We start from the raw sequence: 71,213 nt of genomic DNA on the forward strand, positions 1-71,213 counted from the left end.
GAGCAGAGAAACAGGTTCCGCGAACTTTTTCTGCAATTTCGGATCTCGGGCATCATATAACGTGAGTGTGAGCGCTTTGCATACTTTTCATTTTTTAGACACGGGTCACAGTTTTGGCCTTCTTTTTCTCTCCTGAGCTACACTCAGGTTTCTGCAGCTTGTTCAGAATCTAGAGCAGAGAAACAGGTTCCACAAACTTTTTCTGCCCTTTTGTATCTCGGGCATCATATGACGTGAGTTTGAGACGCTTTGGATACTTTTCATTTTTTTGAAAAAATCCTAACCTGCGGGTCACAGTTTTGGCCTTCTTTTTCTCTCCTGAGCTGCACTCAGGTTTCTGCAGCTTGTTCAGAATCTGGAGCAGGGAAACAGGTTCCGCCAAATTTTTCTACCCATTCGGATCTCGGGCATTATATGACGCGAGTTTGAGACGCTTTGCATGCTTTTCATTTTTTAAAAAAAATCCTGACCTGCGGGTCACAGTTTTGGCCTTCTTTTTCTCTCCTGAGCTGCACTCAGGTTTCTGCAGCTTGTTCAGAATCTAGAGCAGGGAAACAGGTTCTGCAAACTTTTTCTGCCCTTTCGGATCTCGGGCATCATATGACGTGAGTTTGAGATGCTTTGGTTACTTTTCATATTTTTGAAAAAATCCTGACATGCGTGTCACAATTTTTGTCTTCTCTTTCTTTCCTGAGCTGCACTCAGGTTTCTGCAGCTTGTTCAGAATCTAGAGCAGGGAAACAGGTTCCGCAAACTTTTTCTGCCCTTTCGGATCTCGGGCATCATATGACGCGAGTTTGAGACGCTTTGCATACTTTTCATTTTTTTGAAAAAATCCTGACCTGCGTGTCACAGTTTTTGCCTTCTCTTTCTCTCCTGAGCTGCACTCAGGTTTCTGCAGCTTGTTCAGAATCTAGAGCAGGGAAATAGGTTCCGCAAACTTTTTCTGCCCTTTCGGATCTCGGGCATCATATAACGTGAGTGTGAGCGTTTTGCATACTTTTCATTTTTTTGAAAAAATCCTGACCTGCGTGTCACAGTTTTTGCCTTCTCTTTCTCTCCTGACCTGCACTCAGGTTTCTGCAGCTTGTTCAGAATCTAGAGCAGGGAAACAGGTTCCGCAAACTTTTTCTGCCCTTTCGGATCTCGGGCATCATATGACGCGACTTTGAGACGCTTTGCATACTTTTCATTTTTTTGAAAAAAATCCTAACCTGAGGGTCACAGTTTTTGCCTTCTTTTTCTCTCCTGAGCTGCACTCAGGTTTCTGCAGCTTGTTCAGAATCTAGAGCAGAGAAACAGGTTCCGTGAACTTTTTCTGCCATTTTTTATCTCGGGCTTCATTTGACGCGAGTTTGAGACGCTTTGCATACTTTTCATTTTTTTGAAAAAATCCTGAAATTTGGGTCACAGTTTTGGCCTTTTTTTTCTCTCCTGAGCTTCACTCAGGTTTCTGCAGCTTGTTCAGAATCTAGAGCAGGGAAACAGGTTCCACAACCTTTTTCTGCCCTTTTGTATCTCGGGCATCATATGACATGAGTTTGAGACGCTTTGGATACTTTTCAATTTTGAAAAAATCCTAACCTGCGCATCACAGTTTTGGCCTACTTTTTCTCTCCTCAGCTGCACTCAGGTTTCTGCAGCTTGTTCAGAATCTAGAGCAGGGAAACAGGTTCCGCAAACTTTTTCTGCCCATTCGGATCTCGGGCATCATGTGACGCGAGTTTGAGACGCTTTGCATACTTTTCATTTTTTTGCAAATATCATGACCTGCGTGTCACAGTTTTTGCCTTCTCTTTCTCTCCTGAGCTGCACTCAGGTTTCTGCAGCTTGTTCAGAATCTAGAGCAGGTAAACAGGTTCCGCAAACTTTTTCTGCCCATTCGGATCTCGGGCATCATATGACGCGAGTTTGAGACGCTTTGCATACTTTTCATTTTTTTGCAAATATCCTGAACTGCGTGTCACAGTTTTTGCCTTCTCTTTCTCTCCTGAGCTGCACTCAGGTTTCTGCAGCTTGTTCAGAATCTAGTACAGGGAAACAGGTTCCGCAAACTTTTTCTGCCCTTTCGGATCTCGGGCATCATATGACGCGAGTTTGAGACGCTTTGCATACTTTTCATTTTTTTGAAAAAATCCTGACCTGCGTGTCACAGTTTTTGCCTTCTCTTTCTCTCCTGAGCTGCACTCAGGTTTCTGCAGCTTGTTCAGAATCTAGAGCAGGGAAACAGGTTCCGCAAACTTTTTCTGCCCATTCGGATCTCGGGCATCATATGACGCGAGTTTGAGACGCTTTCCATACTTTTCATTTTTTTGAAAAAATCCTGACCTGCGTGTCACAGTTTTTGCCTTCTCTTTGTCTCCTGAGCTGCACTCAGGTTTCTGCAGCTTGTTCAGAATCTAGAGCAGGGAAACAGGTTCCGCAAACTTTTTCTGCCCTTTCGGATCTCGGGCATCATATAACGTGAGTGTGAGCGCTTTGCATACTTTTCATTTTTTTGAAAAAATCCTGACCTGCGTGTCACAGTTTTTGCCTTCTCTTTCTCTCCTGAGCTGCACTCAGGTTTCTGCAGCTTGTTCAGAATCTAGAGCAGGGAAACAGGTTCCGCAAACTTTTCCTGCCCTTTCGGATCTCGGGCATCATATGACGTGAGTTTGAGACGCTTTGCATACTTTTCATTTTTTTGAAAAAATCCTGAAATTTGGGTCTCAGTTTTCGCCTTATTTTTCTCTCCTGAGCTACACTCAGGTTTCTGCAGCTTGTTCAGAATCTAGAGCAGGGAAACAGGTTCCGCAAACTTTTCCTGCCCTTTCGGATCTCGGGCATCATATGACGTGAGTTTGAGACGCTTTGCATACTTTTCATTTTTTTGAAAAAATCCTGAAATTTGGGTCTCAGTTTTCGCCTTATTTTTCTCTCCTGAGCTACACTCAGGTTTCTGCAGCTTGTTCAGAATCTAGAGCAGGGAAACAGGTTCCAAAACCTTTTTCTGCCCTTTTGTATCTCGGGCATCATATGACGTGAGTTTGAGATGCTTTGGATACTTTTCATTTTTTTGAAAAAATCCTAACCTGCGGGTCACAGTTTTGGCCTTCTTTTTCTCTCCTGAGCTGCACTCAGGTTTCTGCAGCTTGTTCAGAATCTAGACCAGGGAAACAGGTTGCACAACCTTTTTCTGCCCTTTTTGATCTCGGGCTTCATATGACGCAAGTTTGAGACGCTTTGCATACTTTCCATTTTTTTGACGCGGGTCACTGTTTTGGCCTTCTTTTTCTCTCCTGAGCTGCACTCAGGTTTCTGCAGCTTGTTCAGAATCTAGAGCAGGGAGACAGGTTCCACAAACTTTTCCTGCCTTTTGGATCACGGGCAACATATGACGCGGGTTTGAGACACTTTTGACACTTTTCATTTTTTTGATATAATTCTGACCCTCGTCACAATTTTTGGCGTTTTTCTCTCTCCTGAGCTGCACTCAGGTTTCCGCAGCTTGTTCAGAATCTAGAGCAGGGAAATAGGTTCCGCAAACTTTTCCTGCCGTTTTGGATGTCGGGCATCATATGACGCGAATCTGAGACGCTTTGGATACTTTTCATTTTATTGAAAAAATTCTGACCCTGGTCACAATTTTTGGCCTTTTTTTTCAATCCTGAGCTACACTCAGGTTTCTGCAGCTTGTTCAGAATCTAGAGCAGGGAAACAGTTTGCACAACCTTTTTCTGCCCTTTTTGATCTCGGGCTTCATATGATGCGAGTTTGAGACGCTTTGCATACTTTCCATTTTTTTGACGCGGGTCACAGTTTTTGCCTTCTTTTTCTCTCTTGAGCTGCACTCAGGTTTCTGCAGCTTGTTCAAAATCTAGAGCAGGGAAACAGGTTCCGCAAACTTTTTCTGCCCTTTCGGATCTCGGGCATCATATGACGTGAGTTTGAGACGCTTTGGATACATTTCATTTTTTTGAAAAAATCCTGACCCGCGGGACACACTTTTTTCCTGCTTTTTCTCTCCTGAGCTGCACTCAGGTTTCTGCAGCTTGTTCAGAATCTAGAGCAGGGAAACAGGTTCCGCAAACTTTTTCTGCCCATTCGGATCTCGGGCATCATATGACGCGAGTTTGAGACGCTTTGCATACTTTTCATTTTTTTGCAAATATCCTGACCTGCGTGTCACAGTTTTTGCCTTCTCTCTCTGTCCTGAGCTGCACTCAGGTTTCTGCAGCTTGTTCAGAATCTAGAGCAGGGAAACAGGTTCTGCAAACTTTTTCTGCCCTTTCGGATCTCGGGCATCATATAACGTGAGTGTGAGCGCTTTGCATACTTTTCATTTTTTTGAAAAAATCCTGACCTGCGTGTCACAGTTTTTGCCTTCTCTTTCGCTCCTGAGCTGCACTCAGGTTTCTGCAGCTTGTTCAGAATCTAGAGCAGGGAAACAGGTTCCTCAAACTTTTTCTGCCCTTTCGGATCTCGGGCATCATATGACGTGAGTTTGAGACGCTTTGCCTACTTTTCATTTTTTTGAAAAAATCCTGAAATTTGGGTCTCAGTTTTGGCCTTTTTTTTCTCTCCTGAGCTACACTCAGGTTTCTGCAGCTTGTTCAGAATCTAGAGCAGGGAAACAGGTTCCACAACCTTTTTCTGCCCTTTTGTATCTCGGGCATCATATGACGTGAGTTTGAGACGCTTTGGATACTTTTCATTTTTTTGAAAAAATCCTAACCTGCGGGTCACTGTTTTGGCCTTCTTTTTCTCTCCTGAGCTGCACTCAGGTTTCTGCAGCTTGTTCAGAATCTAGACCAAGGAAACAGGTTGCACAACCTTTTTCTGCCCTTTTTGATCTCGGGCTTCATATGACGCAAGTTTGAGACGCTTTGCATACTTTCCATTTTTTTGACGCGGGTCACTGTTTTGGCCTTCTTTTTCTCTCCTGAGCTGCACTCAGGTTTCTGCAGCTTGTTCAGAATCTAGAGCAGGGAGACAGGTTCCACAAACTTTTCCTGCCTTTTGGATCACGGGCAACATATGACGCGAGTTTGAGACACTTTTGACACTTTTCATTTTTTTGATATAATTCTGACCCTGGTCACAATTTTTGGCGTTTTTCTCTCTCCTGAGCTGCACTCAGGTTTCCGCAGCTTGTTCAGAATCTAGAGCAGGGAAATAGGTTCCGCAAACTTTTCCTGCCGTTTTGGATGTCGGGCATCATCTGACGCGAATTTGAGACGCTTTGGATACTTTTCATTTTATTGAAAAAATCCTGACCCGTGGGTCACAGTTTTTGCCTTCTTTTTCTCTCTTGAGCTGCACTCAGGTTTCTGCAGCTTGTTCAGAATCTAGAGCAGGGAAACAGTTTCCACAACCTTTTTCTGCCCTTTTGTATCTCGGGCATCATACGACGTGAGTTTGAGACGCTTTGGATACTTTTCATTTTTTTGACGTGGGTCACAGTTTTTGCCTTCTTTTTCTCTCCTGAGCTGCACTCAGGTTTCTGCAGCTTGTTCAGAATCTAGAGCACGGAAACAGGTTCCGCAAACTTTTTCTGCCCTTTCGGATCTCGGGCATCATATGACGTGAGTTTGAGACGCTTTGCATACTTTTCATTTTTTTGAAAAAATCCTAACCTGCAGGTCACAGTTTTTGCCTTCTTTTTCTCTCTTGAGCTGCACTCAGGTTTCTGCAGCTTGTTCAGAATCTAGAGCAGAGAAACAGGTTCCGCGAATTTTTTCTGCATTTTTTATCTCGGGCTTCATTTGATGCGAGTTTGAGACACTTTGTATACTTTTCATTTTTTTGAAAAAATCCTGAAATTTGGGTCACAGTTTTGGCCTTTTTTTTCTCTCCTTAGCTACACTCAGGTTTCTGCAGCTTGTTCAGAATCTAGAGCAGGGAAACAGGTTGCGCAAACTTTTTCTGCCCTTTTGTATCTCGGGCATCATATGACGCAAGTTTGAGACGCTTTGCATACTTTCCATTTTTTTGACGCGGGTCACTGTTTTGGCCTTCTTTTTCTCTCCTGAGCTGCACTCAGGTTTCTGCAGCTTGTTCAGAATCTAGAGGAGGGAGACAGGTTCCACAAACTTTTCCTGCCTTTTGGATCACGGGCAACATATGACGCGAGTTTGAGACACTTTTGACACTTTTCATTTTTTTGATATAATTCTGACCCTGGTCACAATTTTTGGCCTTTTTTTTCAATCCTGAGCTACACTCAGGTTTCTGCAGCTTGTTCAGAATCTAGAGCAGGGAAACAGGTTGCACAAACTTTTTCTGCCCTTTTGTATCTCGGGCATCATATGACGTGAGTTTGAGACGCTTTGGATACTTTTCTTTTTTTTGAAAAAATCCTAACCTGCGGGTCACAGTTTTGGCCTTCTTTTTCTCTCCTGAGCTGCACTCAGGTTTCTGCAGCTTCTTCAGAATCTAGAGCAGGGAAACAGGTTCGGCAAACTTTTTCTGCCCTTTCGGATCTCGGGCATCATCTGATGCGAGTAGAGACGTTTTGCATACTTTTCATTTTTTTGAAAAAATCCTGACCCGCGGGTCACAGTTTTTGCCTTCTTTTTCTCTCCTGAGCTGCACTCAGGTTTCTGCAGCTTGTTCAGAATCTAGAGCAGGGAAACAGGTTGCACAACCTTTTTCTGCCCTTTTTGATCTCGTGCTTCATATGACGCGAGTTTGAGACGCTTTGCATACTTTCCATTTTTTTGACGTGGGTCACTGTTTTCGCCTTCTTTTTCTCTCCTGAGTTGCACTCAGGTTTCTGCAACTTGCTCAGAATCTAGAGCAGGGAGACAGGTTCCACAAACTTTTCCTGCCTTTTGGATCACGGGCAACATATGACGCGAGTTTCAGACACTTTTGACACTTTTCATTTTTTTGATATAATTCTGACCCTGGTCACAATTTTTGGCGTTTTTCTCTCCTGAGCTGCACTCAGGTTTCTGCAGCTTGTTCAGAATCTAGAGCAGGGAAATAGGTTCCGCAAACTTTTCCTGCCGTTTTGGATCTCGGGCATCATATGACGTGAGTTTGAGACGCTTTGCATACTTTTCATTTTTTTGACGTGGGTCACAGTTTTTGCCTTCTTTTTCTCTCCTGAGCTGCACTCAGGTTTCTGCTGCTTGTTCAGAATCTAGAGCAGGGAAACAGGTTCCGCAAACTTTTTCTGCCCTTTCGGACCTCGGGCATCATATGACGTGACTTTGAGACGCTTTGCATACTTTTCATTTTTTTGAAAAAAATCCTAACCTGCTGGTCACAGTTTTTGCCTTCTTTTTCTCTCTTGAGCTGCACTCAGGTTTCTGCAGCTTGTTCAGAATCTAGAGCAGAGAAACAGGTTCCGCGAACTTTTTCTGCCCTTTCGGATCTCGGGCATCATATAACGTGAGTGTGAGCGCTTTCCATACTTTTCATTTTTTTGACACGGGTCACAGTTTTGGCCTTCTTTTTCTCTCCTGAGCTACACTCAGGTTTCTGCAGCTTGTTCAGAATCTAGAGCAGAGAAACAGGTTCCACAAACTTTTTCTGCCCTTTTGTATCTCGGGCATCATATGACGTGAGTTTGAGATGCTTTGGATACTTTTCATTTTTTTGAAAAAATCCTAACCTGCGGGTCACAGTTTTGGCCTTCTTTTTCTCTCCTGAGCTGCACTCAGGTTTCTGCAGCTTGTTCAGAATCTGGAGCAGGGAAACAGGTTCCGCAAACTTTTTCTACCCATTCGGATCTCGGGCATTATATGACGCGAGTTTGAGACGCTTTGCATGCTTTTCATTTTTTAAAAAAAATCCTGACCTGCGGGTCACAGTTTTGGCCTTCTTTTTCTCTCCTGAGCTGCACTCAGGTTTCTGCAGCTTGTTCAGAATCTAGAGCAGGGAAACAGGTTCTGCAAACTTTTTCTGCCCTTTCGGATCTCGGGCATCATATGACGTGAGTTTGAGACGCTTTGGTTACTTTTCATATTTTTGAAAAAATCCTGACATGCGTGTCACAATTTTTGTCTTCTCTTTCTTTCCTGAGCTGCACTCAGGTTTCTGCAGCTTGTTCAGAATCTAGAGCAGGGAAACAGGTTCCGCAAACTTTTTCTGCCCTTTCGGATCTCGGGCATCATATAACGTGAGTGTGAGCGTTTTGCATACTTTTCATTTTTTTGAAAAAATCCTGACCTGCGTGTCACAGTTTTTGCCTTCTCTTTCTCTCCTGACCTGCACTCAGGTTTCTGCAGCTTGTTCAGAATCTAGAGCAGGGAAACATGTTCCGCAAACTTTTTCTGCCCTTTCGGATCTCGGGCATCATATGACGTGAGTTTGGGACGCTTTGCATACTTTTCATTTTTTTGACGTGGGTCACAGTTTTTGCCTTCTTTTTCTCTCCTGAGCTGCACTCAGGTTTCTGCAGCTTGTTCAGAATCTAGAGCAGAGAAACAGGTTCCGCGAACTTTTTCTGCCATTTTTTATCTCGGGCTTCATTTGACGCGAGTTTGAGACGCTTTGCATACTTTTCATTTTTTTGAAAAAATCCTGAAATTTGGGTCACAGTTTTGGCCTTTTTTTTCTCTCCTGAGCTACACTCAGGTTTCTGCAGCTTGTTCAGAATCTAGAGCAGGGAAACAGGTTCCACAACCTTTTTCTGCCCTTTTGTATCTCGGGCATCATATGACGTGAGTTTGAGACGCTTTGGATACTTTTCAATTTTGAAAAAATCCTAACCTGCGCATCACAGTTTTGGCCTACTTTTTCTCTCCTGAGCTGCACTCAGGTTTCTGCAGCTTGTTCAGAATCTAGAGCAGGGAAACAGGTTCCGCAAACTTTTTCTGCCCATTCGGATCTCGGGCATCAGGTGACGCGAGTTTGAGACGCTTTGCATACTTTTCATTTTTTTGCAAATATCCTGAACTGCGTGTCACAGTTTTTGCCTTCTCTTTCTCTCCTGAGCTGCACTCAGGTTTCTGCAGCTTCTTCAGAATCTAGAGCAGGGAAACAGGTTCCGCAAACTTTTTCTGCCCATTCGGATCTCGGGCATCATATGACGCGAGTTTGAGACGCTTTGCATACTTTTCATTTTTTTGCAAATATCCTGAACTGCGTGTCACAGTTTTTGCCTTCTCTTTCTCTCCTGAGCTGCACTCAGGTTTCTGCAGCTTGTTCAGAATCTAGTACAGGGAAACAGGTTCCGCAAACTTTTTCTGCCCTTTCGGATCTCGGGCATCATATGACGCGAGTTTGAGACGCTTTGCATACTTTTCATTTTTTTGAAAAAATCCTGACCTGCGTGTCACAGTTTTTGCCTTCTCTTTCTCTCCTGAGCTGCACTCAGGTTTCTGCAGCTTGTTCAGAATCTAGAGCAGGGAAACAGGTTCCGCAAACTTTTTCTGCCCTTTCGGATCTCGGGCATCATATGACGCGAGTTTGAGACGCTTTGCATACTTTTCATTTTTTTGAAAAAATCCTGACCTGCGTGTCACAGTTTTTGCCTTCTCTTTCTCTCCTGAGCTGCACTCAGGTTTCTGCAGCTTGTTCAGAATCTAGAGCAGGGAAACAGGTTCCGCAAACTTTTCCTGCCCTTTCGGATCTCGGGCATCATATGACGTGAGTTTGAGACGCTTTGCATACTTTTCATTTTTTTGAAAAAATCCTGAAATTTGGGTCTCAGTTTTCGCCTTATTTTTCTCTCCTGAGCTACACTCAGGTTTCTGCAGCTTGTTCAGAATCTAGAGCAGGGAAACAGGTTCCAAAACCTTTTTCTGCCCTTTTGTATCTCGGGCATCATATGACGTGAGTTTGAGATGCTTTGGATACTTTTCATTTTTTTGAAAAAATCCTAACCTGCGGGTCACAGTTTTGGCCTTCTTTTTCTCTCCTGAGCTGCACTCAGGTTTCTGCAGCTTGTTCAGAATCTAGACCAGGGAAACAGGTTGCACAACCTTTTTCTGCCCTTTTTGATCTCGGGCTTCATATGACGCAAGTTTGAGACGCTTTGCATACTTTCCATTTTTTTGACGCGGGTCACTGTTTTGGCCTTCTTTTTCTCTCCTGAGCTGCACTCAGGTTTCTGCAGCTTGTTCAGAATCTAGAGCAGGGAGACAGGTTCCACAAACTTTTCCTGCCTTTTGGATCACGGGCAACATATGACGCGGGTTTGAGACACTTTTGACACTTTTCATTTTTTTGATATAATTCTGACCCTCGTCACAATTTTTGGCGTTTTTCTCTCTCCTGAGCTGCACTCAGGTTTCCGCAGCTTGTTCAGAATCTAGAGCAGGGAAATAGGTTCCGCAAACTTTTCCTGCCGTTTTGGATGTCGGGCATCATATGACGCGAATCTGAGACGCTTTGGATACTTTTCATTTTATTGAAAAAATTCTGACCCTGGTCACAATTTTTGGCCTTTTTTTTCAATCCTGAGCTACACTCAGGTTTCTGCAGCTTGTTCAGAATCTAGAGCAGGGAAACAGTTTGCACAACCTTTTTCTGCCCTTTTTGATCTCGGGCTTCATATGATGCGAGTTTGAGACGCTTTGCATACTTTCCATTTTTTTGACGCGGGTCACAGTTTTTGCCTTCTTTTTCTCTCTTGAGCTGCACTCAGGTTTCTGCAGCTTGTTCAAAATCTAGAGCAGGGAAACAGGTTCCGCAAACTTTTTCTGCCCTTTCGGATCTCGGGCATCATATGACGTGAGTTTGAGACGCTTTGGATACATTTCATTTTTTTGAAAAAATCCTGACCCGCGGGACACACTTTTTTCCTGCTTTTTCTCTCCTGAGCTGCACTCAGGTTTCTGCAGCTTGTTCAGAATCTAGAGCAGGGAAACAGGTTCCGCAAACTTTTTCTGCCCATTCGGATCTCGGGCATCATATGACGCGAGTTTGAGACGCTTTGCATACTTTTCATTTTTTTGCAAATATCCTGACCTGCGTGTCACAGTTTTTGCCTTCTCTCTCTGTCCTGAGCTGCACTCAGGTTTCTGCAGCTTGTTCAGAATCTAGAGCAGGGAAACAGGTTCTGCAAACTTTTTCTGCCCTTTCGGATCTCGGGCATCATATAACGTGAGTGTGAGCGCTTTGCATACTTTTCATTTTTTTGAAAAAATCCTGACCTGCGTGTCACAGTTTTTGCCTTCTCTTTCGCTCCTGAGCTGCACTCAGGTTTCTGCAGCTTGTTCAGAATCTAGAGCAGGGAAACAGGTTCCTCAAACTTTTTCTGCCCTTTCGGATCTCGGGCATCATATGACGTGAGTTTGAGACGCTTTGCCTACTTTTCATTTTTTTGAAAAAATCCTGAAATTTGGGTCTCAGTTTTGGCCTTTTTTTTCTCTCCTGAGCTACACTCAGGTTTCTGCAGCTTGTTCAGAATCTAGAGCAGGGAAACAGGTTCCACAACCTTTTTCTGCCCTTTTGTATCTCGGGCATCATATGACGTGAGTTTGAGACGCTTTGGATACTTTTCATTTTTTTGAAAAAATCCTAACCTGCGGGTCACAGTTTTGGCCTTCTTTTTCTCTCCTGAGCTGCACTCAGGTTTCTGCAGCTTGTTCAGAATCTAGACCAAGGAAACAGGTTGCACAACCTTTTTCTGCCCTTTTTGATCTCGGGCTTCATATGACGCAAGTTTGAGACGCTTTGCATACTTTCCATTTTTTTGACGCGGGTCACTGTTTTGGCCTTCTTTTTCTCTCCTGAGCTGCACTCAGGTTTCTGCAGCTTGTTCAGAATCTAGAGCAGGGAGACAGGTTCCACAAACTTTTCCTGCCTTTTGGATCACGGGCAACATATGACGCGAGTTTGAGACACTTTTGACACTTTTCATTTTTTTGATATAATTCTGACCCTGGTCACAATTTTTGGCGTTTTTCTCTCTCCTGAGCTGCACTCAGGTTTCCGCAGCTTGTTCAGAATCTAGAGCAGGGAAATAGGTTCCGCAAACTTTTCCTGCCGTTTTGGATGTCGGGCATCATCTGACGCGAATTTGAGACGCTTTGGATACTTTTCATTTTATTGAAAAAATCCTGACCCGTGGGTCACAGTTTTTGCCTTCTTTTTCTCTCTTGAGCTGCACTCAGGTTTCTGCAGCTTGTTCAGAATCTAGAGCAGGGAAACAGTTTCCACAACCTTTTTCTGCCCTTTTGTATCTCGGGCATCATACGACGTGAGTTTGAGACGCTTTGGATACTTTTCATTTTTTTGACGTGGGTCACAGTTTTTGCCTTCTTTTTCTCTCCTGAGCTGCACTCAGGTTTCTGCAGCTTGTTCAGAATCTAGAGCACGGAAACAGGTTCCGCAAACTTTTTCTGCCCTTTCGGATCTCGGGCATCATATGACGTGAGTTTGAGACGCTTTGCATACTTTTCATTTTTTTGAAAAAATCCTAACCTGCAGGTCACAGTTTTTGCCTTCTTTTTCTCTCTTGAGCTGCACTCAGGTTTCTGCAGCTTGTTCAGAATCTAGAGCAGAGAAACAGGTTCCGCGAATTTTTTCTGCATTTTTTATCTCGGGCTTCATTTGATGCGAGTTTGAGACACTTTGTATACTTTTCATTTTTTTGAAAAAATCCTGAAATTTGGGTCACAGTTTTGGCCTTTTTTTTCTCTCCTTAGCTACACTCAGGTTTCTGCAGCTTGTTCAGAATCTAGAGCAGGGAAACAGGTTGCGCAAACTTTTTCTGCCCTTTTGTATCTCGGGCATCATATGACGCAAGTTTGAGACGCTTTGCATACTTTCCATTTTTTTGACGCGGGTCACTGTTTTGGCCTTCTTTTTCTCTCCTGAGCTGCACTCAGGTTTCTGCAGCTTGTTCAGAATCTAGAGGAGGGAGACAGGTTCCACAAACTTTTCCTGCCTTTTGGATCACGGGCAACATATGACGCGAGTTTGAGACACTTTTGACACTTTTCATTTTTTTGATATAATTCTGACCCTGGTCACAATTTTTGGCCTTTTTTTTCAATCCTGAGCTACACTCAGGTTTCTGCAGCTTGTTCAGAATCTAGAGCAGGGAAACAGGTTGCACAAACTTTTTCTGCCCTTTTGTATCTCGGGCATCATATGACGTGAGTTTGAGACGCTTTGGATACTTTTCTTTTTTTTGAAAAAATCCTAACCTGCGGGTCACAGTTTTGGCCTTCTTTTTCTCTCCTGAGCTGCACTCAGGTTTCTGCAGCTTCTTCAGAATCTAGAGCAGGGAAACAGGTTCGGCAAACTTTTTCTGCCCTTTCGGATCTCGGGCATCATCTGATGCGAGTAGAGACGTTTTGCATACTTTTCATTTTTTTGAAAAAATCCTGACCCGCGGGTCACAGTTTTTGCCTTCTTTTTCTCTCCTGAGCTGCACTCAGGTTTCTGCAGCTTGTTCAGAATCTAGAGCAGGGAAACAGGTTGCACAACCTTTTTCTGCCCTTTTTGATCTCGTGCTTCATATGACGCGAGTTTGAGACGCTTTGCATACTTTCCATTTTTTTGACGTGGGTCACTGTTTTCGCCTTCTTTTTCTCTCCTGAGTTGCACTCAGGTTTCTGCAACTTGCTCAGAATCTAGAGCAGGGAGACAGGTTCCACAAACTTTTCCTGCCTTTTGGATCACGGGCAACATATGACGCGAGTTTCAGACACTTTTGACACTTTTCATTTTTTTGATATAATTCTGACCCTGGTCACAATTTTTGGCGTTTTTCTCTCCTGAGCTGCACTCAGGTTTCTGCAGCTTGTTCAGAATCTAGAGCAGGGAAATAGGTTCCGCAAACTTTTCCTGCCGTTTTGGATCTCGGGCATCATATGACGTGAGTTTGAGACGCTTTGCATACTTTTCATTTTTTTGACGTGGGTCACAGTTTTTGCCTTCTTTTTCTCTCCTGAGCTGCACTCAGGTTTCTGCTGCTTGTTCAGAATCTAGAGCAGGGAAACAGGTTCCGCAAACTTTTTCTGCCCTTTCGGACCTCGGGCATCATATGACGTGACTTTGAGACGCTTTGCATACTTTTCATTTTTTTGAAAAAAATCCTAACCTGCTGGTCACAGTTTTTGCCTTCTTTTTCTCTCTTGAGCTGCACTCAGGTTTCTGCAGCTTGTTCAGAATCTAGAGCAGAGAAACAGGTTCCGCGAACTTTTTCTGCCCTTTCGGATCTCGGGCATCATATAACGTGAGTGTGAGCGCTTTCCATACTTTTCATTTTTTTGACACGGGTCACAGTTTTGGCCTTCTTTTTCTCTCCTGAGCTACACTCAGGTTTCTGCAGCTTGTTCAGAATCTAGAGCAGAGAAACAGGTTCCACAAACTTTTTCTGCCCTTTTGTATCTCGGGCATCATATGACGTGAGTTTGAGATGCTTTGGATACTTTTCATTTTTTTGAAAAAATCCTAACCTGCGGGTCACAGTTTTGGCCTTCTTTTTCTCTCCTGAGCTGCACTCAGGTTTCTGCAGCTTGTTCAGAATCTGGAGCAGGGAAACAGGTTCCGCAAACTTTTTCTACCCATTCGGATCTCGGGCATTATATGACGCGAGTTTGAGACGCTTTGCATGCTTTTCATTTTTTAAAAAAAATCCTGACCTGCGGGTCACAGTTTTGGCCTTCTTTTTCTCTCCTGAGCTGCACTCAGGTTTCTGCAGCTTGTTCAGAATCTAGAGCAGGGAAACAGGTTCTGCAAACTTTTTCTGCCCTTTCGGATCTCGGGCATCATATGACGTGAGTTTGAGACGCTTTGGTTACTTTTCATATTTTTGAAAAAATCCTGACATGCGTGTCACAATTTTTGTCTTCTCTTTCTTTCCTGAGCTGCACTCAGGTTTCTGCAGCTTGTTCAGAATCTAGAGCAGGGAAACAGGTTCCGCAAACTTTTTCTGCCCTTTCGGATCTCGGGCATCATATAACGTGAGTGTGAGCGTTTTGCATACTTTTCATTTTTTTGAAAAAATCCTGACCTGCGTGTCACAGTTTTTGCCTTCTCTTTCTCTCCTGACCTGCACTCAGGTTTCTGCAGCTTGTTCAGAATCTAGAGCAGGGAAACATGTTCCGCAAACTTTTTCTGCCCTTTCGGATCTCGGGCATCATATGACGTGAGTTTGGGACGCTTTGCATACTTTTCATTTTTTTGACGTGGGTCACAGTTTTTGCCTTCTTTTTCTCTCCTGAGCTGCACTCAGGTTTCTGCAGCTTGTTCAGAATCTAGAGCAGAGAAACAGGTTCCGCGAACTTTTTCTGCCATTTTTTATCTCGGGCTTCATTTGACGCGAGTTTGAGACGCTTTGCATACTTTTCATTTTTTTGAAAAAATCCTGAAATTTGGGTCACAGTTTTGGCCTTTTTTTTCTCTCCTGAGCTACACTCAGGTTTCTGCAGCTTGTTCAGAATCTAGAGCAGGGAAACAGGTTCCACAACCTTTTTCTGCCCTTTTGTATCTCGGGCATCATATGACGTGAGTTTGAGACGCTTTGGATACTTTTCAATTTTGAAAAAATCCTAACCTGCGCATCACAGTTTTGGCCTACTTTTTCTCTCCTGAGCTGCACTCAGGTTTCTGCAGCTTGTTCAGAATCTAGAGCAGGGAAACAGGTTCCGCAAACTTTTTCTGCCCATTCGGATCTCGGGCATCAGGTGACGCGAGTTTGAGACGCTTTGCATACTTTTCATTTTTTTGCAAATATCCTGAACTGCGTGTCACAGTTTTTGCCTTCTCTTTCTCTCCTGAGCTGCACTCAGGTTTCTGCAGCTTCTTCAGAATCTAGAGCAGGGAAACAGGTTCCGCAAACTTTTTCTGCCCATTCGGATCTCGGGCATCATATGACGCGAGTTTGAGACGCTTTGCATACTTTTCATTTTTTTGCAAATATCCTGAACTGCGTGTCACAGTTTTTGCCTTCTCTTTCTCTCCTGAGCTGCACTCAGGTTTCTGCAGCTTGTTCAGAATCTAGTACAGGGAAACAGGTTCCGCAAACTTTTTCTGCCCTTTCGGATCTCGGGCATCATATGACGCGAGTTTGAGACGCTTTGCATACTTTTCATTTTTTTGAAAAAATCCTGACCTGCGTGTCACAGTTTTTGCCTTCTCTTTCTCTCCTGAGCTGCACTCAGGTTTCTGCAGCTTGTTCAGAATCTAGAGCAGGGAAACAGGTTCCGCAAACTTTTTCTGCCCTTTCGGATCTCGGGCATCATATGACGCGAGTTTGAGACGCTTTGCATACTTTTCATTTTTTTGAAAAAATCCTGACCTGCGTGTCACAGTTTTTGCCTTCTCTTTCTCTCCTGAGCTGCACTCAGGTTTCTGCGGCTTGTTCAGAATCTAGAGCAGGGAAACAGGTTCCGCAAACTTTTTCTGCCCTTTCGGATCTCGGGCATCATATAACGTGAGTGTGAGCGCTTTGCATACTTTTCATTTTTTTGAAAAAACCCTGACCTGCGTGTCACAGTTTTTGCCTTCTCTTTCTCTCCTGAGCTGCACTCAGGTTTCTGCAGCTTGTTCAGAATCTAGAGCAGGGAAACAGGTTCCGCAAACTTTTCCTGCCCTTTCGGATCTCGGGCATCATATGACGTGAGTTTGAGACGCTTTGCATACTTTTCATTTTTTTGAAAAAATCCTGAAATTTGGGTCTCAGTTTTGGCCTTATTTTTCTCTCCTGAGCTACACTCAGGTTTCTGCAGCTTGTTCAGAATCTAGAGCAAGGAAACAGGTTCCAAAACCTTTTTCTGCCCTTTTGTATCTCGGGCATCATATGACGTGAGTTTGAGACGCTTTGGATACTTTTCATTTTTTTGAAAAAATCCTAACCTGCGGGTCACAGTTTTGGCCTTCTTTTTCTCTCCTGAGCTGCACTCAGGTTTCTGCAGCTTGTTCAAAATCTAGAGCAGGGAAACAGGTTCCGCAAACTTTTTCTGCCCTTTCGGATCTCGGGCATCATATGACGTGAGTTTGAGACGCTTTGGATACATTTCATTTTTTTGAAAAAATCCTGACCCGCAGGACACACTTTTTTCCTGCTTTTTCTCTCCTGAGCTGCACTCAGGTTTCTGTAGCTTGTTCAGAATCTAGAGCAGAGAAACAGGTTCCGCGAACTTTTTCTGCATTTTTTATCTCGGGCTTCATTTGACGCGAGTTTGAGACGCTTTGCATACTTTTCATTTTTTTGAAAAAATCCTGAAATTTGGGTCTCAGTTTTGGCCTTTTTTTTCTCTCCTGAGCTACACTCAGGTTTCTGCAGCTTGTTCAGAATCTAGACCGGGAAACAGGTTGCACAACCTTTTTCTGCCCTTTTTGAACTCGGGCTTCATATGACGCAAGTTTGAGACGCTTTGCATACTTTCCATTTTTTTGACGCGGGTCACTGTTTTGGCCTTCTTTTTCTCTCCTGAGCTGCACTCAGGTTTCTGCAGCTTGTTCAGAATCTAGAGCAGGGACACAGGTTCCACAAACTTTTCCTGCCTTTTGGATCACGGGCAACATATGACGCGAGTTTGAGACACTTTTGACACTTTTCATTTTTTTGATATAATTCTGACCCTGGTCACAATTTTTGGCGTTTTTCTCTCTCCTGAGCTGCACTCAGGTTTCCGCAGCTTGTTCAGAATCTAGAGCAGGGAAATAGGTTCCGCAAACTTTTCCTGCCGTTTTGGATGTCGGGCATCATCTGACGCGAATTTGAGACGCTTTGGATACTTTTCATTTTATTGAAAAAATCCTGACCCGCGGGTCACAGTTTTTGCCTTCTTTTTCTCTCCTGAGCTGCACTCAGGTTTCTGCAGCTTGTTCAGAATCTAGAGCAGGGAAACAGTTTGCACAACCTTTTTCTGCCCTTTTTGATCTCGGGCTTCATATGACGCGAGTTTGAGACGCTTTGCATACTTTCCATTTTTTTGACGCGGGTCACAGTTTTTGCCTTCTCTTTCTCTCCTGAGCTGCACTCAGGTTTCTGCAGCTTGTTCAGAATCTAGAGCAGGGAAACAGGTTCCGCAAACTTTTTCTGCCCTTTCGGATCTCGGGCATCATATGACGCGAGTTGAGAGGCTTTGCATACTTTTCATTTTTTTGAAAAAATCCTGACCCGCGGGTCACTGTTTTAGCCTTCTTTTTCTCTCCTGAGCTGCACTCAGGTTTCTGCAGCTTGTTCAGAATCTAGAGCAGGGAAACAGGTTCCGCAAACTTTTTCTGCCCTTTCGGATCTCGGGCATCATATGACGCGAGTTGAGAGGCTTTGCATACTTTTCATTTTTTTGAAAAAATCCTGACCCGCGGGTCACTGTTTTAGCCTTCTTTTTCTCTCCTGAGCTACACTCAGATTTCTGCAGCTTGTTCAGAATTTAGAGCAGGGAGACAGGTTCCGCAAACTTTTTCTGCCCTTTCGGATCTCGGGCATCATATGACGCGAGTTTGAGACACTGTGCATACTTTTCATTTTTTTGAAAAAATCCTGACCTGCGTGTCACAGTTTTTGCCTTCTCTTTCTCTCCTGAGCTGCACTCAGGTTTCTGCAGCTTGTTCAGAATCTAGAGCAGGGAAACAGGTTCCGCAAACTTTTTCTGCCCTTTCGGATCTCGGGCATCATATGACGTGAGTTTGAGACGCTTTGCATACTTTTCATTTTTTTGACATGGGTCACAGTTTTTGCCTTCTTTTTCTCTCCTGAGCTGCACTCAGGTTTCTGCCGCTTGTTCAGAATCTAGAGCAGGGAAACAGGTTCCGCAAACTTTTTCTTCCCTTTCGGATCTCGGGCATCATATGACGCGAGTTTGAGACGCTTTGCATACTTTTCATTTTTTTGAAAAAACCCTAACCTGCGGGTCACAGTTTTTGCCTTCTTTTTCTCTCTTGAGCTGCACTCAGGTTTCTGCAGCTTGCTCAGAATCTAGAGCAGAGAAACAGGTTCCGCGAACTTTTTCTGCCATTTTTTATCTCGGGCTTCATTTGACGCGAGTTTGAGACGCTTTGCATACTTTTCATTTTTTTGAAAAAATCCTGAAATTTGGGTCACAGTTTTGGCCTTTTTTTTCTCTCCTGAGCTACACTCAGGTTTCTGCAGCTTGTTCAGAATCTAGAGCAGGGAAACAGGTTCCACAACCTTTTTCTGCCCTTTTGTATCTCGGGCATCATATGACGTGAGTTTGAGACGCTTTGGATACTTTTCATTTTTTTGAAAAAATTCTAACCTGCGCATCACAGTTTTGGCCTACTTTTTCTCTGCTGAGCTGCACTCAGGTTTCTGCAGCTTGTTCAGAATCTAGAGCAGGGAAACAGGTTCCGCAAACTTTTTCTGCCCATTCGGATCTCGGGCATCATATGACGCGAGTTTGAGATGCTTTGCATACTTTTCATTTTTTTGCAAATATCCTGACCTGCGTGTCACAGTTTTTGCCTTCTCTTTCTGTCCTGAGCTGTACTCAGGTTTCTGCAGCTTGTTCAGAATCTAGAGCAGGGAAACAGGTTCTGCAAACTTTTTCTGCCCTTTCGGATCTCGGGCATCATATAACGTGAGTGTGAGCGCTTTGCATACTTTTCATTTTTTTGAAAAAATCCTGACCTGCGTGTCACAGTTTTTGCCTTCTCTTTCGCTCCTGAGCTGCACTCAGGTTTCTGCAGCTTGTTCAGAATCTAGAGCAGGGAAACAGGTTCCGCAAACTTTTTCTGCCCTTTCAGATCTTGGGCATCATATGACGTGAGTTTGAGACGCTTTGCATGCTTTTCATTTTTTTGAAAAAATCCTGAAATTTGGGTCTCAGTTTTGGCCTTTTTTTTCTCTCCTGAGCTACACTCAGGTTTCTGCAGCTTGTTCAGAATCTAGAGCAGGGAAACAGGTTCCACAACCTTTTTCTGCCCTTTTGTATCTCGGGCATCATATGACGTGAGTTTGACACGCTTTGGATACTTTTCATTTTTTTGAAAAAATCCTAACCTGCGGGTCACAGCTTTGGCCTTCTTTTTCTCTCCTGAGCTGCACTCAGGTTTCTGCAGCTTGTTCAGAATCTAGACCAGGGAAACAGGTTGCACAACCTTTTTCTGCCCTTTTTGATCTCGGGCTTCATATGACGCAAGTTTGAGACGCTTTGCATACTTTCCATTTTTTTGACGCGGGTCACTGTTTTGGCCTTCTTTTTCTCTCCTGAGCTGCACTCAGGTTTCTGCAGCTTGTTCAGAATCTAGAGCAGGGAGACAGGTTCCACAAACTTTTCCTGCCTTTTGGATCACGGGCAACATATGACGAGAGTTTGAGACACTTTTGACACTTTTCATTTTTTTGATATAATTCTGACCCTGGTCACAATTTTTGGCGTTTTTCTCTCTCCTGAGCTGCACTCAGGTTTCCGCAGCTTGTTCAGAATCTAGAGCAGGGAAATAGGTTCCGCAAACTTTTCCTGCCGTTTTGGATGTGGGGCATCATCTGACGCGAATTTGAGACGCTTTGGATACTTTTCATTTTATTGAAAAAATCCTGACCCGCGGGTCACAGTTTTTGCCTTCTTTTTCTCTCCTGAGCTGCACTCAGGTTTCTGCAGCTTGTTCAGAATCTAGAGCAGGGAAACAGTTTGCACAACCTTTTTCTGCCCTTTTTGATCTCGGGCTTCATATGACGCGAGTTTGAGACGCTTTGCATACTTTCCATTTTTTTGACGCGGGTCACAGTTTTTGCCTTCTTTTTCTCTCTTGAGCTGCACTCAGGTTTCTGCAGCTTGTTCAAAATCTAGAGCAGGGAAACAGGTTCCGCAAACTTTTTCTGCCCTTTCGGATCTCGGGCATCATATGACTTGAGTTTGAGACGCTTTGGATACATTTCATTTTTTTGAAAAAATCCTGACCCGCGGGACACACTTTTTTCCTGATTTTTCTCTCCTGAGCTGCCCTCAGGTTTCTGTAGCTTGTCAGAATCTAGAGCAGAGAAACAGGTTCCGCGAACTTTTTCTGCATTTTTTATCTCGGGCTTCATTTGACGCGAGTTTGAGACGCTTTGCATACTTTTCATTTTTTTGAAAAAATCCTGAAATTTGGGTCTCAGTTTTGACCTTTTTTTTCTCTCCTGAGCTACACTCAGGTTTCTGCAGCTTGTTCAGAATCTAGAGCAGGGAAACAGGTTCCACAACCTTTTTCTGCCCTTTTCTATCTCGGGCATCATATGACGTGAGTTTGAGACGTTTTGGATACTTTTCATTTTTTTGAAAAAATCCTAACCTGCGGGTCACAGTTTTGGCCTTCTTTTTCTCTCCTGAGCTGCACTCAGGTTTCTGCAGCTTGTTCAGAATCTAGAGCAGGGAGACAGGTTCCACAAACTTTTCCTGCCTTTTGGATCACGGGCAACATATGACGCGAGTTTGAGACACTTTTGACACTTTTCATTTTTTTGATATAATTCTGACCCTGGTCACAATTTTTGGCGTTTTTCTCTCTCCTGAGCTGCACTCAGGTTTCCGCAGCTTGTTCAGAATCTAGAGCAGGGAAATAGGTTCCGCAAACTTTTCCTGCCGTTTTGGATGTGGGGCATCATCTGACGCGAATTTGAGACGCTTTGGATACTTTTCATTTTATTGAAAAAATCCTGACCCGCGGGTCACAGTTTTTGCCTTCTTTTTCTCTCCTGAGCTGCACTCAGGTTTCTGCAGCTTGTTCAGAATCTAGAGCAGGGAAACAGTTTGCACAACCTTTTTCTGCCCTTTTTGATCTCGGGCTTCATATGACGCGAGTTTGAGACGCTTTGCATACTTTCCATTTTTTTGACGCGGGTCACAGTTTTTGCATTCTTTTTCTCTCTTGAGCTGCACTCAGGTTTCTGCAGCTTGTTCAAAATCTAGAGCAGGGAAACAGGTTCCGCAAACTTTTTCTGCCCTTTCGGATCTCGGGCATCATATGACGTGAGTCTCAGACGCTTTGGATACATTTCATTTTTTTGAAAAAATCCTGACCCGCGGGACACACTTTTTTCCTGCTTTTTCTCTCCTGAGCTGCACTCAGGTTTCTGTAGCTTGTTCAGAATCTAGAGCAGAGAAACTGGTTCCGCGAACTTTTTCTTCATTTTTTATCTCGGGCTTCATTTGACGCGAGTTTGAGACGCATTGCATACTTTTCATTTTTTTAAAAAAATCCTGAAGTTTGGGTCACAGTTTTGGCCTTTTTTTTCTCTCCTGAGCTACACTCAGGTTTCTGCAGCTTGTTCAGAATCTGGAGCAGGGAAACAGGTTCCGCAAACTTTTTCTGCCCATTCGGATCTCGGGCATCATATGACGCGAGTTTGAGACGCTTTGCATACTTTTCATTTTTTTGAAAAAATCCTGACCTGCATGTCACAGTTTTTGCCTTCTCTTTCTCTCCTGAGCTGCACTCAGGTTTCTGCAGCTTGTTCAGAATCTAGAGCAGGGAAACAGGTTCTGCAAATTTTTTCTGCCCTTTTGGATCTCGGGCATCATATGACGTGAGTTTGAGACGCTTTGGATACTTTTCATTTTTTTGACACTGGTCACAGTTTTGGCCTTCTTTTTCTCTCCTGAGCTACACTCAGGTTTCTGCAGCTTGTTCAGAATCTAGAGCAGAGAAACAGGTTCCACAACTTTTTCTGCCCTTTTGTATCTTGGGCATCATATGACGTGAGTTTGAGACGCTTTGGATACTTTTCATTTTTTTGAAAAAATCCTAACCTGCGGGTCACAGTTTTGGCCTTCTTTTTCTCTCCTGAGCTGCACTCAGGTTTCTGCAGCTTGTTCAGAATCTGGAGCAGGGAAACAGGTTCCGCAAACTTTTTCTGCCCATTCGGATCTCGGGCATCATATGACGCGAGTTTGAGACGCTTTGCATACTTTTCATTTTTTTGAAAAAATCCTGACCTGCATGTCACAGTTTTTGCCTTCTCTTTCTCTCCTGAGCTGCACTCAGGTTTCTGCAGCTTGTTCAGAATCTAGAGCAGGGAAACAGGTTCCGCAAACTTTTTCTGCCCTGTCGGATCTCGGGCATCATATGACGTGAGTTTGAGACGCTTTGCATACTTTTCATTTTTTTGACGTGGGTCACAGTTTTTGCCTTCTTTTTCTCTCTTGAGCTGCACTCAGGTTTCTGCAGCTTGTTCAGAATCTAGAGCAGAGAAACAGGTTTCGCAAACTTTTTCTGCATTTTTTATCTCGGGCTTCATTTGATGCGAGTTTGAGACGCTTTGCATACTTTTCATTTTTTTGAAAAAATCCTGAATTTGGGTCACAGTTTTGGCCTTTTTTTTCTCTCCTGAGCTACACTCAGGTTTCTGCAGCTTGTTCAGAATCTAGAGCAGGGAAACAGCTTCCACAACCTTTTTCTGCCCTTTTGTATCTCGGGCATCATATGACGTGAGTTTGAGACGCTTTGGATACTTTTCATTTTTTTGAAAAAATCCTAACCTGCGCATCACAGTTTTGGCCTACTTTTTCTCTCTTCAGCTGCACTCAGGTTTCTGCAGCTTGTTCAGAATCTAGAGCAGAGAAACAGGTTCCGCGAACTTTTTCTGCCATTTTTTATCTCGGGCATCATTTGACGCGAGTTTGAGACGCTTTGTATACTTTTCATTTTGTTGAAAAAATCCTGAAATTTGGGTCACAGTTTTGGCCTTTTTTTTCTCTCCTGAGCTACACTCAGGTTTCTGCAGCTTGTTCAGAATCTAGAGCAGGGAAACAGGTTCCGCAAACTTTTTCTGCCCTTTTGTATCTCGGGCATCATATGACGTGAGTTTGAGACGCTTTGGATACTTTTCATTTTTTTGACACGGGTCACAGTTTTGGCCTTCTTTTTCTCTCCTGAGCTACACTCAGGTTTCTGCAGCTTGTTCAGAATCTAGAGCAGAGAAACAGGTTCCACAACCTTTTTCTGCCCTTTTGTATCTTGGGCATCATATGACGCGAGTTTGAGACGCTTTGTATACTTTTCATTTTGTTGAAAAAATCCTGAAATTTGGGTCACAGTTTTGGCCTTTTTTTTCTCTCCTGAGCTACACTCAGGTTTCTGCAGCTTGTTCAGAATCTAGAGCAGGGAAACAGGTTCCGCAAACTTTTTCTGCCCTTTTGTATCTCGGGCATCATATGACGTGAGTTTGAGACGCTTTGGATACTTTTCATTTTTTTGACACGGGTCACAGTTTTGGCCTTCTTTTTCTCTCCTGAGCTACACTCAGGTTTCTGCAGCTTGTTCAGAATCTAGAGCAGAGAAACAGGTTCCACAACCTTTTTCTGCCCTTTTGTATCTTGGGCATCATATGACGTGAGTTTGAGATGCTTTGGATACTTTTCATTTTTTTGAAAAAATCCTAACCTGCGGGTCACAGTTTTGGCCTTCTTTTTCTCTCCTGAGCTGCACTCAGGTTTCTGCAGCTTGTTCAGAATCTGGAGCAGGGAGCAGGTTCCGCAAACTTTTTCTGTCCATTCGGATCTCGGGCATCATATGACGCGAGTTTGAGACGCTTTGCATACTTTTCATTTTTTTGAAAAAATCCTGACCCGCGGGTCACAGTTTTTGCTTTATTTTTCTCTCCTGAGGTGCACTCAGGTTTCTACAGCTTGTTCAGAATCTAGAGCAGGGAAACAGGTTCTGCAAACTTTTTCTACCCTTTCGGATCTCGGGCATCATATGACGTGAGTTTGAGACGCTTTGGTTACTTTTCATTTTTTTGAAAAAATCCTGACCTGCGTGTCACAATTTTTGTCTTCTCTTTCTTTCCTGAGCTGCACTCAGGTTTCTGCAGCTTGTTCAGAATCTAGAGCAGGGAAACAGGTTCTGCAAACTTTTTCTGCCCTTTCGGATCTCGGGCATCATATGACGCGAGTATGAGACGCTTTGCATACTTTTCATTTTTTTGAAAAAATCCTGACCTGCGTGTCACAGTTTTTGCCTTCTCTTTCTCTCCTGAGCTGCTCTCAGGTTTCTGCAGCTTGTTCAGAATCTATAGCAGAGAAACAGGTTCCGCGCACTTTTTCTGCCATTTTTTATCTAGGGCTTCATTTGACGCAAGTTTGAGACGCTTTGCATACTTTCCATTTTTTGGACGCGGGTCACTGTTTTGGCCTTCTTTTTCTCTCCTGAGCTGCACTCAGGTTTCTGCAGCTTGTTCAGAATCTAGAGCAGGGAGACAGGTTCCGCAAACCTTTCCTGCCTTTTGGATCACGGGCAACATATGACGCGAGTTTGAGACACTTTTGACACTTTTCATTTTTTTGATATAATTCTGACCCTGGTCACAATTTTTGGCGTTTTTCTCTCTCCTGAGCTGCACTCAGGTTTCCGCAGCTTGTTCAGACTCTAGAGCAGGGAAATAGGTTCCTCAAACTTTTCCTGCCGTTTTGGATCTCGGGCATCATCTGACGCGAGTTTGAGACGCTTTGGATACTTTTCATTTTATTGAAAATATCCTGACCCGTGGGTCACAGTTTTTGCCTTCTTTTTCTCTCCTGAGCTGCGCTCAGGTTTCTGCAGCTTGTTCAGAATCTATAGCAGAGAAACAGGTTCCGCGCACTTTTTCTGCCATTTTTTATCTAGGGCTTCATTTGACGCAAGTTTGAGACGCTTTGCATACTTTCCATTTTTTGGACGCGGGTCACTGTTTTGGCCTTCTTTTTCTCTCCTGAGCTGCACTCAGGTTTCTGCAGCTTGTTCAGAATCTAGAGCAGGGAGACAGGTTCCGCAAACCTTTCCTGCCTTTTGGATCACGGGCAACATATGACGCGAGTTTGAGACACATTTGACACTTCATTTTTTTGATATAATTCTGACCCTGGTCACAATTTTTGGCGTTTTTCTCTCTCCTGAGCTGCACTCAGGTTTCCGCAGCTTGTTCAGACTCTAGAGCAGGGAAATAGGTTCCGCAAACTTTGCCTGCCGTTTTGGATCTCGGGCATCATCTGACGCGAGTTTGAGACGCTTTGGATACTTTTCATTTTATTGAAAATATCCTGACCCGTGGGTCACAGTTTTTGCCTTCTTTTTACCTCCTGAGCTGCACTCAGGTTTCTGCAGCTTGTTCAGAATCTAGAGCAGGGAAACAGGTTCCACAACTTTTTCTGCCCTTTTGTATCTTGGGCATCATATGACGTGAGTTTGAGACGCTTTGGATACTTTTCATTTTTTTGAAAAAATCCTAACCTGCGGGTCACAGTTTTGGCCTTCTTTTTCTCTCCTGAGCTGCACTCAGGTTTCTGCAGCTTGTTCAGAATCTGGAGCAGGGAAACAGGTTCCGCAAACTTTTTCTGCCCATTCGGATCTCGGGCATCATATGACGCGAGTTTGAGACGCTTTGCATACTTTTCATTTTTTTGAAAAAATCCTGACCTGCATGTCACAGTTTTTGCCTTCTCTTTCTCTCCTGAGCTGCACTCAGGTTTCTGCAGCTTGTTCAGAATCTAGAGCAGGGAAACAGGTTCCGCAAACTTTTTCTGCCCTGTCGGATCTCGGGCATCATATGACGTGAGTTTGAGACGCTTTGCATACTTTTCATTTTTTTGACGTGGGTCACAGTTTTTGCCTTCTTTTTCTCTCTTGAGCTGCACTCAGGTTTCTGCAGCTTGTTCAGAATCTAGAGCAGAGAAACAGGTTTCGCAAACTTTTTCTGCATTTTTTATCTCGGGCTTCATTTGATGCGAGTTTGAGACGCTTTGCATACTTTTCATTTTTTTGAAAAAATCCTGAATTTGGGTCACAGTTTTGGCCTTTTTTTTCTCTCCTGAGCTACACTCAGGTTTCTGCAGCTTGTTCAGAATCTAGAGCAGGGAAACAGGTTCCACAACCTTTTTCTGCCCTTTTGTATCTCGGGCATCATATGACGTGAGTTTGAGACGCTTTGGATACTTTTCATTTTTTTGAAAAAATCCTAACCTGCGCATCACAGTTTTGGCCTACTTTTTCTCTCTTCAGCTGCACTCAGGTTTCTGCAGCTTGTTCAGAATCTAGAGCAGAGAAACAGGTTCCGCGAACTTTTTCTGCCATTTTTTATCTCGGGCATCATTTGACGCGAGTTTGAGACGCTTTGTATACTTTTCATTTTGTTGAAAAAATCCTGAAATTTGGGTCACAGTTTTGGCCTTTTTTTTCTCTCCTGAGCTACACTCAGGTTTCTGCAGCTTGTTCAGAATCTAGAGCAGGGAAACAGGTTCCGCAAACTTTTTCTGCCCTTTTGTATCTCGGGCATCATATGACGTGAGTTTGAGACGCTTTGGATACTTTTCATTTTTTTGACACGGGTCACAGTTTTGGCCTTCTTTTTCTCTCCTGAGCTACACTCAGGTTTCTGCAGCTTGTTCAGAATCTAGAGCAGAGAAACAGGTTCCACAACCTTTTTCTGCCCTTTTGTATCTTGGGCATCATATGACGCGAGTTTGAGACGCTTTGTATACTTTTCATTTTGTTGAAAAAATCCTGAAATTTGGGTCACAGTTTTGGCCTTTTTTTTCTCTCCTGAGCTACACTCAGGTTTCTGCAGCTTGTTCAGAATCTAGAGCAGGGAAACAGGTTCCGCAAACTTTTTCTGCCCTTTTGTATCTCGGGCATCATATGACGTGAGTTTGAGACGCTTTGGATACTTTTCATTTTTTTGACACGGGTCACAGTTTTGGCCTTCTTTTTCTCTCCTGAGCTACACTCAGGTTTCTGCAGCTTGTTCAGAATCTAGAGCAGAGAAACAGGTTCCACAACCTTTTTCTGCCCTTTTGTATCTTGGGCATCATATGACGTGAGTTTGAGACGCTTTGGATACTTTTCATTTTTTTGAAAAAATCCTAACCTGCGGGTCACAGTTTTGGCCTTCTTTTTCTCTCCTGAGCTGCACTCAGGTTTCTGCAGCTTGTTCAGAATCTGGAGCAGGGAGCAGGTTCCGCAAACTTTTTCTGTCCATTCGGATCTCGGGCATCATATGACGCGAGTTTGAGACGCTTTGCATACTTTTCATTTTTTTGAAAAAATCCTGACCCGCGGGTCACAGTTTTTGCTTTATTTTTCTCTCCTGAGGTGCACTCAGGTTTCTACAGCTTGTTCAGAATCTAGAGCAGGGAAACAGGTTCTGCAAACTTTTTCTACCCTTTCGGATCTCGGGCATCATATGACGTGAGTTTGAGACGCTTTGGTTACTTTTCATTTTTTTGAAAAAATCCTGACCTGCGTGTCACAATTTTTGTCTTCTCTTTCTTTCCTGAGCTGCACTCAGGTTTCTGCAGCTTGTTCAGAATCTAGAGCAGGGAAACAGGTTCTGCAAACTTTTTCTGCCCTTTCGGATCTCGGGCATCATATGACGCGAGTATGAGACGCTTTGCATACTTTTCATTTTTTTGAAAAAATCCTGACCTGCGTGTCACAGTTTTTGCCTTCTCTTTCTCTCCTGAGCTGCTCTCAGGTTTCTGCAGCTTGTTCAGAATCTATAGCAGAGAAACAGGTTCCGCGCACTTTTTCTGCCATTTTTTATCTAGGGCTTCATTTGACGCAAGTTTGAGACGCTTTGCATACTTTCCATTTTTTGGACGCGGGTCACTGTTTTGGCCTTCTTTTTCTCTCCTGAGCTGCACTCAGGTTTCTGCAGCTTGTTCAGAATCTAGAGCAGGGAGACAGGTTCCGCAAACCTTTCCTGCCTTTTGGATCACGGGCAACATATGACGCGAGTTTGAGACACTTTTGACACTTTTCATTTTTTTGATATAATTCTGACCCTGGTCACAATTTTTGGCGTTTTTCTCTCTCCTGAGCTGCACTCAGGTTTCCGCAGCTTGTTCAGACTCTAGAGCAGGGAAATAGGTTCCTCAAACTTTTCCTGCCGTTTTGGATCTCGGGCATCATCTGACGCGAGTTTGAGACGCTTTGGATACTTTTCATTTTATTGAAAATATCCTGACCCGTGGGTCACAGTTTTTGCCTTCTTTTTCTCTCCTGAGCTGCGCTCAGGTTTCTGCAGCTTGTTCAGAATCTATAGCAGAGAAACAGGTTCCGCGCACTTTTTCTGCCATTTTTTATCTAGGGCTTCATTTGACGCAAGTTTGAGACGCTTTGCATACTTTCCATTTTTTGGACGCGGGTCACTGTTTTGGCCTTCTTTTTCTCTCCTGAGCTGCACTCAGGTTTCTGCAGCTTGTTCAGAATCTAGAGCAGGGAGACAGGTTCCGCAAACCTTTCCTGCCTTTTGGATCACGGGCAACATATGACGCGAGTTTGAGACACATTTGACACTTTTCATTTTTTTGATATAATTCTGACCCTGGTCACAATTTTTGGCGTTTTTCTCTCTCCTGAGCTGCACTCAGGTTTCCGCAGCTTGTTCAGACTCTAGAGCAGGGAAATAGGTTCCGCAAACTTTTCCTGCCGTTTTGGATCTCGGGCATCATCTGACGCGAGTTTGAGACGCTTTGGATACTTTTCATTTTATTGAAAATATCCTGACCCGTGGGTCACAGTTTTTGCCTTCTTTTTCTCTCCTGAGCTGCACTCAGGTTTCTGCAGCTTGTTCAGAATCTAGAGCAGAGAAACAGTTTGTACAACCATTTTCTGCCCTTTTTGATCTCGGGCATCATATGACGTGAGTTTGAGACGCTTTGCATACTTATCATTTTTTTGAAAAAATCCTGACCCGCTGGTCACAGTTTTTGCCTTCTTTTTCTCTCCTGAGCTGCACTCAGGTTTCTACAGCTTGTTCAGAATCTAGAGCAGGGAAACAGGTTCTGCAAACTTGTTCTGCCCTTTTGGATCTCAGGCATCATATGACGTGAGTTTGAGACGCTTTGGTTACTTTTCATTTTTTTGAAAAAATCCTGACCTGCGTGTCACAATTTTTGTCTTCTCTTTCTTTCCTGAGCTGCACTCAGGTTTCTGCAGCTTGTTCAGAATCTAGAGCAGGGAAACAGGTTCCGCAAACTTTTTCTGCCCTTTCGGATCTCGGGCATCATATGACGTGAGTTTGAGACGCTTTGCATACTTTTCATTTTTTTCAAAAAAATCCTGACCCGCGGGTCACAGTTTTTGCTTTATTTTTCTCTCCTGAGGTGCACTCAGGTTTCTACAGCTTGTTCAGAATCTAGAGCAGGGAAACAGGTTCTGCAAACTTTTTCTACCCTTTCGGATCTCGGGCATCATATGACGTGAGTTTGAGACGCTTTGGTTACTTTTCATTTTTTTGAAAAAATCCTGACCTGCGTGTCACAATTTTTGTCTTCTCTTTCTTTCCTGAGCTGCACTCAGGTTTCTGCAGCTTGTTCAGAATCTAGAGCAGGGAAACAGGTTCTGCAAACTTTTTCTGCCCTTTCGGATCTCGGGCATCATATGACGCGAGTATGAGACGCTTTGCATACTTTTCATTTTTTTGAAAAAATCCTGACCTGCGTGTCACAGTTTTTGCCTTCTCTTTCTCTCCTGAGCTGCGCTCAGGTTTCTGCAGCTTGTTCAGAATCTATAGCAGAGAAACAGGTTCCGCGCACTTTTTCTGCCATTTTTTATCTAGGGCTTCATTTGACGCAAGTTTGAGACGCTTTGCATACTTTCCATTTTTTGGACGCGGGTCACTGTTTTGGCCTTCTTTTTCTCTCCTGAGCTGCACTCAGGTTTCTGCAGCTTGTTCAGAATCTAGAGCAGGGAGACAGGTTCCGCAAACCTTTCCTGCCTTTTGGATCACGGGCAACATATGACGCGAGTTTGAGACACTTTTGACACTTTTCATTTTTTTGATATAATTCTGACCCTGGTCACAATTTTTGGCGTTTTTCTCTCTCCTGAGCTGCACTCAGGTTTCCGCAGCTTGTTCAGACTCTAGAGCAGGGAAATAGGTTCCTCAAACTTTTCCTGCCGTTTTGGATCTCGGGCATCATCTGACGCGAGTTTGAGACGCTTTGGATACTTTTCATTTTATTGAAAATATCCTGACCCGTGGGTCACAGTTTTTGCCTTCTTTTTCTCTCCTGAGCTGCGCTCAGGTTTCTGCAGCTTGTTCAGAATCTATAGCAGAGAAACAGGTTCCGCGCACTTTTTCTGCCATTTTTTATCTAGGGCTTCATTTGACGCAAGTTTGAGACGCTTTGCATACTTTCCATTTTTTGGACGCGGGTCACTGTTTTGGCCTTCTTTTTCTCTCCTGAGCTGCACTCAGGTTTCTGCAGCTTGTTCAGAATCTAGAGCAGGGAGACAGGTTCCGCAAACCTTTCCTGCCTTTTGCATCACGGGCAACATATGACGCGAGTTTGAGACACTTTTGACACTTTTCATTTTTTTGATATAATTCTGACCCTGGTCACAATTTTTGGCGTTTTTCTCTCTCCTGAGCTGCACTCAGGTTTCCGCAGCTTGTTCAGACTCTAGAGCAGGGAAATAGGTTCCGCAAACTTTTCCTGCCGTTTTGGATCTCGGGCATCATCTGACGCGAGTTTGAGACGCTTTGGATACTTTTCATTTTATTGAAAATATCCTGACCCGTGGGTCACAGTTTTTGCCTTCTTTTTCTCTCCTGAGCTGCACTCAGGTTTCTGCAGCTTGTTCAGAATCTAGAGCAGAGAAACAGTTTGTACAACCATTTTCTGCCCTTTTTGATCTCGGGCATCATATGACGTGAGTTTGAGACGCTTTGCATACTTATCATTTTTTTGAAAAAATCCTGACCCGCTGGTCACAGTTTTTGCCTTCTTTTTCTCTCCTGAGCTGCACTCAGGTTTCTACAGCTTGTTCAGAATCTAGAGCAGGGAAACAGGTTCTGCAAACTTGTTCTGCCCTTTTGGATCTCAGGCATCATATGACGTGAGTTTGAGACGCTTTGGTTACTTTTCATTTTTTTGAAAAAATCCTGACCTGCGTGTCACAATTTTTGTCTTCTCTTTCTTTCCTGAGCTGCACTCAGGTTTCTGCAGCTTGTTCAGAATCTAGAGCAGGGAAACAGGTTCCGCAAACTTTTTCTGCCCTTTCGGATCTCGGGCATCATATGACGTGAGTTTGAGACGCTTTGCATACTTTTCATTTTTTTCAAAAAAATCCTGACCTGCGTGTCACAGTTTTTGCCTTCTCTTTCTCTCCTGAGCTGCACTCAGGTTTCTGCAGCTTGTTCAGAATCTAGAGCAGGGAAACAGGTTCCGCAAACTTTTTCTACCCTGTCGGATCTCGGGCATCATATGACGTGAGTTTGAGACGCTTTGCATACTTTCATTTTTTTGACATGGGGCACAGTTTTTGCATTCTTTTTCTCTCCTGAGCTGCACTCAGGTTTCTGCAGCTTGTTCAGAATCTAGAGCAGGGAAACAGGTTCCGCAAACTTTTTCTGCCCTTTCGGATCTCGGGCATCATATGACGCGTGTTTGAGACGCTTTGCATACTTTTCATTTTTTTGAAAAAAATCCTAACCTGCGGGTCACAGTTTTTGCCTTCTTTTTCTCTCTTGAGCTGCACTCAGGTTTCTGCAGCTTGTTCAGAATCTAGAGCAGAGAAACAGGTTCCGCGAACTTTTTCTGCCATTTTTTATCTCGGGCTTCATTTGACGCGAGTTTGAGACGCTTTGCATACTTTTCATTTTTTTGAAAAAATCCTGAAATTTGGGTCACAGTTTTGGCCCTTTTTTTCTCTCCTGAGCTACACTCAGGTTTCTGCAGCTTGTTCAGAATCTAGAGCAGGGAAACAGGTTCCACAAACTTTTTCTGCCCTTTTGTATCTCGGGCATCATATGACGTGAGTTTGAGACGCTTTGGATACTTTTCATTTTTTTGAAAAAATCCTAACCTGCGGGTCACAGTTTTGGCCTCCTTTTTCTCTCCTGAGCTGCACTCAGGTTTCTGCTGCTTGTTCAGAATCTAGAGCAGGGAAACAGGTTCCGCAAACTTTTTCTGCCCATTCGGATCTCGGGCATCATATGACGCGAGTTTGAGACACTTCGCATACTTTTCATTTTTTTGCAAATATCCTGACCTGCGTGTCACAGTTTTTGCCTTCTCTTTCTCTCCTGAGCTGCACTCAGGTTTCTGCAGCTTGTTCAGAATCTAGAGCAGGGAAATAGGTTCCGCAAACTTTTTCTGCCCTTTCGGATCTCGGGCATCATCTGACGCGAGTAGAGACGCTTTGCATACTTTTCATTTTTTTGAAAAAATCCTGACCCGCGGGTCACAGTTTTTGCCTTCTTTTTCTCTCCTGAGCTGCACTCAGGTTTCTGCAGCTTGTTCAGAATCTAGAGCAGGGAAACAGGTTGCACAACCTTTTTCTGCCCTTTTTGATCTCGGGCTTCATATGACGCGAGTTTGAGACGCTTTGCATAGTTTCCATTTTTTTGACGTGGGTCACTGTTTTGGCCTTCTTTTTCTCTCCTGAGCTACACTCAGGTTTCTGCAACTTGCTCAGAATCTAGAGCAGGGAGACAGGTTCCGCAAACTTTTCCTGCCTTTTGGATCACGGGCAACATATGACGCGAGTTTGAGACACTTTTGACACTTTTCATTTTTTTGATATAATTCTGACCCTGGTCACAATTTTTGGCGTTTTTCTCTCTCCTGAGCTGCACTCAGGTTTCTGCAGCTTGTTCAGAATCTAGAGCAGGGAAACAGGTTCCGCAAACTTTTTCTGCCCTTTCGGATCTCAGGCATCATATGACGTGAGTGTGAGACGCTTTCCATACTTTTCATTTTTTTGAAAAAATCCTGACCTGTGTCACAGTTTTTGCCTTCTCTTTCTCTTCTGAGCTGCACTCAGGTTTCTGCAGCTTGTCCAGAATCTAGAGCAGGGAGACAGGTTCCGCAAACTTTTCCTGCCATTTGGATCACGGGCAACATATGACACGAGTTTGAGACACTTTTGACACTTTTCATTTTTTTGATATAATTCTGACCCTGGTCACAATTTTTGGCGTTTTTCTCTCTCCTGAGCTGCACTCAGGTTTCTGCAGCTTGTTCAGAATCTAGAGCAGGGAAATAGGGTCCGCAAACTTTTTCTGCCGTTTTGGATCTCGGGCATCATCTGACGCGAGTTTGAGACGCTTTGGATACTCTTCATTTTATTGAAAAAATCCTGACCCGCGGGTCACAGTTTTTGCCTTCTTTTTCTCTCCTGAGCTGCAGTGAAGTTTCTGCAGCTTGTTCAGAATCTAGAGCAGGGAAACAGGTTGCACAACCTTTTTCTGCCCTTTTGGATCTCGGGCTTCATATGACGCGAGTTTGAGACGCTTTGCATACTTTCCATTTTTTTGACGCGGGTCACAGTTTTTGCCTTCTTTTTCTCTCTTGAGCTGCACTCAGGTTTCTGCAGCTTGTTCAGAATCTAGAGCAGGGGAACAGGTTCCGCAAACTTTTTCTTCCCTTTCGGATCTCGGGCATCATATGACGCGAGTTGAGACGCTTTGCATACTTCTCATTTTTCTGAAAAAATCCTGACAGATTTTGCCTTCTTTTTCTCTCCTGAGCTGCACTCAGGTTTCTGCAGAGTTGACACGATTATGAGACACTTTGGACACTTCATTTTTTTTAAAAATCCTGTCCTGCGTGTCACAGTTTTTGCCTTCTTTTCTCTCCTGACTTGCACTCAGGTTTCTGCTGCCTGTTCAGAATCTAGAGCAGGGAAACAGGTTCCAGACACTTTTTCTGCCGTTTCGGAACTCGGGCATCATATGACGCGAGTTTGAGACGCTTTGCATACTTTTCATTTTTTTGAAAAAATCCTGACCTGCGGGTCACAGTTTTGGCCTTCTTTTTCTCTCCTGAGCTGCACTCAGGTTTCTGCAGCTTGTTCAGAATCTAGAGCAAGGAAACAGGTTCCGCAAACTTTTTCTGCCCTTTTGGATATCAGGCATCATATGACGCGAGTTTAAGACGCTTTGCATACTTTTCATTTTTTTGACACGGGTCACAGTTTTGGCCTTCTTTTTCTCTCCTGAGCTGCACTCAGGTTTCTGCAGCTTGTTCAGAATCTAGAGCAGAGAAACAGGTTCCACCACCTTTTTCTGCCCTTTTGTATCTCGGGCATCATATGACGTGAGTTTGAGACGCTTTGCATACTTTTCATTTTTTTGAAAAAATCCTGAACTGCGGGTCACAGTGTTTACCTTTTTTTTCTCTCCGGAGGTGCACTCAGGTTTCTGCAGCTTGTTCAGAATCTGGAGCAGGGAAACAGGTTCCGCAAACTTTTTCTGCCCATTCGGATCTCGGGCATCATATCACGCGAGTTTGAGACGCTTTGCATACCTTTCATTTTTTTGAAAAAATCCTGACCTCTGGGTCACAGTTTTGGCCTTCTTTTTCTCTCCTGAGCTGCACTCAGGTTTCTGCAGCTTGTTCAGAATCTAGAGCAAGGAAACATGTTCCGCAAACTTTTTCTGCCCTTTCGGATCTCGGGCATCATATGACGCGAGTTTGAGACTCTTTGCATACTTTTCATTTTTTTGAAAAAATCCTGACCTGCATGTCACAATTTTTGTCTTCTCTTTTTTTCCTGAGCTGCACTCAGGTTTCTGCAGCTTGTTCAGAATCTACAGCAGGGAAACACGTTCCGCAAACTTTTTCTGCCCTTTCGGATCTCGGGCATCATATGACGTGAGTGTGAGACGCTTTGCATACTTTTGATTTTTTTGAAAAAATCCTGACCTGCGTGTCACAGTTTTTGCCTTCTCTTTCTCTCCTGACCTGCACTCAGGTTTCTGCAGCTTGATCAGAATCTAGAGCAGGGAAACAGTTTCCGCAAACTTTTTCTGCCCTTTCGGATCTCGGGCATCATATGACATGAGTTTGAGACGCTTTGCATACTTTTCATTTTTTTGAAAAAATCCTAACCTGCGGGTCACAGTTTTTGCCTTCTTTTTCTCTCTTGAGCTGCACTCAGGTTTCTGCAGCTTGTTCAGAATCTAGAGCAGAGAAACAGGTTCCGCGAACTTTTTCTGCCATTTTTTATCTCGGGCTTCATTTGACGCGAGTTTGAGACGCTTTGGATACTTTTCATTTTTTTGAAAAAATCCTGAAATTTGGGTCACAGTTTTGGCCTTTTTTTTCTCTCCTGAGCTACACTCAGGTTTCTGCAGCTTGTTCAGAATCTAGAGCAGGGAAACAGGTTCCACAAACTTTTTCTGCCCTTTTGTATCTCGGGCATCATATGACGTGAGTTTGAGACGCTTTGGATACTTTTCATTTTTTTGAAAAAATCCTAACCTGCGGGTCACAGTTTTGGCCTTCTTTTTCTCTCCTGAGCTGCACTCAGGTTTCTGCAGCTTGTTCAGAATCTAGAGCAGGGAAACAGGTTCCGCAAACTTTTTCTGCCCATTCGGATCTCGGGCATCATATGACGCGAGTTTGAGACACTTTGCATACTTTTCATTTTTTTGCAAATATCCTGACCTGCGTGTCACAGTTTTTGCCTTCTCTTTCTCTCCTGAGCTGCACTCAGGTTTCTGCAGCTTGTTCAGAATCTAGAGTAGGGAAACAGGTTCGGCAAACTTTTTCTGCCCTTTCGGATCTCGGGCATCATCTGACGCGAGTTGAGACGCTTTGCATACTTTTCATTTTTTTGAAAAAATCCTGACCCGCGGGTCACAGTTTTTGCCTTCTTTTTCTCTCCTGAGCTGCACTCAGGTTTCTGCAGCTTGTTCAGAATCTAGAGCAGGGAAACAGGTTGCACAACCTTTTTCTGCCCTTTTTGATCTCGGGCTTCATATGACGCAAGTTTGAGACGCTTTGCATACTTTCCATTTTTTTGACGCGGGTCACTGTTTTGGCCTTCTTTTTCTCTCCTGAGCTGCACTCAGGTTTCTGCAACTTGTTCAGAATCTATAGGAGGGAGACAGGTTCCGCAAACTTTTCCTGCCTTTTCGATCACGGGCAACATATGACGCGAGTTTGAGACACTTTTGACACTTTTCATTTTTTTGATATAATTCTGACCCTGGTCACAATTTTTGGCGTTTTTCTCTCTCCTGAGCTGCACTCAGGTTTCTGCAGCTTGTTCAGAATCTAGAGCAGGGAAATAGGTTCCGCAAACTTTTTCTGCCCTGTCGGATCTCGGGCATCATATGACGTGAGTGTGAGATGCTTTGCATACTTTTCATTTTTTTGAAAAAATCCTGACCTGCGTGTCACAGTTTTTGCCTTCTCTTTCTCTCCTGAGCTGCACTCAGGTTTCTGCAGCTTGTTCAGAATCTAGAGCAGGGAAACAGGTTCCGCAAACTTTTTCTGCCCTTTCGGATCGCGGGCATAATATGACGCGAGTTGAGACGCTTTGCATACTTTTCATTTTTTTGAAAAAATCCTGACCCGCGGGTCACTGTTTTGGCCTTCTTTTTCTCTCCTGAGCTACACTCAGGTTACTGCAGCTTGTCCAGAATCTAGAGCAGGGAGACAGGTTCCACAAACTTTTCCTGCCATATGGATCACGGGCAACATATGACGCGAGTTTGAGACACTTTTGACACTTTTCATTTTTTTGATATAATTCTGACCCTGGTCACAATTTTTGGCGTTTTTCTCTCTCCTGAGCTGCACTCAGGTTTCTGCAGCTTGTTCAGAATCTGGAGCAGCGAAATAGGTTCCGCAAACTTTTCCTGCCGTTTTCAATCTCGGGCATCATCTGACGCGAGTTTGAGACGCTTTGGATACTTTTCATTTTATTGAAAAAATCCTGACCCGTGGGTCACAGTTTTTGCCTTCTTTTTCTCTCCTGAGCTACACTCAGGTTTCTGCAGCTTGTTCAGAATCTAGAGCAGGGAAACAGGTTGCGCAACCTTTTTCTCCCTTTTTGATCTCGGGCTTCATATGACGCGAGTTTGTGACGCTTCGCATACTTTCCATTTTTTTGACGCGGGTCACAGTTTTTGCCTTCTTTTTCTCTCTTGAGCTGCACTCAGATTTCTGCAGCTTGTTCAGAATCTAGAGCAGGGGAACAGGTTCCGCAAACTTTTTCTGCCATTTTTTATCTCGGGCTTCATTTGACACGAGTTTGAGACGCTTTGCATACTTCTCATTTTTTTGACATGGGGCACAGTTTTTGCATTCTTTTTCTCTCCTGAGCTGCACTCAGGTTTCTGCAGCTTGTTCAGAATCTAGAGCAGGGAAACAGGTTCCGCAAACTTTTTCTACCCTGTCGGATCTCGGGCATCATATGACGTGAGTTTGAGACGCTTTGCATACTTTCATTTTTTTGACATGGGGCACAGTTTTTGCATTCTTTTTCTCTCCTGAGCTGCACTCAGGTTTCTGCAGCTTGTTCAGAATCTAGAGCAGGGAAACAGGTTCCGTAAACTTTTTCTGCCCTTTCGGATCTCGGGCATCATATGACGCGTGTTTGAGACGCTTTGCATACTTTTCATTTTTTTGAAAAAAATCCTAACCTGCGGGTCACAGTTTTTGCCTTCTTTTTCTCTCTTGAGCTGCACTCAGGTTTCTGCAGCTTGTTCAGAATCTAGAGCAGAGAAACAGGTTCCGCGAACTTTTTCTGCCATTTTTTATCTCGGGCTTCATTTGACGCGAGTTTGAGACGCTTTGCATACTTTTCATTTTTTTGAAAAAATCCTGAAATTTGGGTCACAGTTTTGGCCCTTTTTTTCTCTCCTGAGCTACACTCAGGTTTCTGCAGCTTGTTCAGAATCTAGAGCAGGGAAACAGGTTCCACAAACTTTTTCTGCCCTTTTGTATCTCGGGCATCATATGACGTGAGTTTGAGACGCTTTGGATACTTTTCATTTTTTTGAAAAAATCCTAACCTGCGGGTCACAGTTTTGGCCTCCTTTTTCTCTCCTGAGCTGCACTCAGGTTTCTGCCGCTTGTTCAGAATCTAGAGCAGGGAAACAGGTTCCGCAAACTTTTTCTGCCCATTCGGATCTCGGGCATCATATGACGCGAGTTTGAGACACTTCGCATACTTTTCATTTTTTTGCAAATATCCTGACCTGCGTGTCACAGTTTTTGCCTTCTCTTTCTCTCCTGAGCTGCACTCAGGTTTCTGCAGCTTGTTCAGAATCTAGAGCAGGGAAATAGGTTCCGCAAACTTTTTCTGCCCTTTCGGATCTCGGGCATCATCTGACGCGAGTAGAGACGCTTTGCATACTTTTCATTTTTTTGAAAAAATCCTGACCCGCGGGTCACAGTTTTTGCCTTCTTTTTCTCTCCTGAGCTGCACTCAGGTTTCTGCAGCTTGTTCAGAATCTAGAGCAGGGAAACAGGTTGCACAACCTTTTTCTGCCCTTTTTGATCTCGGGCTTCATATGACGCGAGTTTGAGACGCTTTGCATAGTTTCCATTTTTTTGACGTGGGTCACTGTTTTGGCCTTCTTTTTCTCTCCTGAGCTACACTCAGGTTTCTGCAACTTGCTCAGAATCTAGAGCAGGGAGACAGGTTCCGCAAACTTTTCCTGCCTTTTGGATCACGGGCAACATATGACGCGAGTTTGAGACACTTTTGACACTTTTCATTTTTTTGATATAATTCTGACCCTGGTCACAATTTTTGGCGTTTTTCTCTCTCCTAAGCTGCACTCAGGTTTCTGCAGCTTGTTCAGAATCTAGAGCAGGGAAACAGGTTCCGCAAACTTTTTCTGCCCTTTCGGATCTCAGGCATCATATGACGTGAGTGTGAGACGCTTTCCATACTTTTCATTTTTTTGAAAAAATCCTGACCTGTGTCACAGTTTTTGCCTTCTCTTTCTCTTCTGAGCTGCACTCAGGTTTCTGCAGCTTGTCCAGAATCTAGAGCAGGGAGACAGGTTCCGCAAACTTTTCCTGCCATTTGGATCACGGGCAACATATGACACGAGTTTGAGACACTTTTGACACTTTTCATTTTTTTGATATAATTCTGACCCTGGTCACAATTTTTGGCGTTTTTCTCTCTCCTGAGCTGCACTCAGGTTTCTGCAGCTTGTTCAGAATCTAGAGCAGGGAAATAGGGTCCGCAAACTTTTTCTGCCGTTTTGGATCTCGGGCATCATCTGACGCGAGTTTGAGACGCTTTGGATACTCTTCATTTTATTGAAAAAATCCTGACCCGCGGGTCACAGTTTTTGCCTTCTTTTTCTCTCCTGAGCTGCAGTGAAGTTTCTGCAGCTTGTTCAGAATCTAGAGCAGGGAAACAGGTTGCACAACCTTTTTCTGCCCTTTTGGATCTCGGGCTTCATATGACGCGAGTTTGAGACGCTTTGCATACTTTCCATTTTTTTGACGCGGGTCACAGTTTTTGCCTTCTTTTTCTCTCTTGAGCTGCACTCAGGTTTCTGCAGCTTGTTCAGAATCTAGAGCAGGGGAACAGGTTCCGCAAACTTTTTCTGCCCTTTCGGATCTCGGGCATCATATGACGCGAGTTGAGACGCTTTGCATACTTCTCATTTTTCTGAAAAAATCCTGACAGATTTTGCCTTCTTTTTCTCTCCTGAGCTGCACTCAGGTTTCTGCAGAGTTGACACGATTATGAGACACTTTGGACACTTCATTTTTTTTAAAAATCCTGTCCTGCGTGTCACAGTTTTTGCCTTCTTTTCTCTCCTGACTTGCACTCAGGTTTCTGCTGCCTGTTCAGAATCTAGAGCAGGGAAACAGGTTCCAGACACTTTTTCTGCCGTTTCGGAACTCGGGCATCATATGACGCGAGTTTGAGACGCTTTGCATACTTTTCATTTTTTTGAAAAAATCCTGACCTGCGGGTCACAGTTTTGGCCTTCTTTTTCTCTCCTGAGCTGCACTCAGGTTTCTGCAGCTTGTTCAGAATCTAGAGCAAGGAAACAGGTTCCGCAAACTTTTTCTGCCCTTTTGGATATCAGGCATCATATGACGCGAGTTTAAGACGCTTTGCATACTTTTCATTTTTTTGACACGGGTCACAGTTTTGGCCTTCTTTTTCTCTCCTGAGCTGCACTCAGGTTTCTGCAGCTTGTTCAGAATCTAGAGCAGAGAAACAGGTTCCACCACCTTTTTCTGCCCTTTTGTATCTCGGGCATCATATGACGTGAGTTTGAGACGCTTTGCATACTTTTCATTTTTTTGAAAAAATCCTGAACTGCGGGTCACAGTGTTTACCTTTTTTTTCTCTCCGGAGGTGCACTCAGGTTTCTGCAGCTTGTTCAGAATCTGGAGCAGGGAAACAGGTTCCGCAAACTTTTTCTGCCCATTCGGATCTCGGGCATCATATCACGCGAGTTTGAGACGCTTTGCATACCTTTCATTTTTTTTGAAAAAATCCTGACCTCTGGGTCACAGTTTTGGCCTTCTTTTTCTCTCCTGAGCTGCACTCAGGTTTCTGCAGCTTGTTCAGAATCTAGAGCAAGGAAACATGTTCCGCAAACTTTTTCTGCCCTTTCGGATCTCGGGCATCATATGACGCGAGTTTGAGACTCTTTGCATACTTTTCATTTTTTTGAAAAAATCCTGACCTGCATGTCACAATTTTTGTCTTCTCTTTTTTTCCTGAGCTGCACTCAGGTTTCTGCAGCTTGTTCAGAATCTACAGCAGGGAAACACGTTCCGCAAACTTTTTCTGCCCTTTCGGATCTCGGGCATCATATGACGTGAGTGTGAGACGCTTTGCATACTTTTGATTTTTTTGAAAAAATCCTGACCTGCGTGTCACAGTTTTTGCCTTCTCTTTCTCTCCTGACCTGCACTCAGGTTTCTGCAGCTTGATCAGAATCTAGAGCAGGGAAACAGTTTCCGCAAACTTTTTCTGCCCTTTCGGATCTCGGGCATCATATGACATGAGTTTGAGACGCTTTGCATACTTTTCATTTTTTTGAAAAAATCCTAACCTGCGGGTCACAGTTTTTGCCTTCTTTTTCTCTCTTGAGCTGCACTCAGGTTTCTGCAGCTTGTTCAGAATCTAGAGCAGAGAAACAGGTTCCGCGAACTTTTTCTGCCATTTTTTATCTCGGGCTTCATTTGACGCGAGTTTGAGACGCTTTGGATACTTTTCATTTTTTTGAAAAAATCCTGAAATTTGGGTCACAGTTTTGGCCTTTTTTCTCTCTCCTGAGCTACACTCAGGTTTCTGCAGCTTGTTCAGAATCTAGAGCAGGGAAACAGGTTCCACAAACTTTTTCTGCCCTTTTGTATCTCGGGCATCATATGACGTGAGTTTGAGACGCTTTGGATACTTTTCATTTTTTTGAAAAAATCCTAACCTGCGGGTCACAGTTTTGGCCTTCTTTTTCTCTCCTGAGCTGCACTCAGGTTTCTGCAGCTTGTTCAGAATCTAGAGCAGGGAAACAGGTTCCGCAAACTTTTTCTGCCCATTCGGATCTCGGGCATCATATGACGCGAGTTTGAGACACTTTGCATACTTTTCATTTTTTTGCAAATATCCTGACCTGCGTGTCACAGTTTTTGCCTTCTCTTTCTCTCCTGAGCTGCACTCAGGTTTCTGCAGCTTGTTCAGAATCTAGAGTAGGGAAACAGGTTCGGCAAACTTTTTCTGCCCTTTCGGATCTCGGGCATCATCTGACGCGAGTTGAGACGCTTTGCATACTTTTCATTTTTTTGAAAAAATCCTGACCCGCGGGTCACAGTTTTTGCCTTCTTTTTCTCTCCTGAGCTGCACTCAGGTTTCTGCAGCTTGTTCAGAATCTAGAGCAGGGAAACAGGTTGCACAACCTTTTTCTGCCCTTTTTGATCTCGGGCTTCATATGACGCAAGTTTGAGACGCTTTGCATACTTTCCATTTTTTTGACGCGGGTCACTGTTTTGGCCTTCTTTTTCTCTCCTGAGCTGCACTCAGGTTTCTGCAACTTGTTCAGAATCTATAGGAGGGAGACAGGTTCCGCAAACTTTTCCTGCCTTTTCGATCACGGGCAACATATGACGCGAGTTTGAGACACTTTTGACACTTTTCATTTTTTTGATATAATTCTGACCCTGGTCACAATTTTTGGCGTTTTTCTCTCTCCTGAGCTGCACTCAGGTTTCTGCAGCTTGTTCAGAATCTAGAGCAGGGAAATAGGTTCCGCAAACTTTTTCTGCCCTGTCGGATCTCGGGCATCATATGACGTGAGTGTGAGATGCTTTGCATACTTTTCATTTTTTTGAAAAAATCCTGACCTGCGTGTCACAGTTTTTGCCTTCTCTTTCTCTCCTGAGCTGCACTCAGGTTTCTGCAGCTTGTTCAGAATCTAGAGCAGGGAAACAGGTTCCGCAAACTTTTTCTGCCCTTTCGGATCGCGGGCATAATATGACGCGAGTTGAGACGCTTTGCATACTTTTCATTTTTTTGAAAAAATCCTGACCCGCGGGTCACTGTTTTGGCCTTCTTTTTCTCTCCTGAGCTACACTCAGGTTTCTGCAGCTTGTCCAGAATCTAGAGCAGGGAGACAGGTTCCACAAACTTTTCCTGCCATATGGATCACGGGCAACATATGACGCGAGTTTGAGACACTTTTGACACTTTTCATTTTTTTGATATAATTCTGACCCTGGTCACAATTTTTGGCGTTTTTCTCTCTCCTGAGCTGCACTCAGGTTTCTGCAGCTTGTTCAGAATCTGGAGCAGCGAAATAGGTTCCGCAAACTTTTCCTGCCGTTTTCAATCTCGGGCATCATCTGACGCGAGTTTGAGACGCTTTGGATACTTTTCATTTTATTGAAAAAATCCTGACCCGTGGGTCACAGTTTTTGCCTTCTTTTTCTCTCCTGAGCTACACTCAGGTTTCTGCAGCTTGTTCAGAATCTAGAGCAGGGAAACAGGTTGCGCAACCTTTTTCTCCCTTTTTGATCTCGGGCTTCATATGACGCGAGTTTGTGACGCTTCGCATACTTTCCATTTTTTTGACGCGGGTCACAGTTTTTGCCTTCTTTTTCTCTCTTGAGCTGCACTCAGATTTCTGCAGCTTGTTCAGAATCTAGAGCAGGGGAACAGGTTCCGCAAACTTTTTCTGCCCTTTCGGATCTCGGGCATCATATGACGCGAGTTGAGACGCTTTGCATACTTCTCATTTTTTTGAAAAAATCCTGACAGTTTTTGCCTTCTTTTTCTCTCCTGAGCTGCACTCAGGTTTCTGCAGAGTTGACACGATTATGAGACACTTTGGACACTTTTCATTTTTTTGAAAAATCCTGACCTGCGTGTCACAGTTTTTGCCTTCTTTTCTCTCCTGAGGTGCACTCAGGTTTCTGCTGCCTGTTCAGAATCTAGTGCAGGGAAACAGGTTCCAGACATTTTTTCTGCCCTTTCGGAACTCGGGCATCATATGACGCGAGTTTAAGACGCTTTGCATACTTTTCATTTTTTTGACACGGGTCACAGTTTTGGCCTTCTTTTTCTCTCCTGAGCAACACTCAGGTTTCTGCAGCTTGTTCAGAATCTAGAGCAGAGAAACAGGTTCCACAACCTTTTTCTGCCCTTTTGTATCTCGGGCATCATATGACGTGAGTTTGAGACGCTTTGGATACTTTTCATTTTTTTGAAAAAATCCTAACCTGCGGGTCACAGTTTTGGCCTTCTTTTTCTCTCCTGAGCTGCACTCAGGTTTCTGCAGCTTGTTCAGAATCTGGAGCAGGGAAACAGGTTCCGCAAACTTTTTCTGCCCATTCGCATCTCGGGCATCATATGACGCGAGTTTGAGACGCTTTGCATACCTTTCATTTTTTTGAAAAAATCCTGACCTGCGGGTCACAGTTTTGGCGTTCTTTTTCTGTCCTGAGCTGCACTCAGGTTTCTGCAGCTTGTTCAGAATCTAGAGCAAGGAAACATGTTCCGCAAACTTTTTCTGCCCTTTCGGATCTCGGGCATCATATGACGCGAGTTTGAGACTCTTTGCATACTTTTCATTTTTTTGAAAAAATCCTGACCCGCGGGTCACAGTTTTTCCTTTCTTTTTCTCTCCTGAGGTGCACTCAGGTTTCTGCAGCTTGTTCAGAATCTAGAGCAGGGAAACAGGTTCTGCAAACTTTTTCTGCCCTTTCGGATCTCGGGCATCATATGACGTCAGTATGAGACGCTTTGCATACTTTTCATTTTTTTGAAAAAATCCTGACCCACGGGTCACAGTTTTTGCTTTTTTTTTCTCTCCTGAGCTGCACTCAGGTTTCTGCAGCTTGTTCAGAATCTAGAGCAGAGAAACAGGTTCTGCAAACTTTTTCTGCCCTTTCGGATCTCGGGCATCATATGACGCGAGTTTGAGACGCTTTGCATACTTTTCATTTTTTTGAAAAAATCCTGAACCGCGGGTCACAGTTTTTGCCTTCTTTTTCTCTCCTGAGCTGCACTCAGGTTTCTGCCGCTTGTTCAGAATCTAGAGCAGGGAAACAGGTTCCGCAAACTTTTTCTGCCCTTTCAGATCTCGGGCATCATATGACGCGAGTTAGAGACGCTTTGCATGCTTTTCATTTTATTGAAAAAATCCTAACCCGCGGGTCACAGTTTTTGCCTTCTTTTTGTCTCCTGAGCTGCACTCAGGTTTCTGCATCTTGTTCAGAATCTTGAGCAGGGAAAAAGGTTGCACAACCTTTTTCTGCCCTTTTTGATCTCGGGCTTCATATGAAGCGACTTTGAGACGCTTTGCATACTTTCCATTTTTTTGAAGCGGGTCACTGTTTTGGCCTTCTTTTTCTCTCCTGAGCTGCACTCAGGTTTCTGCCGCTTGTTCAGAATCTAGAGCAGGGAAACAGGTTCCGCAAACTTTTTCTGCCCTTTCGGATCTCGGGCATCATATGATGCGAGTTTGAGACGCTTTGCATACTTTTCATTTTTTTCAAAAAATCCTGACCTGCGGGTCACAGTTTTTGCCTTCTTTTTCTCTCCTGATCTGCACTCAGGTTTCTGCAGCTTGTTCAGAATCTAGAGCAGGGAAACAGGTTCCGCAACTTTTTCTGCCCTTTCGGATCTCGGGCATCATATGACGTGAGTTTGAGACACTGTGCATACTTTTCATTTTTTTGAAAAAATCCTGAATTTCGGGTTACAATTTTTCCTTTCTTTTTCTCTCCTGAGGTGCACTCAGGTTTCTGCAGCTTGTTCAGAATCTAGAGCAGGGAAACAGGTTCTGCAAACTTTTTCTGCCCTTTCGGATCTCGGGCATCATATGACGTGAGTTTGAGACGCTTTGCATACTTTTCATTTTTTTGAAAAAATCCTGACCCGCGGGTCACAGTTTTTGCTTTCTTTTTCTCTCCTGAGCTGCACTCAGGTTTCTGCAGCTTGTTCAGAATCTAGAGCAGGGAAACAGGTTCCGCAAACTTTTGTTGCCCATTCGGATCTCGGGCATCATATGACGTGAGTTTGAGACGCTTTGCATACTTCTCATTTTTTTGAAAAAATTCTGACCTGCGTGTCACAGTTTTTGCCTTCTCTTTCTCTCCTGAGCTGCACTCAGGTTTCTGCAGCTTGTTCAGAATCTAGAGCAGGGAAACAGGTTCCGCAAACTTTTTCTGCCCTTTCGGATCTCGGGCATCATATGACGCGAGTTGAGACGCTTTGCATACTTTTCATTTTTTTGAAAAAATCCTGACCCGCGGGTCACTGTTTTGGCCTTCTTTTTCTCTCCTGAGCTACACTCAGGTTTCTGCAGCTTGTTCAGAATCTAGAGCAGGGAGACAGGTTCCGCAAACTTTTCCTGCCTTTTGGATCACGGGCAACATATGACGCGAGTTTGAGACACTTTTGACACTTTTCATTTTTTTGATATAATTCTGACCGTGGTCACAATTTTTGGCGTTTTTCTCTCTCCTGAGCTGCACTCAGGTTTCTGCAGCTTGTTCAGAATCTAGAGCAGGGAAATAGGTTCCGCAAACTTTTCCTGCCGTTTTGGATCTCGGGCATCATCTGACGCGAGTTTGAGACGCTTTGGAAACTTTTCATTTTATTGAAAAAATCCTGACCCGCGGGTCACAGTTTTTGCCTTCTTTTTCTCTCCTGAGCTGCACTCAGGTTTCTTCAGCTTGTTCAGAATCTAGAGCAGGGAAACAGGTTGCACAACATTTTTCTGCCCTTTTTGATCTCGGGCTTCATATGACGCGAGTTTGAGACGCTTTGCATACTTTCCATTTTTTTCACGCGGGTCACAGTTTTTGCCTTCTTTTTTTCTCTTGAGCTGCACTCAGGTTTCTGCAGCTTATTCAGAATCTAGAGCAGGGGACAGGTTCCGCAAACTTTTTCTGCCCTTTCTGATCTCGGGCATCATATGACGCGAGTTGAGACGCTTTGCATACTTCTCATTTTTTTGAAAAAATCCTGACAGTTTTTGCCTTCTTTTTCTCTCCTGAGCTGCACTCAGGTTTCTGCAGAGTTGACACGATTATGAGACACTTTGAACACTTTTCATTTTTTTGAAAAATCCTGACCTGCGTGTCACAGTTTTTGCCTTCTTTTTCTCTCTTGAGCTGCACTCAGGTTTCTGCAGCTTATTCAGAATCTAGAGCAGGGAAACAGGTTCCAGACACTTTTTCTGCCCTTTCGGAACTCGGGCATCATATGACGCGAGTTTGAGACGCTTTGCATACTTTTCATTTTTTTGAAAAAATCCTTACCTGAGGGTCACAGTTTTGGCCTACTTTTTCTCTCCTGAGCTGCACTCAGGTTTCTGCAGCTTGTTCAGAATCTAGATCAAGGAAACAGGTTCCGCAAACTTTTTCTGCCCTTTCGGATCTCGGGCATCATATGACGCGAGTTTGAGACGCTTTGCATACTTTTCATTTTTTTGACACGGGTCACAGTTTTGGCCTTCTTTTTCTCGCCTGAGCTACACTCAGGTTTCTGCAGCTTGTTCAGAATCTAGAGCAGAGAAACAGGTTCCACAACCTTTTTCTGCCCTTTTGTATCTCGGGCATCATATGACGTCAGTTTGAGACGCTTTGGATACTTTTCATTTTTTTGAAAAAATCCTAACCTGCGGGTCACAGTTTTGGCCTTCTTTTTCTCTCCTGTGCTGCACTCAGGTTTCTGCAGCTTGTTCAGAATCTAGAGCAAGGAAACATGTTCCGCAAACTTTTTCTGCCCTTTCGGATCTCGGGCATCATATGACGCGAGTTTGAGACTATTTGCATAGTTTTCATTTTTTTGAAAAAATCCTGACCCGCGGGTCACAGTTTTTCCTTTCTTTTTCTCTCCTGAGGTGCACTCAGGTTTCTGCAGCTTGTTCAGAATCTAGAGCAGAGAAAAAGGTTCTGCAAACTTTTTCTGCCCTTTCGGATCTCGGGAATCATATGACGTTAGATTGAGACGCTTTGGTTACTTTTCATTTTTTTGAAAAAATCCTGACCTGCGTGTCACAATTTTTGTCTTCTCTTTCTTTCCTGAGCTGCACTCAGGATTCTGCAGCTTGTTCAGAATCTACCGCAGGGAAACAGGTTCTGCAAACTTTTTCTGCCCTTTTGGAAATCGGGCATCATATGACGCGAGTTTGATACGCTTTGCATACTTTTCATTTTTTTGAAAAAATCCTGACCTGCGTGTCACAGTTTTTGCCTTCTCTTTCTCTCCTGAGCTGCACTCAGGTTTCTGCAGCTTGTTCAGAATCTAGAGCAGGGAAACAGGTTCCGCAAACTTTTTCTGCCCTTTCGGATCTCGGGCATCATATGACGTGAGTGTGAGACACTTTGCATACTTTTCATTTTTTTGAAAAAATCCTGACCTGCGTGTCACAGTTTTTGCCTTCTCTTTCTCTCCTGACCTGCCCTCAGGTTTCTGCAGCTTGTTCAGAATCTAGAGCAGGGAAACAGGTTCCGCAAACTTTTTCTGCCCTTTCGGATCTCGGGCATCATATGACGTGAGTTTGAGACGCTTTGCATACTTTTCATTTTTTTGACGCGGGTCACAGTTTTTGCCTTCTTTTTCTCTCTTGAGCTGCACTCAGGTTTCTGCAGCTTGTTCAGAATCTATAGCAGAGAAACAGGTTCCGCGAACGTTTTCTGCCATTTTTTATCTCGGGCTTCATTTGACGCGAGTTTGAGACGCTTTGCATACTTTTCATTTTTTTGAAAAAATCCTGAAGTTTGGGTCACAGTTTTGGCCTTCTTTTTCTCTCCTGAGCTGCACTCAGGTTTCTGCAGCTTGTTCAGAATCTAGAGCAGGGAAACAGGTTGCACAACCTTTTTCTGCCCTTTTTGATCTCGGGCTTCATATGAAGCGAGTTTGAGACGCTTTGCAAACTTTCCATTTTTTTGAAGCGGGTCACTGTTTTGGCCTTCTTTTTCTCTCCTGAGCTGCACACAGGTTTCTGCAGCTTGTTCAGAATCTAGAGCAGGGAGTCAGGTTCCGCAAACTTTTCCTGCCTTTTGGATGACGGGCAACATATGACGCGAGTTTGAGACACTTTTGACACTTTTCATTTTTTTGATATAATTCTGACCCTGGTCACAATTTTTGGCGTTTTTCTCTATCCTGAGCTGCACTCAGCTTTCTGCAGCTTGTTCAGAATCTAGAGCAGGGAAATAGGTTCCGCAAACTTTTCCTGCCGTTTTGGATCTCGGGCATCATCTGACGCGAGTTTGAGACGCTTTGGATACTTTTCATTTTATTGAAAAAATCCTGACCCGCGGGTCACAGTTTTTGCCTTCTTTTTCTCTCCTGAACTGCACACAGGTTTCTGCAGCTTGTTCAGAATCTAGAGCAGGGAAACAGGTTGCACAACCTTTTTCTGCCCTTTTTGATCTCGGGCTTCATATGACGCGAGTTTGAGACGCTTTGCATACTTTCCATTTTTTTGACGCGGGTCACAGTTTTTGCCTTCTTTTTCTCTCCTGAGCTGCACTCAGATTTCTGCAGCTTGTTCAGAATCTAGAGCAGGGAAACAGGTTCCGCAAACTTTTTCTGCCCTTTCGGATCTCGGGCATCATATGACGTGAGTTTGAGACGCTTTGCATACTTTTCATTTTTTTGAAAAAATCCTGACCCGCGGATCACAGTTTTTGCTTTCTTTTTCTCTCCTGAGGTGCACTCAGGTTTCTGCAGCTTGTTCAGAATCTAGAGCAGGGAAACAGCTTCTGCAAACTTTTTCTGCCCTTTCGGATCTCGGGCATCATATGACGTGAGTTTGAGACGCTTTGGTTACTTTTCATTTTTTTGAAAAAATCCTGACCTGCGTGTCACAGTTTTTGCCTTCTCTTTCTCTCCTGAGCTGCACTCAGGTTTCTGCAGCTTGTTCAGAATCTAGAGCAGGGAAACAGGTTCCGCAAACTTTTTCTGCCCTTTCGGATCTCGGGCATCATATGACGTGAGTGTGAGACGCTTTGCATACTTTTCATTTTTTTGAAAAAATCCTGACCTGAGTGTCACAGTTTTTGCCTTCTCTTTCTCTCCTGAGCTGCACTCAGGTTTCTGCAGCTTGTTCAGAATCTAGAGCAGGGAAACAGGTTCCGCAAACTTTTTCTGCCCTTTCGGATCTCGGGCATCATATGACGTGAGTGTGAGACGCTTTGCATACTTTTCATTTTTTTGAAAAAATCCTGACCTGAGTGTCACAGTTTTTGCCTTCTCTTTCTCTCCTGAGCTGCACTCAGGTTTCTGCAGCTTGTTCAGAATCTAGAGCAGGGAAACAGGTTCCGCAAACTTTTTCTGCCCTTTCGGATCTCGGGCATCATATGACGTGAGTTTGAGACGCTTTGCATGCTTTTCATTTTTTTGACGTGGGTCACAGTTTTTGCCTTCTCTTTCTCTCCTGACCTGCACTCAGGTTTCTGCAGCTTGTTCAGAATCTAGAGCAGAGAAACAGGTTCCGCGAACTTTTTCTGCCATTTTTTATCTCGGGCTTCATTTGACGTGAGTTTGAGACGCTTTGCATACTTTTCATTTTTTTGAAAAAATCCTGAAGTTTGGGTCACAGTTTTGGCCTTTTTTTTCTCTCCTGAGGTGCACTCAGGTTTCTGCAGCTTGTTCAGAATCTAGAGCAGGGAAACAGGTTCCACAACCTTTTCCTGCCCTTTCGGATCTCGGGCATCATATGACGTGAGTTTGAGACGCTTTCCATACTTTTCATTTTTTTGACGCGGGTCACAGTTTTTGCCTTCTTTTTCTCTCTTGAGCTGCACTCAGGTTTCTGCAGCTTGTTCAGAATCTAGAGCAGAGAAACAGGTTCCGCGAACGTTTTCTGCCATTTTTTATCTCGGGCTTCATTTGACGCGAGTTTGAGACGCTTTGCATACTTTTCATTTTTTTGAAAAAATCCTGAAGTTTGGGTCACAGTTTTGGCCTTCTTTTTCTCTCCTGAGCTGCACTCAGGTTTCTGCAGCTTGTTCAGAATCTAGAGCAGGGAAACAGGTTGCACAACCTTTTTCTGCCCTTTTTGATCTCGGGCTTCATATGAAGCGAGTTTGAGACGCTTTGCAAACTTTCCATTTTTTTGAAGCGGGTCACTGTTTTGGCCTTCTTTTTCTCTCCTGAGCTGCACACAGGTTTCTGCAGCTTGTTCAGAATCTAGAGCAGGGAGTCAGGTTCCGCAAACTTTTCCTGCCTTTTGGATGACGGGCAACATATGACGCGAGTTTGAGACACTTTTGACACTTTTCATTTTTTTGATATAATTCTGACCCTGGTCACAATTTTTGGCGTTTTTCTCTATCCTGAGCTGCACTCAGCTTTCTGCAGCTTGTTCAGAATCTAGAGCAGGGAAATAGGTTCCGCAAACTTTTCCTGCCGTTTTGGATCTCGGGCATCATCTGACGCGAGTTTGAGACGCTTTGGATACTTTTCATTTTATTGAAAAAATCCTGACCCGCGGGTCACAGTTTTTGCCTTCTTTTTCTCTCCTGAACTGCACACAGGTTTCTGCAGCTTGTTCAGAATCTAGAGCAGGGAAACAGGTTGCACAACCTTTTTCTGCCCTTTTTGATCTCGGGCTTCATATGACGCGAGTTTGAGACGCTTTGCATACTTTCCATTTTTTTGACGCGGGTCACAGTTTTTGCCTTCTTTTTCTCTCCTGAGCTGCACTCAGATTTCTGCAGCTTGTTCAGAATCTAGAGCAGGGAAACAGGTTCTGCAAACTTTTTCTGCCCTTTCGGATCTCGGGCATCATATGACGTGAGTTTGAGACGCTTTGCATACTTTTCATTTTTTTGAAAAAATCCTGACCCGCGGATCACAGTTTTTGCTTTCTTTTTCTCTCCTGAGGTGCACTCAGGTTTCTGCAGCTTGTTCAGAATCTAGAGCAGGGAAACAGCTTCTGCAAACTTTTTCTGCCCTTTCGGATCTCGGGCATCATATGACGTGAGTTTGAGACGCTTTGGTTACTTTTCATTTTTTTGAAAAAATCCTGACCTGCGTGTCACAGTTTTTGCCTTCTCTTTCTCTCCTGAGCTGCACTCAGGTTTCTGCAGCTTGTTCAGAATCTAGAGCAGGGAAACAGGTTCCGCAAACTTTTTCTGCCCTTTCGGATCTCGGGCATCATATGACGTGAGTGTGAGACGCTTTGCATACTTTTCATTTTTTTGAAAAAATCCTGACCTGAGTGTCACAGTTTTTGCCTTCTCTTTCTCTCCTGAGCTGCACTCAGGTTTCTGCAGCTTGTTCAGAATCTAGAGCAGGGAAACAGGTTCCGCAAACTTTTTCTGCCCTTTCGGATCTCGGGCATCATATGACGTGAGTGTGAGACGCTTTGCATACTTTTCATTTTTTTGAAAAAATCCTGACCTGAGTGTCACAGTTTTTGCCTTCTCTTTCTCTCCTGAGCTGCACTCAGGTTTCTGCAGCTTGTTCAGAATCTAGAGCAGGGAAACAGGTTCCGCAAACTTTTTCTGCCCTTTCGGATCTCGGGCATCATATGACGTGAGTTTGAGACGCTTTGCATGCTTTTCATTTTTTTGACGTGGGTCACAGTTTTTGCCTTCTCTTTCTCTCCTGACCTGCACTCAGGTTTCTGCAGCTTGTTCAGAATCTAGAGCAGAGAAACAGGTTCCGCGAACTTTTTCTGCCATTTTTTATCTCGGGCTTCATTTGACGTGAGTTTGAGACGCTTTGCATACTTTTCATTTTTTTGAAAAAATCCTGAAGTTTGGGTCACAGTTTTGGCCTTTTTTTTCTCTCCTGAGGTGCACTCAGGTTTCTGCAGCTTGTTCAGAATCTAGAGCAGGGAAACAGGTTCCACAACCTTTTTCTGCCCTTTCGGATCTCGGGCATCATATGACGTGAGTTTGAGACGCTTTCCATACTTTTCATTTTTTTGACGCGGGTCACAGTTTTTGCCTTCTTTTTCTCTCTTGAGCTGCACTCAGGTTTCTGCAGCTTGTTCAGAATCTAGAGCAGAGAAACAGGTTCCGCGAACGTTTTCTGCCATTTTTTATCTCGGGCTTCATTTGACGCGAGTTTGAGACGCTTTGCATACTTTTCATTTTTTTGAAAAAATCCTGAAGTTTGGGTCACAGTTTTGGCCTTCTTTTTCTCTCCTGAGCTGCACTCAGGTTTCTGCAGCTTGTTCAGAATCTAGAGCAGGGAAACAGGTTGCACAACCTTTTTCTGCCCTTTTTGATCTCGGGCTTCATATGAAGCGAGTTTGAGACGCTTTGCAAACTTTCCATTTTTTTGAAGCGGGTCACTGTTTTGGCCTTCTTTTTCTCTCCTGAGCTGCACACAGGTTTCTGCAGCTTGTTCAGAATCTAGAGCAGGGAGTCAGGTTCCGCAAACTTTTCCTGCCTTTTGGATGACGGGCAACATATGACGCGAGTTTGAGACACTTTTGACACTTTTCATTTTTTTGATATAATTCTGACCCTGGTCACAATTTTTGGCGTTTTTCTCTATCCTGAGCTGCACTCAGCTTTCTGCAGCTTGTTCAGAATCTAGAGCAGGGAAATAGGTTCCGCAAACTTTTCCTGCCGTTTTGGATCTCGGGCATCATCTGACGCGAGTTTGAGACGCTTTGGATACTTTTCATTTTATTGAAAAAATCCTGACCCGCGGGTCACAGTTTTTGCCTTCTTTTTCTCTCCTGAACTGCACACAGGTTTCTGCAGCTTGTTCAGAATCTAGAGCAGGGAAACAGGTTGCACAACCTTTTTCTGCCCTTTTTGATCTCGGGCTTCATATGACGCGAGTTTGAGACGCTTTGCATACTTTCCATTTTTTTGACGCGGGTCACAGTTTTTGCCTTCTTTTTCTCTCCTGAGCTGCACTCAGATTTCTGCAGCTTGTTCAGAATCTAGAGCAGGGAAACAGGTTCTGCAAACTTTTTCTGCCCTTTCGGATCTCGGGCATCATATGACGTGAGTTTGAGACGCTTTGCATACTTTTCATTTTTTTGAAAAAATCCTGACCCGCGGATCACAGTTTTTGCTTTCTTTTTCTCTCCTGAGGTGCACTCAGGTTTCTGCAGCTTGTTCAGAATCTAGAGCAGGGAAACAGCTTCTGCAAACTTTTTCTGCCCTTTCGGATCTCGGGCATCATATGACGTGAGTTTGAGACGCTTTGGTTACTTTTCATTTTTTTGAAAAAATCCTGACCTGCGTGTCACAGTTTTTGCCTTCTCTTTCTCTCCTGAGCTGCACTCAGGTTTCTGCAGCTTGTTCAGAATCTAGAGCAGGGAAACAGGTTCCGCAAACTTTTTCTGCCCTTTCGGATCTCGGGCATCATATGACGTGAGTGTGAGACGCTTTGCATACTTTTCATTTTTTTGAAAAAATCCTGACCTGAGTGTCACAGTTTTTGCCTTCTCTTTCTCTCCTGAGCTGCAGTCAGGTTTCTGCAGCTTGTTCAGAATCTAGAGCAGGGAAACAGGTTCCGCAAACTTTTTCTGCCCTTTTTGATCTCGGGCTTCATATGAAGCGAGTTTGAGACGCTTTGCAAACTTTCCATTTTTTTGAAGCGGGTCACTGTTTTGGCCTTCTTTTTCTCTCCTGAGCTGCACACAGGTTTCTGCAGCTTGTTCAGAATCTAGAGCAGGGAGTCAGGTTCCGCAAACTTTTCCTGCCTTTTGGATGACGGGCAACATATGACGCGAGTTTGAGACACTTTTGACACTTTTCATTTTTTTGATATAATTCTGACCCTGGTCACAATTTTTGGCGTTTTTCTCTATCCTGAGCTGCACTCAGCTTTCTGCAGCTTGTTCAGAATCTAGAGCAGGGAAATAGGTTCCGCAAACTTTTCCTGCCGTTTTGGATCTCGGGCATCATCTGACGCGAGTTTGAGACGCTTTGGATACTTTTCATTTTATTGAAAAAATCCTGACCCGCGGGTCACAGTTTTTGCCTTCTTTTTCTCTCCTGAACTGCACACAGGTTTCTGCAGCTTGTTCAGAATCTAGAGCAGGGAAACAGGTTGCACAACCTTTTTCTGCCCTTTTTGATCTCGGGCTTCATATGACGCGAGTTTGAGACGCTTTGCATACTTTCCATTTTTTTGACGCGGGTCACAGTTTTTGCCTTCTTTTTCTCTCCTGAGCTGCACTCAGATTTCTGCAGCTTGTTCAGAATCTAGAGCAGGGAAACAGGTTCCGCAAACTTTTTCTGCCCTTTCGGATCTCGGGCATCATATGACGTGAGTTTGAGACGCTTTGCATACTTTTCATTTTTTTGAAAAAATCCTGACCCGCGGATCACAGTTTTTGCTTTCTTTTTCTCTCCTGAGGTGCACTCAGGTTTCTGCAGCTTGTTCAGAATCTAGAGCAGGGAAACAGCTTCTGCAAACTTTTTCTGCCCTTTCGGATCTCGGGCATCATATGACGTGAGTTTGAGACGCTTTGGTTACTTTTCATTTTTTTGAAAAAATCCTGACCTGCGTGTCACAGTTTTTGCCTTCTCTTTCTCTCCTGAGCTGCACTCAGGTTTCTGCAGCTTGTTCAGAATCTAGAGCAGGGAAACAGGTTCCGCAAACTTTTTCTGCCCTTTCGGATCTCGGGCATCATATGACGTGAGTGTGAGACGCTTTGCATACTTTTCATTTTTTTGAAAAAATCCTGACCTGAGTGTCACAGTTTTTGCCTTCTCTTTCTCTCCTGAGCTGCACTCAGGTTTCTGCAGCTTGTTCAGAATCTAGAGCAGGGAAACAGGTTCCGCAAACTTTTTCTGCCCTTTCGGATCTCGGGCATCATATGACGTGAGTTTGAGACGCTTTGCATGCTTTTCATTTTTTTGACGTGGGTCACAGTTTTTGCCTTCTCTTTCTCTCCTGACCTGCACTCAGGTTTCTGCAGCTTGTTCAGAATCTAGAGCAGAGAAACAGGTTCCGCGAACTTTTTCTGCCATTTTTTATCTCGGGCTTCATTTGACGTGAGTTTGAGACGCTTTGCATACTTTTCATTTTTTTGAAAAAATCCTGAAGTTTGGGTCACAGTTTTGGCCTTTTTTTTCTCTCCTGAGGTGCACTCAGGTTTCTGCAGCTTGTTCAGAATCTAGAGCAGGGAAACAGGTTCCACAACCTTTTTCTGCCCTTTCGGATCTCGGGCATCATATGACGTGAGTTTGAGACGCTTTCCATACTTTTCATTTTTTTGACGTGGATCACAGTTTTTGCCTTCTTTTTCTCTCCTGAGCTGCACTCAGGTTTCTGCCGCTTGTTCAGAATCTAGAGCAGGGAAACAGGTTTTGCAAACTTTTTCTGCCCTTTCGGATCTCGGGCATCATATGACGTGAGTTTGAGACGCTTTGCATACTTTTCATTTTTTTGAAAAAATCCTAACCTGCGGGTCACAGTTTTTGCCTTCTTTTTCTCTCTTGAGCTGCACTCAGGTTTCTGCAGCTTGTTCAGAATCTAGAGCAGAGAAACAGATTCCGCAGACTTTTTCTGCCATTTTTTATCTCGGGCTTCATTTGACGCGAGTTTGAGACGCTTTGCATACTTCTCATTTTTTTGAAAAAATCCTGACCTGCGTGTCACAGTTTTTGCCTTCTCTTTCTCTCCTGAGCTGCACTCAGGTTTCTGCAGCTTGTTCAGAATCTAGAGCAGGGAAACAGGTTCCGCAAACTTTTTCTGCCCTTTCGGATCTCGGGCTTCATATGACGCGAGTTGAGACGCTTTGCATACTTTCCATTTTTTTCATGCGGGTCACAGTTTTTGCCTTCTTTTTCTCTCTTGAGCTGCACTCAGGTTTCTGCAGCTTGTTCAGAATCTAGAGCAGGGGAACAGGTTCCGCAAACATTTTCTGCCTTTTGGATCACGGGCAACATATGACGCGAGTTTGAGACACTTTTGACACTTTTCATTTTTTTGATATAATTCTGACCCTGGTCACAATTTTTGGCGTTTTTCTCTATCCGGAGCTGCACTCAGCTTTCTGCAGCTTGTTCAGAATCTAGAGCAGGGAAATAGGTTCCGCAAACTTTTCCTGCCGTTTTGGATCTCGGGCATCATATGACGCGAGTTTGAGACGCTTTGCATACTTTTCATTTTATTGAAAAAATCCTGACCCGCGGGTCACAGTTTTTGCCTTCTTTTTCTCTCCTGAACTGCACACAGGTTTCTGCAGCTTGTTCAGAATCTAGAGCAGGGAAACAGGTTGCACAACCTTTTTCTGCCCTTTTTGATCTCGGGCTTCATATGACGCGAGTTTGAGACGCTTTGCATACTTTCCATTTTTTTGACGCGGGTCACAGTTTTTGCCTTCTTTTTCTCTCCTGAGCTGCACTCAGATTTCTGCAGCTTGTTCAGAATCTAGAGCAGGGAAACAGGTTCCGCAAACTTTTTCTGCCCTTTCGGATCTCGGGCATCATATGACGTGAGTTTGAGACGCTTTGCATACTTTTCATTTTTTTGAAAAAATCCTGACCCGCGGATCACAGTTTTTGCTTTCTTTTTCTCTCCTGAGGTGCACTCAGGTTTCTGCAGCTTGTTCAGAATCTAGAGCAGGGAAACAGCTTCTGCAAACTTTTTCTGCCCTTTCGGATCTCGGGCATCATATGACGTGAGTTTGAGACGCTTTGGTTACTTTTCATTTTTTTGAAAAAATCCTGACCTGCGTGTCACAGTTTTTGCCTTCTCTTTCTCTCCTGAGCTGCACTCAGGTTTCTGCAGCTTGTTCAGAATCTAGAGCAGGGAAACAGGTTCCGCAAACTTTTTCTGCCCTTTCGGATCTCGGGCATCATATGACGTGAGTGTGAGACGCTTTGCATACTTTTCATTTTTTTGAAAAAATCCTGACCTGAGTGTCACAGTTTTTGCCTTCTCTTTCTCTCCTGAGCTGCAGTCAGGTTTCTGCAGCTTGTTCAGAATCTAGAGCAGGGAAACAGGTTCCGCAAACTTTTTCTGCCCTTTTTGATCTCGGGCTTCATATGAAGCGAGTTTGAGACGCTTTGCAAACTTTCCATTTTTTTGAAGCGGGTCACTGTTTTGGCCTTCTTTTTCTCTCCTGAGCTGCACACAGGTTTCTGCAGCTTGTTCAGAATCTAGAGCAGGGAGTCAGGTTCCGCAAACTTTTCCTGCCTTTTGGATGACGGGCAACATATGACGCGAGTTTGAGACACTTTTGACACTTTTCATTTTTTTGATATAATTCTGACCCTGGTCACAATTTTTGGCGTTTTTCTCTATCCTGAGCTGCACTCAGCTTTCTGCAGCTTGTTCAGAATCTAGAGCAGGGAAATAGGTTCCGCAAACTTTTCCTGCCGTTTTGGATCTCGGGCATCATCTGACGCGAGTTTGAGACGCTTTGGATACTTTTCATTTTATTGAAAAAATCCTGACCCGCGGGTCACAGTTTTTGCCTTCTTTTTCTCTCCTGAACTGCACACAGGTTTCTGCAGCTTGTTCAGAATCTAGAGCAGGGAAACAGGTTGCACAACCTTTTTCTGCCCTTTTTGATCTCGGGCTTCATATGACGCGAGTTTGAGACGCTTTGCATACTTTCCATTTTTTTGACGCGGGTCACAGTTTTTGCCTTCTTTTTCTCTCCTGAGCTGCACTCAGATTTCTGCAGCTTGTTCAGAATCTAGAGCAGGGAAACAGGTTCCGCAAACTTTTTCTGCCCTTTCGGATCTCGGGCATCATATGACGTGAGTTTGAGACGCTTTGCATACTTTTCATTTTTTTGAAAAAATCCTGACCCGCGGATCACAGTTTTTGCTTTCTTTTTCTCTCCTGAGGTGCACTCAGGTTTCTGCAGCTTGTTCAGAATCTAGAGCAGGGAAACAGCTTCTGCAAACTTTTTCTGCCCTTTCGGATCTCGGGCATCATATGACGTGAGTTTGAGACGCTTTGGTTACTTTTCATTTTTTTGAAAAAATCCTGACCTGCGTGTCACAGTTTTTGCCTTCTCTTTCTCTCCTGAGCTGCACTCAGGTTTCTGCAGCTTGTTCAGAATCTAGAGCAGGGAAACAGGTTCCGCAAACTTTTTCTGCCCTTTCGGATCTCGGGCATCATATGACGTGAGTGTGAGACGCTTTGCATACTTTTCATTTTTTTGAAAAAATCCTGACCTGAGTGTCACAGTTTTTGCCTTCTCTTTCTCTCCTGAGCTGCACTCAGGTTTCTGCAGCTTGTTCAGAATCTAGAGCAGGGAAACAGGTTCCGCAAACTTTTTCTGCCCTTTCGGATCTCGGGCATCATATGACGTGAGTTTGAGACGCTTTGCATGCTTTTCATTTTTTTGACGTGGGTCACAGTTTTTGCCTTCTCTTTCTCTCCTGACCTGCACTCAGGTTTCTGCAGCTTGTTCAGAATCTAGAGCAGAGAAACAGGTTCCGCGAACTTTTTCTGCCATTTTTTATCTCGGGCTTCATTTGACGTGAGTTTGAGACGCTTTGCATACTTTTCATTTTTTTGAAAAAATCCTGAAGTTTGGGTCACAGTTTTGGCCTTTTTTTTCTCTCCTGAGGTGCACTCAGGTTTCTGCAGCTTGTTCAGAATCTAGAGCAGGGAAACAGGTTCCACAACCTTTTTCTGCCCTTTCGGATCTCGGGCATCATATGACGTGAGTTTGAGACGCTTTCCATACTTTTCATTTTTTTGACGTGGATCACAGTTTTTGCCTTCTTTTTCTCTCCTGAGCTGCACTCAGGTTTCTGCCGCTTGTTCAGAATCTAGAGCAGGGAAACAGGTTTTGCAAACTTTTTCTGCCCTTTCGGATCTCGGGCATCATATGACGTGAGTTTGAGACGCTTTGCATACTTTTCATTTTTTTGAAAAAATCCTAACCTGCGGGTCACAGTTTTTGCCTTCTTTTTCTCTCTTGAGCTGCACTCAGGTTTCTGCAGCTTGTTCAGAATCTAGAGCAGAGAAACAGATTCCGCAGACTTTTTCTGCCATTTTTTATCTCGGGCTTCATTTGACGCGAGTTTGAGACGCTTTGCATACTTCTCATTTTTTTGAAAAAATCCTGACCTGCGTGTCACAGTTTTTGCCTTCTCTTTCTCTCCTGAGCTGCACTCAGGTTTCTGCAGCTTGTTCAGAATCTAGAGCAGGGAAACAGGTTCCGCAAACTTTTTCTGCCCTTTCGGATCTCGGGCTTCATATGACGCGAGTTGAGACGCTTTGCATACTTTCCATTTTTTTCATGCGGGTCACAGTTTTTGCCTTCTTTTTCTCTCTTGAGCTGCACTCAGGTTTCTGCAGCTTGTTCAGAATCTAGAGCAGGGGAACAGGTTCCGCAAACATTTTCTGCCTTTTGGATCACGGGCAACATATGACGCGAGTTTGAGACACTTTTGACACTTTTCATTTTTTTGATATAATTCTGACCCTGGTCACAATTTTTGGCGTTTTTCTCTATCCGGAGCTGCACTCAGCTTTCTGCAGCTTGTTCAGAATCTAGAGCAGGGAAATAGGTTCCGCAAACTTTTCCTGCCGTTTTGGATCTCGGGCATCATCTGACGTGAGTTTGAGACGCTTTGGATACTTTTCAATTTATTGAAAAAATCCTGACCCGCGGGTCACAGTTTTTGCCTTCTTTTTCTCTCCTGAACTGCACACAGGTTTCTGCAGCTTGTTCAGAATCTAGAGCTGGGAAACAGGTTGCACAACCTTTTTCTGCCCTTTTTGATCTCGGGCATCATATGACGCGAGTTTGAGACGCTTTGCATACTTTTCACTTTTTTCACGGGTCACACTTTTGGCCTTCTTTTACTCTCCTCAGCTACATTCAGGTTTCTGCAGCTTGTTCAGAATCTAGAGCAGGGAAACAGGTTCCACAACCTTTTTCTGCCCTTTTGTATCTCGGGCATCATATGACGTGAGTTTCAGACGCTTTGGATACTTCTCATTTTTTTGAAAAAATCCTAACCTGCGGGTCACAGTTTTGGCTTTCTTTTTCTCTCCTGAGCTGCACTCAGGTTTCTGCAGCTTGTTCAGAATCTAGAGCAGGGAAACAGGTTCCGCAAACTTTTGCTGCCCATTCGGATCTCGGGCATCATATGACGCGAGTTGAGACGCTTTGCATACTTTTCATTTTTTTGAAAAAATCCTGACCCGCGGGTCACAGTTTTTGCCTTCTTTTTCTCTCCTGAGCTGCACTCAGGTTTCTGCAGCTTGTTCAGAATCTAGAGCAGGGAAACAGGTTGCACAACATTTTTCTGCCCTTTTTGATCTCGGGCTTCATATGACGCGATTTTGAGACGCTTTGCATACTTTCCATTTTTTTCATGCCGGTCACAGTTTTTGCCTTCTTTTTCTCTCTTGAGCTGCACTCAGGTTTCTGCAGCTTGTTCAGAATCTAGAGCAGGGGAACAGGTTCCGCAAACTTTTTCTGCCTTTTGGATCACGGGCAACATATGACGCGAGTTTGAGACACTTTTGACACTTTTCATTTTTTTGATATAATTCTGACCCTGGTCACAATTTTTGGCGTTTTTCTCTATCCTGAGCTGCACTCAGCTTTCTGCAGCTTGTTCAGAATCTAGAGCAGGGAAATAGGTTCCGCAAACTTTTCCTGCCGTTTTGGATCTCTGGCATCATCTGACGTGAGTTTGAGACGCTTTGGATACTTTTCATTTTATTGAAAAAATCCTAACTCGCGGGTCACAGTTTTTGCCTTCTTTTTCTCTCCTGAACTGCACACAGGTTTCTGCAGCTTGTTCAGAATCTAGAGCAGGGAAACAGGTTGCACAACCTTTTTCTGCCCTTTTTGATCTCGGGCTTCATATGACCCGAGTTTGAGACGGTTTGCATACTTTCCATTTTTTTGACGCGGGTCACAGTTTTTGCCTTCTTTTTCTCTCTAGAGCTGCACTCAGATTTCTGCAGCTTGTTCAGAATCTACAGCAGGGAAACAGGTTCCGCAAACTTTTTCTGCCCTTTCGGATCTCGGGCATCATATGACGTGAGTTTGAGACGCTTTGCATACTTTTCATTTTTTTGAAAAGATCCTGACCTGCGTGTCACAGTTTTTGCCTTCTCTTTCTCTCCTGACCTGCACTCAGGTTTCTGCAGCTTGTTCAGAATCTAGAGCAGGGAAACAGGTTCCGCAAACTTTTTCTGCCCTTTCGGATCTCGGGCATCATATGACGTGAGTTTGAGATGCTTTGCATACTTTTCATTTTTTTGACGTGGGTCACAGTTTTTGCCTTCTCTTTCTCTCCTGACCTGCACTCAGGTTTCTGCAGCTTGTTCAGAATCTAGAGCAGAGAAACAGGTTCCGCGAACTTTTTCTACCATTTTTTATCTCGGGCTTCATTTGACGTGAGTTTGAGACGCTTTGCATACTTTTCATTTTTTTGAAAAAATCCTGAAGTTTGGGTCACAGTTTTGGCCTTTTTTTTATCTCCTGAGCTGCACTCAGGTTTCTGCAGCTTGTTCAGAATCTAGAGCAGGGAGACAGGTTCCGCAAACTTTTCCTGCCTTTTGGATCACAGGCAACATATGACGCGAGTTTGAGACACTTTTGACACTTTTCATTTTTTCGATATAATTCTGACCCTGGTCACAATTTTTGGCGTTTTTCTCTTTCCTGAGCTGCACTCAGCTTTCTGCAGCTTGTTCAGAATCTAGAGCAGGGAAATAGGTTCCGCAAACTTTTCCTGCCGTTTTAGATCTCGGGCATCATCTGACGCGAGTTTGAGATGCTTTGGATACTTTTCATTTTATTGAAAAAATCCTGACCCACGGGTCACAGTTTTTGCCTTCTTTTTCTCTCCTGAGCTGCACTCAGGTTTCTGCAGCTTGTTCAGAATCTAGAGCAGGGAAACAGGTTGCACAACCATTTTCTGCCCTTTCGGATCTCGGGCATCATATGACGTGAGTTTGAGACGCTTTGCAAACTTTTCATTTTTTTGAAAAAATCCTGACCCGCGGGTCACAGTTTTTGCTTTCTTTTTCTCTCCTGAGGTGCACTCAGGTTTCTGCAGCTTGTTCAGAATCTAGAGCAGGGAAACAGGTTCCGCAAACTTTTTCTGCCCTTTCGGATCTCGGGCATCATATGACGCGAGTTTGACACACTTTGCATACTTTTCATTTTTTTGAAAAAATCCTGACCTGCGTGTCACAGTTTTTGCCTTCTCTTTCTCTCCTGAGCTGCACTCAGGTTTCTGCAGCTTGTTCAGTATCTAGAACAGGGAAACAGGTTCCGCAAACTTTTTCTGCCCTTTCGGATCTCGGGCATCATATGACGTCAGTATGAGACGCTTTGCATACTTTTCATTTTTTTGAAAAAATCCTGACCCACGGGTCACAGTTTTTGCTTTTTTTTTCTCTCCTGAGCTGCACTCAGGTTTCTGCAGCTTGTTCAGAATCTAGAGCAGAGAAACAGGTTCTGCAAACTTTTTCTGCCCTTTCGGATCTCGGGCATCATATGACGCGAGTTTGAGACGCTTTGCATACTTTTCATTTTTTTGAAAAAATCCTGACCCGCGGGTCACAGTTTTTGCCTTCTTTTTCTCTCCTGAGCTGCACTCAGGTTTCTGCCGCTTGTTCAGAATCTAGAGCAGGGAAACAGGTTCCGCAAACTTTTTCTGCCCTTTCAGATCTCGGGCATCATATGACGCGAGTTAGAGACGCTTTGCATACTTTTCATTTTATTGAAAAAATCCTAACCCGCGGGTCACAGTTTTTGCCTTCTTTTTGTCTCCTGAGCTGCACTCAGGTTTCTGCATCTTGTTCAGAATCTTGAGCAGGGAAAAAGGTTGCACAACCTTTTTCTGCCCTTTTTGATCTCGGGCTTCATATGAAGCGAGTTTGAGACGCTTTGCATACTTTCCATTTTTTTGAAGCGGGTCACTGTTTTGGCCTTCTTTTTCTCTCCTGAGCTGCACTCAGGTTTCTGCCGCTTGTTCAGAATCTAGAGCAGGGAAACAGGTTCCACAAACTTTTTCTGCCCTTTCGGATCTCAGGCATCATATGATGCGAGTTTGAGATGCTTTGCATACTTTTCATTTTTTTCAAAAAATCCTGACCTGCGGGTCACAGTTTTGGCCTTCTTTTTCTCTCCTGATCTGCACTCAGGTTTCTGCAGCTTGTTCAGAATCTAGAGCAGGGAAACAGGTTCCGCAACTTTTTCTGCCCTTTCGGATCTCGGGCATCATATGACGTGAGTTTGAGACACTGTGCATACTTTTCATTTTTTTGAAAAAATCCTGAATTTCGGGTTACAGTTTTTCCTTTCTTTTTCTCTCCTGAGGTGCACTCAGGTTTCTGCAGCTTGTTCAGAATCTAGAGCAGGGAAACAGGTTCTGCAAACTTTTTCTGCCCTTTCGGATCTCGGGCATCATATGACGTGAGTTTGAGACGCTTTGCATACTTTTCATTTTTTTGAAAAAATCCTGACCCGCGGGTCACAGTTTTTGCTTTCCTTTTCTCTCCTGAGCTGCACTCAGGTTTCTGCAGCTTGTTCAGAATCTAGAGCAGGGAAACAGGTTCCGCAAACTTTTGTTGCCCATTCGGATCTCGGGCATCATATGACGTGAGTTTGAGACGCTTTGCATACTTCTCATTTTTTTGAAAAAATTCTGACCTGCGTGTCACAGTTTTTGCCTTCTCTTTCTCTCCTGAGCTGCACTCAGGTTTCTGCAGCTTGTTCAGAATCTAGAGCAGGGAAACAGGTTCCGCAAACTTTTTCTGCCCTTTCGGATCTCGGGCATCATATGACGCGAGTTGAGACGCTTTGCATACTTTTCATTTTTTTGAAAAAATCCTGACCCGCGGGTCACTGTTTTGGCCTTCTTTTTCTCTCCTAAGCTACACTCAGGTTTCTGCAGCTTGTCCAGAATCTAGAGCAGGGAGACAGGTTCCGCAAACTTTTCCTGCCTTTTGGATCACGGGCAACATATGACGCGAGTTTGAGACACTTTTGACACTTTTCATTTTTTTGATATAATTCTGACCCTGGTCACAATTTTTGGCGTTTTTCTCTCTCCTGAGCTGCACTCAGGTTTCTGCAGCTTGTTCAGAATCTAGAGCAGGGAAATAGGTTCCGCAAACTTTTCCTGCCGTTTTGGATCTCGGGCATCATCTGACGCGAGTTTGAGACGCTTTGGAAACTTTTCATTTTATTGAAAAAATCCTGACCCGCGGGTCACAGTTTTTGCCTTCTTTTTCTCTCCTGAGCTGCACTCAGGTTTCTGCAGCTTCTTCAGAATCTAGAGCAGGGAAACAGGTTGCACAACATTTTTCTGCCCTTTTTGATCTCGGGCTTCATATGACGCGAGTTTGAGACGCTTTGCATACTTTCCATTTTTTTCACGCGGGTCACAGTTTTTGCCTTCTTTTTCTCTCTTGAGCTGCACTCAGGTTTCTGCAGCTTATTCAGAATCTAGAGCAGGGGACAGGTTCCGCAAACTTTTTCTGCCCTTTCGGATCTCGGGCATCATATGACGCGAGTTGAGACGCTTTGCATACTTCTCATTTTTTTGAAAAAATCCTGACAGTTTTTGCCTTCTTTTTCTCTCCTGAGCTGCACTCAGGTTTCTGCAGAGTTGACACGATTATGAGACACTTTGGACACTTTTCATTTTTTTGAAAAATCCTGACCTGCGTGTCACAGTTTTTGCCTTCTTTTCTCTCCTGAGGTGCACTCAGGTTTCTGCTGCCTGTTCAGAATCTAGAGCAGGGAAACAGGTTCCAGACACTTTTTCTGCCCTTTCGGAACTCGGGCATCATATGACGCGAGTTTGAGACGCTTTGCATACTTTTCATTTTTTTGAAAAAATCCTTACCTGAGGGTCACAGTTTTGGCCTACTTTTTCTCTCCTGAGCTGCACTCAGGTTTCTGCAGCTTGTTCAGAATCTAGATCAAGGAAACAGGTTCCGCAAACTTTTTCTGCCCTTTCGGATCTCAGGCATCATATGACGCGAGTTTGAGACGCTTTGCATACTTTTCATTTTTTTGACACGGGTCACAGTTTTGGCCTTCTTTTTCTCTCCTGAGCTACACTCAGGTTTCTGCAGCTTGTTCAGAATCTACAGCAGAGAAACAGGTTCCACAACCTTTTTCTGCCCTTTTGTATCTCGGGCATCATATGACGTCAGTTTGAGACGCTTTGGATACTTTTCATTTTTTTGAAAAAATCCTAACCTGCGGGTCACAGTTCTGGCCTTCTTTTTCTCTCCTGTGCTGCACTCAGGTTTCTGCAGCTTGTTCAGAATCTAGAGCAAGGAAACATGTTCCGCAAACTTTTTCTGCCCTTTCGGATCTCGGGCATCATATGACGCGAGTTTGAGACTATTTGCATAGTTTTCATTTTTTTGAAAAAATCCTGACCCGCGGGTCACAGTTTTTCCTTTCTTTTTCTCTCCTGAGGTGCACTAAGGTTACTGCAGCTTCTTCAGAATCTAGAGCAGGGAAACAGGTTCTGCAAACTTTTTCTGCCCTTTCGGATCTCGGGCATCATATGACGTGAGTTTGAGACGCTTTGCATACTTTTCATTTTTTTGAAAAAATCTTGACCCGCGGGTCACAGTTTTTGCTTTCTTTTTCTCTCCTGAGGTGCACTCAGGTTTCTGCAGCTTGTTCAGAATCTAGAGCAGAGAAACAGGTTGTGCAAACTTTTTCTGCCCTTTCGGATCTCGGGAATCATATGACGTTAGATTGAGACGCTTTGGTTACTTTTCATTTTTTTGAAAAAATCCTGACCTGCGTGTCACAATTTTTGTCTTCTCTTTCTTTCCTGAGCTGCACTCAGGATTCTGCAGCTTTTTCAGAATCTACCGCAGGGAAACAGGTTCTGCAAACTTTTTCTGCCCTTTTGGAAATCGGGCATCATATGACGCGAGTTTGATACGCTTTGCATACTTTTCATTTTTTTGAAAAAATCCTGACCTGCGTGTCACAGTTTTTGCCTTCTCTTTCTCTCCTGAGCTGCACTCAGGTTTCTGCAGCTTGTTCAGAATCTAGAGCAGGGAAACAGGTTCCGCAAACTTTTTCTGCCCTTTCGGATCTCGGGCATCATATGACGTGAGTGTGAGACACTTTGCATACTTTTCATTTTTTTGAAAAAATCCTGACCTGCGTGTCACAGTTTTTGCCTTCTCTTTCTCTCCTGACCTGCACTCAGGTTTCTGCAGCTTGTTCAGAATCTAGAGCAGGGAAACAGGTTCCGCAAACTTTTTCTGCCCTTTCGGATCTCGGGCATCATATGACGTGAGTTTGAGACGCTTTGCATACTTTTCATTTTTTTGACGCGGGTCACAGTTTTTGCCTTCTTTTTCTCTCTTGAGCTGCACTCAGGTTTCTGCAGCTTGTTCAGAATCTAGAGCAGAGAAACAGGTTCCGCGAACGTTTTCTGCCATTTTTTATCTCGGGCTTCATTTGACGCGAGTTTGAGACGCTTTGCATACTTTTCATTTTTTTGGAAAAATCCTGAAGTTTGGGTCACAGTTTTGGCCTTCTTTTTCTCTCCTGAGCTGCACTCAGGTTTCTGCAGCTTGTTCAGAATCTAGAGCAGGGAAACAGGTTGCACAACCTTTTTCTGCCCTTTCGGATCTCGGGCATCATATGACGTGAGTTTGAGACGCTTTCCATACTTTTCATTTTTTTGACGTGGATCACAGTTTTTGCCTTCTTTTTCTCTCCTGAGCTGCACTCAGGTTTCTGCCGCTTGTTCAGAATCTAGAGCAGGGAAACAGGTTTTGCAAACTTTTTCTGCCCTTTCGGATCTCGGGCATCATATGACGTGAGTTTGAGACGCTTTGCATACTTTTCATTTTTTTGAAAAAATCCTAACCTGCGGGTCACAGTTTTTGCCTTCTTTTTCTCTCTTGAGCTGCACTCAGGTTTCTGCAGCTTGTTCAGAATCTAGAGCAGAGAAACAGATTCCGCAAACTTTTTCTGCCATTTTTTATCTCGGGCTACATTTGACGCGAGTTTGAGACGCTTTGCATACTTCTCATTTTTTTGAAAAAATCCTGACCTGCGTGTCACAGTTTTTGCCTTCTCTTTCTCTCCTGAGCTGCACTCAGGTTTCTGCAGCTTGTTCAGAATCTAGAGCAGGGAAACAGGTTCCGCAAACTTTTTCTGCGCTTTCGGATCTCGGGCTTCATATGACGCGAGTTGAGACGCTTTGCATACTTTCCATTTTTTTCATGCGGGTCACAGTTTTTGCCTTCTTTTTCTCTCTTGAGCTGCACTCAGGTTTCTGCAGCTTGTTCAGAATCTAGAGCAGGGGAACAGGTTCCGCAAACTTTTTCTGCCTTTTGGATCACGGGCAACATATGACGCGAGTTTGAGACACTTTTGACACTTTTCATTTTTTTGATATAATTCTGACCCTGGTCACAATTTTTGGCGTTTTTCTCTATCCTGAGCTGCACTCAGCTTTCTGCAGCTTGTTCAGAATCTAGAGCAGGGAAATAGGTTCCGCAAACTTTTCCTGCCGTTTTGGATCTCGGGCATCATCTGACGTGAGTTTGAGACGCTTTGGATACTTTTCATTTTTTTGAAAAAATCCTGACCCGCGGGTCACAGTTTTTGCCTTCTCTTTCTCTCCTGAGCTGCACTCAGGTTTCTGCAGCTTGTTCAGAATCTAGAGCAGGGAAACAGGTTCCGCAAACTTTTTCTGCCCTTTCGGATCTCGGGCATCATATGACGTGAGTGTGAGACACTTTGCATACTTTTCATTTTTTTGAAAAAATCCTGACCTGCGTGTCACAGTTTTTGCCTTCTCTTTCTCTCCTGACCTGCACTCAGGTTTCTGCAGCTTGTTCAGAATCTAGAGCAGGGAAACAGGTTCCGCAAACTTTTTCTGCCCTTTCGGATCTCGGGCATCATATGACGTGAGTTTGAGACGCTTTGCATACTTTTCATTTTTTTGACGCGGGTCACAGTTTTTGCCTTCTTTTTCTCTCTTGAGCTGCACTCAGGTTTCTGCAGCTTGTTCAGAATCTAGAGCAGAGAAACAGGTTCCGCGAACGTTTTCTGCCATTTTTTATCTCGGGCTTCATTTGACGCGAGTTTGAGACGCTTTGCATACTTTTCATTTTTTTGAAAAAATCCTGAAGTTTGGGTCACAGTTTTGGCCTTCTTTTTCTCTCCTGAGCTGCACTCAGGTTTCTGCAGCTTGTTCAGAATCTAGAGCAGGGAAACAGGTTGCACAACCTTTTTCTGCCCTTTCGGATCTCGGGCATCATATGACGTGAGTTTGAGACGCTTTCCATCCTTTTCATTTTTTTGACGTGGATCACAGTTTTTGCCTTCTTTTTCTCTCCTGAGCTGCACTCAGGTTTCTGCCGCTTGTTCAGAATCTAGAGCAGGGAAACAGGTTTTGCAAACTTTTTCTGCCCTTTCGGATCTCGGGCATCATATGACGTGAGTTTGAGACGCTTTGCATACTTTTCATTTTTTTGAAAAAATCCTAACCTGCGGGTCACAGTTTTTGCCTTCTTTTTCTCTCTTGAGCTGCACTCAGGTTTCTGCAGCTTGTTCAGAATCTAGAGCAGAGAAACAGATTCCGCAAACTTTTTCTGCCATTTTTTATCTCGGGCTTCATTTGATGCGAGTTTGAGACGCTTTGCATACATCTCATTTTTTTGAAAAAATCCTGACCTGCGTGTCACAGTTTTTGCCTTCTCTTTCTCTCCTGAGCTGCACTCAGGTTTCTGCAGCTTGTTCAGAATCTAGAGCAGGGAAACAGGTTCCGCAATCTTTTTCTGCCCTTTCGGATCTCGGGCTTCATATGACGCGAGTTGAGACGCTTTGCATACTTTCCATTTTTTTCATGCGGGTCACAGTTTTTGCCTTCTTTTTCTCTCTTGAGCTGCACTCAGGTTTCTGCAGCTTGTTCAGAATCTAGAGCAGGGGAACAGGTTCCGCAAACTTTTTCTGCCTTTTGGATCACGGGCAACATATGACGCGAGTTTGAGACACTTTTGACACTTTTCATTTTTTTGATATAATTCTGACCCTGGTCACAATTTTTGGCGTTTTTCTCTATCCTGAGCTGCACTCAGCTTTCTGCAGCTTGTTCGGAATCTAGAGCAGGGAAATAGGTTCCGCAAACTTTTCCTGCCGTTTTGGATCTCGGGCATCATCTGACGTGAGTTTGAGACGCTTTGGATACTTTTCATTTTATTGAAAAAATGCTGACCCGCGGGTCACAGTTTTTGCCTTCTTTTTCTCTCCTGAACTGCACACAGGTTTCTGCAGCTTGTTCAGAATCTATAGCTGGGAAACAGGTTGCACAACCTTTTTCTGCCCTTTTTGATCTCGGGCTTCATATGACGCGAGTTTGAGACGCTTTGCATACTTTTCACTTTTTTCACGGGTCACACTTTTGGCCTTCTTTTACTCTCCTCAGCTACATTCACGTTTCTGCAGCTTGTTCAGAATCTAGAGCAGGGAAACAGGTTCCACAACCTTTTTCTGCCCTTTTGTATCTCGGGCATCATATGACGTGAGTTTCAGACGCTTTGGATACTTCTCATTTTTTTGAAAAAATCCTAACCTGCGGGTCACAGTTTTGGCTTTCTTTTTCTCTCCTGAGGTGCACTCAGGTTTCTGCAGCTTGTTCAGAATCTAGAGCAGGGAAACAGGTTCCGCAAACTTTTGCTGCCCATTCGGATCTCGGGCATCATATGACGCGAGTTGAGACGCTTTGCATACTTTCCATTTTTTTGACGCGGGTCACAGTTTTTGCCTTCTTTTTCTCTCTTGAGCTGCACTCAGATTTCTGCAGCTTGTTCAGAATCTAGAGCAGGGAAACAGGTTCCGCAAACTTTTTCTGCCCTTTCGGATCTCGGGCATCATATGACGTGAGTTTGAGACGCTTTGCATACTTTTCATATTTTTGAAAAAATCCTCACCCGCGGATCACAGTTTTTGCTTTCTTTTTCTCTCCTGAGGTCCACTCAGGTTTCTGCAGCTTGTTCAGAATCTAGAGCAGAGAAACAGCTTCTGCAAACTTTTTCTGCCCTTTCGGATCTCGGGCATCATATGACGTGAGTTTGAGACGCTTTGCATACTTTTCATTTTTTTGAAAAGATCCTGACCTGCGTGTCACAGTTTTTGCCTTCTCTTTCTCTCCTGACCTGCACTCAGGTTTCTGCAGCTTGTTCAGAATCTAGAGCAGGGAAACAGGTTCCGCAAACTTTTTCTGCCCTTTCGGATCTCGGGCATCATATGACGTGAGTTTGAGATGCTTTGCATACTTTTCATT

Source organism: Rhineura floridana, chromosome 9 (assembly GCF_030035675.1).
Source record: "Rhineura floridana isolate rRhiFlo1 chromosome 9, rRhiFlo1.hap2, whole genome shotgun sequence".
Classification (NCBI taxonomy): Eukaryota; Metazoa; Chordata; class Lepidosauria; order Squamata; family Rhineuridae; genus Rhineura; species Rhineura floridana.